This window comes from Onychostruthus taczanowskii, unplaced genomic scaffold, assembly GCF_017590055.1.
Source record: "Onychostruthus taczanowskii isolate IOZ18803 unplaced genomic scaffold, ASM1759005v1 scaffold99, whole genome shotgun sequence".
In the NCBI taxonomy this organism is placed as follows: Eukaryota; Metazoa; Chordata; class Aves; order Passeriformes; family Passeridae; genus Onychostruthus; species Onychostruthus taczanowskii.
In genome coordinates this window covers 622-70,339 of record NW_024507990.1, presented here as the reverse complement: position 1 = coordinate 70,339, position 69,718 = coordinate 622, and the positions used below count along the sequence as shown (strand labels likewise).

Sequence of the window (69,718 nt, the reverse complement as noted above, 5' to 3'; positions counted from 1 at the left end):
TCTCAGGGTGCAGCACTCCCCTGCCCACTGTCCCTCCCCACCATTGTTTGCTCCTGCATTTTGAAAACCCTCCTTCTGAGGGAAGTGGCTGCTGGCATTTTGTGTCAGAGGGAAATTCCTCTGGAAATGGCTCTAATGTGGAATAAATGCCTTAATTCCCTGGTCAAAAGCAGTGGGAAGACTGAGCAGGTGCCTGGTTCCACAGTTGGAAAGCGTGCTTGATTGTCTCAAAGTGCTTTTCTTCGCCTTGCTTTGGACCAAAGTACCACTTTACCTGATGGAGGCTTTTTTGTTCCCAGGTGCTGCTCCACTCAGTGGGAAGGGGCTGAGGGTGGGCTTGGGGCTGCTGAGGGCTCACCCCAGCCCAGGTGTGGGAAGGGGGTGCAGCCAAGCCCATCTGCAGCCCAGGCAATGCCCTTGTGCCTCTAAGACTGACTGCTCTGGTACAACTCAGTTTATTTGGAGTTTGCATCACTGTGGTGGCCGAGGCCACACCAAGGGAAACCCTGACCTGCCCCAGCTGTGCTGCTCCCACCCTGCCTGCTCTCACCCGTGCTGAGCTGCTCTGACAGTGCCCCGAGATCATTTCCCTCTTATTCCTCAAGCCCTTGGTATGCTTCAAAGCTCCTCTCACCTCACTCAAGGACACAGCATCTTGCTGGACTCACTGCAAATATTTAATTCTCTCTGCTGACTTCCCAGCCAAGGCACTGAAAAACTTGTGGCAGCAGCCACAAAAAATCACCACCAAGACATTTCATGAAAGCAACACAAAGCTGCAGCACAAAATACCCTGGTGGTACATTTTTATTGTACCAGTGCTGCACGATTGGAGGTCCTTAAATTTAAAGCAGATTGCTCCCTGTGGGCTGGGAACTGCCTTTGGGTGCTTCACATGGCTGAAGATGGGAAGGGGTTTGGGTTTTGGGGATTGAGTTTTGCATTTCGGGAGGCGCGCCAAAGCTGTTTTATTGGTGAGACAAAGGGAACAGCATTCCTCGTTTTCCAGACTGGTCAAAATATACAAACACCTGGAAAATGAAAAAAACACCCCAAAGGTTAAAAAAAGCTCCACTCAGTGCAGAAGTCAGCAGTAGGAGCCTTGAAGCTCTTCCCACTCTGCAAGTTTGCTGTGTTCAACCCAAATGTGTGGGAGTTTCTGGGGTTCTAGACAGAAGGCTTAACAAGAATGATCATGAAAACTCGTGACCCTCTCCTTGACACAGTGATTGGTCATTAAGTAAAAACAATTCACATGAAACCAAGGAAACAATCACCTGCTACATTCCAAAGCAGAAAAACAAGAGAAGAAAATCAGATTATTATTATTATTACTATTATTATTATTATTATTATTATTATTATTATTATTATTTACATTTTTTTGTCTGAGGCCTCTTAGCTTCCCAGGAGAAGAATCCTGGGCAAAGAGATTTTTCAGAAAATATGATAGTGACACAAATGGGAGAGGCTGGGCACCTGCTGCAGGGGAGGATGGTTCTTGAGAGCATTTAAACACCTCCAGTGTTAAGTGCAAGCAAAACATTCCAGGATTTTGGTGGCTTGAAGCTCCTTCTGCCAGCCTGCATTAGCAGTGTGTGACTCAGTTCACTAATGACTGCAATTAGATATCCCACAGCTTTTTGCAAAGAGGCTCTGGGTGACCTGTGCTGGCCTTGGCTGGGCTCCTGTCCCCTTGGGCCATTATCCAAGTGATGGTCCAGGACTCTGTGCCAGTGCAACATCTGGCTGTGCCTCCTCCTCTCAGCACAGCCCACAGAAATCCCTCAGTTGTGCGTGGAGAGCAGTGGGAGCTGACAGAACTTCACTGGGGCAGAAAGGAAGGGCAGAGTTTTGTCTTTGCTACCTGTGCCACCTCTGCCCAGCAGTCTGAAGCATTTTCCCTTCAAACCTTCATTACCAGACCTTCCCACGAGCTGCTCCTGGCATGGCTGAGCCTTGGCAGCCCCACTGCCATGCCCAGGGCACAGGGCAGGGACCCACCTGGCTGTTTGATGCCAGCTGATTAATGGCAAGGGCTTGGCCTTTGTAAGCACATTTACTGCATGGCAAGGGCCTGGCATGGTCTGTGTGAGCACAGAGGAGCGTTTGCTGCTGGGAGTGCAGAGGCTCAGATATTATCAGGATCAAGAAGCAAACAAGTTTAATGTTTCTGTTGGACTTCACTCTCCAGAATCTCTGCATCATCATAAAACTTCGACATTTTCCCCTTCACTCCTTTTTCCCCTGCTCACTTAGGAAGCTGCTGGGTGGTTGGACACCACAGGTGATTGTTTCCTCTGAAAACTGGCTATTTGCCCCCACACTTTGTTTTTTAAATTTTTAATCAATTATATATTTGTCTGATGACCTCTGCTCAGGGCTCATGGAAAATTAGCTGTTGGAGGACCTTGACTGCTTTCTGATAATCCAAACAAACTGCTGGAATTATATTGCTCTACCTTGAGAGAGCTCCAATCTATTCCTGAGGCAGAGCTTCTCTTTCAAGACCCAGAGCTGCCTTTTCCCCACTCTGCTCACTCAAGTGCCTGCTCACTCTCTTTACTCCAGTTTCTCCTCATTCACCCTCCTTACTCCTCCACACTCCCTCTTCTCATCACCGAAACCTCCTTTGGAAAACTGGCCTCAACACATTCACCTCTTTCTAGTTCTTCACTACGCAGAGCTTGAAGCAAGAATCAACACTCCAGAGTTAAAGCTGAAGCTGTTTCATCTCTGGGCTTCTTCCCAGCTTTTGGGTGAATGCAGTTCTGGCATCCTTGAAATAAGCTCATACAGCAGGGGAGATCATAGTCAGGTGTATTTATTTTATTTCATTGATTTCCTGGCTTTTAACTCACTGTATAAAAAGAAATCTATGCTTTAAGGCATGCAGTGCTTACGCTGAGTTAAGAATACTTGGACTGAAATGTTGCTTTTAAAAAACATTTGAAGATATCAAGTCTGGACTGCTGACCCCAGGTCCTTTCAGAAGTGATAAAGAAGCTGTTAAATGCACCAGAGAGCATTCTTTGACATCTGCAGCCCTTAATACACAACTCCTGGTGTTTCCTGGAGGGATTTAGAAAGAAAAGGAACAAAGAACAGGAAGAAAAATAATAATAAAAATCGTCTTTCTATGATACAGAACAAATTCTTCCATGCAAGGGCTGGTTGTGCCCAGGCTCTCACTACTCTAGGCTGCCTTCCCAGCTCCCTCTGATCAGAGATCTTGTGAATCTGAGTGTTTCAGTGTTTTTACACATCCCCAGAGGCGTTCTCTGTCAATTTTGCACACATGAGCCTGGGAAACAAGTCCCCACAGGGTGTGTTAATGCAAATTGGCTTGTTTAAGCTGAGGGAGCTTGGGGAGCTGTTTGCTCAGACCAAAGGGCATCCTGTGTCCCAGCAGGGTGGCCAAGCTGCCCCTTCTCTCCTGTTTGGCAGCACACAGCTGGATGGGAGGCAGGTGTGGTTTCTGCTGGTCTGTGCTGGCAGGCAGCATCTCTCAAACTCTCTCATCTTTATCCCTCTTTCCTCTCCCCTGTGCCAGATTCCCACCTCACCTGTTTATCTCTTGTCTTGCACAGCCCTTGTCTTGTGCCAGACTTCTCCACCTGTGTCGCTGCTCCTTTCTGAGTCCCTGTGCTCCTGGTGTACCCAAATGTGGGTGGGTGTTCAGTAACTGCAGCACACACACCCCTGAGCTCCCCAGGCCACCCTTGGTGGGCATCTTTGGGCACCTTTCTGTGGTTTTGTGGATTGCTTTTGATGCCTTGGAGTGGCTACCTAGAACAGAGGTTAACAAGATTAAGAGAATAAAGTGAGTATTTGTTAAAGGCCTTCAACAGATATACCCTGGGCATTGCAGGAGCCTCACAGAGGCTACACCCAAAATGGAAACAGTCACAAGTTTTTCCAGACAGAAATAAATTTGATCCATTTACATCCAATTACAGGTTCAGGTAATGAAGTTCTATTCCCCTAGTTTGCACACTCCCCAAATTAATTTTTGTTTATACTTTTTTGGGCCTGAGGCTGTAGTTTCAGGCCCAGAGGAATTGTTTTGTCTGACAAAAATGTGAAGGCAGTAGCTGACACTTTATATGGAGCTCAGAATTATACACTAATGCTGTGCAGGATTTGAAAAATATAAAGGCTGAAATCTTAAGGCATCACTTTGAGACTTAACCTTGCCAAGAACTGTTCCCAAACCTGTGCTAATCTTACGGTCCCTTTGTCTGTGACATCTCAGGTAGCAGCAAAAGTCTGAATAGCTTGTGGAAAAAAAGGAGAGTGAAGAGGAACCATGAAGTTCTGCAGTGAGGAATGACAGGGAAGGAGAAAATCTGGTGGGTTCTTCTGTGGGTTGCTCCAGTTCAGAGAGCTGCTTAAATGTCTGCTGACTTCCCTAAATTTTTTTCAGGTTGCTCAAATGCATGTTTAAAGGTCACTAAAGCCCACCTGGACCTTGGTGAATCCATGAAAGGTTCTGCTTACAGAGCTGAGGATAATTTGGACAGGCAGGTTTAGTGCATGGGGACCTGGAGCCTGGTGTTGGGGTCACCCTGACCCACCTTGTGCTTCCACCTGGAGGGGAGGAGAGGAGACCCTTGTCTGAGCCAGCTGGGCCAGTCAGTGTCTGTCCTGGGCTGCTCCTGCAGGGGGGTGGCAGGGAGGGGATTCTGTGCTGTTTCTTCCAGAAGTTTCTGTGGGATGCGCCTCTGCCCTTGGCGTGGCTCCAGGGTGTGAGGAGCAGCAGCAGGGAGCTCTGAGCTGTGCCAGGCTCATCCCCCGAGGCAGGGCAGGCACAGCAGCTCTGTGTGGTGCCAATTAGCCCTGCTAATCCCTACAACTGCTTCATTTGGGTGCAGGCCTGTGCTGATGTGATTATGCTGCTTCTGGTCCCCAGGCTGGCAGTATAGCACTGAGCAGGGAGGGGTCTGGGGGCTTTATGCACAGAAACAAACTGCAGGAGTGGGGAGATGGAAAGGAAAGGACCCCTTGGAGCAGCCCCTTGGGGTGAGCAGTGGTTGGGTTTGATGCTCTTGGTGTGGAGAGATGAAGCAGCATTGAACAGATGTGTCCCAGCACTGCCCTGGTGTGGGAAATGGATTTGTAGAGGATTCTCAAAGCCTGACAGAAGGCTCACACAGTCTGCATCTGTGTGCAAACCTTGAGATAAGAAATGCTGACTTAGAAATGCCATGTACTAGGACAGACATTGCTGAGAGAGAAATGGAGCTAGAAACAAGTTTCAAAGGATGGCCTTGCAAAAACCACTATATATATACATACATACATATATATATATATATATATGATATAGAGATATATAGATATATATTGAGAAATGGAACTATGAAAGATACATTGTAGTGGGACCCATGAGGGGTAATTTTAGATTATTGGCTTTAAGGCATTTACAGCATGGTGTGGCAAAGGTAGGCAAGAAACACTCATAATGTTTTGTAATTAGAAAATAATTGCCTTCTGATTGTGATGGCATGAATTATAACATCTGTATTGTCTCACCCTTCACATGAGACTGAAAATGGAATGAAACTTTTTAAAACACCTCTCAGTTGTCCCATGTCTGAGTCAGAAAAGGGCTTAATCTGGCACCCTGGAGCTGCTCAAACATGGTGCTGTGCTGCCCACAGAGGGAAAAGCAGGCTGGACAATGCGATACCTTGGCAATAACAGCTTGTGCACTGTAAATTAGGAGCTGGCCTGTCCCCCATCCCACAGCTCAGTGTTGCTCTGTGCTGGTGTTATCAGCCCAGCTGTGGGGATCACAATTTGCCCAAATCCTCCTGCCACCTCCTTTGGCCACGCCGTGGCAGTGACAGCTGTGCTGACATCCCACACCCCATTCTCCCTTTGCTCAGGTTAATGAACCCAGGGCTCAGCTCTGTGTGCACTGAATAACAGAATAACCACAGGCTAATTCTTCCCAGCCTGTTCTCTTGCATTATTTATAGACGAGGAGTAGCACACTGTCCATGAAGGAAACATATGTACACTTGGCTGTCAGCCTGTCATTCTTCTGTCTGCCAGCAGCCTGTACTCAGGTATCTCTTTTTTCCATCTCGTCTTTCCAGTAAAGTTAGCTAATAAAAAAAAAAAAAAAGACCAAAAAATGAGCTAAAAATGTAGCTAATAAGACTTCGACTTCAGAAAGACAAGCCCTTGTCCCACTGGTATTGACTTAGCAACTCACAGCTACCTGTGCTGTCGGTGCTCCCTCAGCCTGAAATCCTTCCTGTGGCTGCACTGAAATCCCTTCAGCAGAGCAGTCCACACATCTCAGCTTGTCTTCTTGCTGTTATTCCTGCCTCCAGATGATGTAAAGATGACACAGGTGCCCTGCTGAAATGCTGCTTTCCAGCCCTGAGATTGCACAGCTCAGAGGTCTCCTGTGGAGTTAATCAGTAATTCATACACCTCCTCCAAAATCCCAGCCTTCTCCAAAGCCTCTTAAAATCACAGATGAGTAATGTTAGAGAAAGGACGCTTCTGTAATTAAAAAATGTGCTTTCCACTGATATCTTCCGTGATAAATATTCATTGAGACAAGAACTTTTAAAAGATTTTTTTCCTGTTGCTTCACCTCAAGCCTAAGGGTGTTAGTATTTAGCAAAATACTGTGATTCTGTTGAAAAGAAGCATTTAATTACAAACTTTCTCATCCAGGCCTCCCTAATGTCTCATTTTCCAGCTCACAAGAGACCTCAGCATTCCAGCTTTCCATTTTGTTTGAAATTGAAAGTAATTTCAAATATCTAAACTCCCGGTTTAAATTCCTTTTTGGGGCTAAGTGATGATTTTTCTCATAAAAGTTTTCTATTCCCTTTTCTGCTTGTTTTTTTACTGATGAGTGTGTGCAAGCATTCCCCAACCTGAAGAAAATCAGCATCTACAAGAAAATGAATGCTCTTCCTTTTACCCTGTGCAGCTTTAATTTCACCCAGCAGCAGCTTCTGCCTCGTGCTGCCCAGTGGGAATTCTGAGGCTCGTGGTTTTCTCAGCACTAGCTCTAACCAGGGAAACAATCTCATAAAAACAAATTAACAAATTGGTCTATTTAATAGCCTTAATCATATTTTTACGTGTAGAGAGACAAATACAAATGCTGTCAAACACAGCTTTCCTCTTCCCTGTGCAGCTGAAGCCTGGTTGATCGATTGTGGAGTTTTTGCTTGCTCCTGGTTTTTTTTTGTTTTTTTTTTTTTTTTTTTTTTTTTTTTTTTTTTTTTTTGCCAGGGTTGGGTTTAAATGCTCGAGATGGAATTTCTTCTTTAGACTCAGATGTTTATTAGTTCTTATCTCTGTTACAGTCCCACAAACCATGAGTTCTACAGCACTTCACTCTAACAAACTAAAAATGAAGCCCTCTCTCTTTGCAAGGCCTTTGAAGGATAAACTGTCCAATTAAGAAATGACACCTCAATTATTTTTACTTTTAGCCCAATAACCAACCACCCATGGCCCACAATGAGGACTTTTAATCCAATTACACAATACCACCCAAACCCATGGAGAAGAAGATGATGAAGAAGCAGAAGAAGTTGGAGAAGAAGAAGAATCAGCCTCTGCCCTAAAATCTCCATCTTGCCTTATATATATATTACTATATTCTAAACCCTTAAACTCTGAGTTTCCTGCTCTGTGAAATTACACACTTCTATTCAAACTCCACACCCACAATCCCAGTTCTATCATTTTTTTGGAAGTCTTCTCCAGGGCCTCAGGTCAATGCAGTGTTCTCTTGGGGGTCAGTGCCTGTCAGCACAGAAAGTCTGAAATTCTCAGTGACCAGGCTTCCAACAGTTGATGGTGCCTGAAATGCTGGAAAATAGCTGTGGTCTGCAGTTCTCTGGGACTGAATTCAGATCTGCAGGCATGATTCCTTTTCCCTTCAGGAATTCTCTCTTCTCAGTGTCTCATTCCATTCCTGGAGGCAGCACCTGCCCAGCAAAGCAAACTGGCACTGTGGGGACCTCACCTCTGGGAATAGCTCCCTGATCCCAGGTGCTCTGAGTGTCTGGTTTGCTCTGTGTATCTGTTGGGTGATTTTTTTCTGGCAGCTGGATGGGCTCTGTGCCCATTCTGCTGTGTGGGGCTGGGCTCTGTCCAGCTGCTTTTCTCTCTGAAGCAGAGATGAGACCGTGACAAGTGAGGTTTTGTCTGACTCCTCTAAGGAAAACATCTCTGCACTGATCCATATCCAAGGGAACATGGAGACACGACAAAAGTTTGTGCTCTCCAGGCTCCTGCTGGCAGAGAAAGAAGCAAAAAATGGGACTTAAAAATTCTCCCACTATAATTTTCTACTTTAGGGGATTAACAGCTTTTGGACCTTGCTGTTGCTCAGAGCAATTAATAAAGTATTGTTGTATGACAAAAGTTTTAAGCTTCTGGATTCCTCAACTCCCCCAGATTCTGTCTCTGTGTCCATGTTTTGGAAATGGCAACCTCTTTGAACAGCCAAGACTTTTATCTGTGCTCACACTCTGAGGGTGAAGCATTTTGTCTTTCCCTTCTGGAGGTGTTGCCCTGCTTGCCCAGGAGCTGGGAAGGCAGGAGATCTGAGGGCTGTGGTTCTGCAGGTTGGGCCAGCTGCTGGCAGTGCCCTGGAGAGCAGCCCTGGGAGCTTCCCAAAGGCTTTTTCTGGGTGTCAGAGCAGGTGGCAATATCAAAGGGCAGTCAGGGTATGACACTGAGGGATGTGCATCCTCTCTGCCTCACAGCAAGCAGCCCAGAAGTCAAATTTCATCATCTCTCTCAACAGCCTTTCAAAACAGAGTCATTGCTAACTTGCATCAGTCCAACAGCAGCACCTCGTGGGGTTACTCATGAGGCAAATTTGTCCTCTCCAAAAAGGCCACCCTGCATTGCAAGGGCACTGTTCTTTCCTCACAGGTCCCTTGCAGACCTGTCAGCTCTGGCACCAGCTGCTGGGATTGCAGTTTATTGTTCTGATGGGAATAACCCGGGAAGGGGAAGATGGGCTTTGCCTTAGTTTATTTTTTTTTTCTGTTTTCCTCACAGTTTCTCATGACATTTCAGCTGGCAGAGCAAGGATTACCTGGGGAGAAGTTGAGCATCATGTGTGGCAGCTGTTCCTGCTGCTGAGGTGGCTGCAAGGCTGGCTCAGGAGCCAGGCACAGGTGAGGATGCTCAGACTCCCTCCTTTCCAATTTCACACTTCATTTGAATGCACAGACAGGAGAGGAGATTACTGCAGAGCCAGCCCTCATCTCTCCTGACTGCAGAACCAGAATGGAAATGGAAATCTCTGAACCCTGAACTGGCTCACTGAAACCTCCTCAGAGTGAAAGACCTGGAAATATTCTCTATTCTGCCTCTTCTGGGAAAGCTCTTGAATAGGGGATGTCTCTTTTACTTGGAAAAGACAAAGCTTTTTGAATATTAGGCTGGGGGTTTAGCTGCAGCTGTGTCTTAAATGATTTTGGGAATAAGAGCTGCACACTTCTTCTCTCCCCTCCCTTTGCTCTCAGAACCAGTTTTAAATGTGCAAAACTTATTTCTCAGATAAACTGACAAATGGGGATATGAGCATCATAAAGTCACCCCGGGACAGCTGTTTAGAGTGAGAATCTGCAATCTGAGCAGGTAGGGGAGGATGGAGCATGGCCATCTCCCTTGAGGTGGTTAGGGAAGCTTCCCTGTGTTTATCCTGGCGTGGAGCAGAGACTGGAAGGAGGGCTGGGAGCTGCTGGCACACATTGCAGGGAGGAGAAGGCAAGAGATGGAGAAATATGAACAAATGGAACATGCTAGTTGATAAATGGATGAGTAGGTGACAGTTTAAGGGTCCCTGGGACATTCCTGCCCCCAGAGCAGTGCCAGAGGAGGCTGGAGGGACCAAGGGGAGCTGTGCCAGTGGCTGGGGTTGAAGGATTTGCAGCAGCAGTTGTGTGCCTTGGTGTTCCACTGCAGCAGACCTGCTGCGTGGGGTTGCCTGTCAGACTAAGCCTTTGGCAACTGAGAGGTGTTTTAAAAACTTTCATTCCATTTTCAGTCTCATGTGAAGGGTGAGACAATATAGATGTTACAATTCATGCCACCACAATCAGAGGCCAACTATTTCCTAATTACAACACAATATAAGTGTTTCTATCAGCTTTTGCCACACCAATGCTGTAAATGCCTTGAAGTAAATCATCTAAAATTACCCCTTGTGGGTCCTACTACAATGCATCTTTCATAGTTCTATTTCTCCAAAGTATCCAGTCCTATTTGCAAGGCCATCCTTTGAAACTTGTTTCTACCTCCATTTCCCTCTCAGCAATGTCTGTCAAGTCCATGGCATTTCCAACTCAACATTTATCTCAAGGTTTGCATACAGATGCAGACTACGTGAGCCTTCTGTCAGGCTTTGAGGATTCTCTACAGATCCATTTCCCACATTTGCCCACCCAGGGGGCTTTGTCTTGGCCAGAGGTGTCTGCCAGGTCCTTGCAGGTGTGTCAGGTGCTGTGGCTCACCAGCAGCACGGGGCTGAGCAGGGGCTGTGAGCTCCTTGTCTCTGCAGGCAGCAGCTGGGCTGGGATGCTGCACTCTGTGAGTAACTTCTGGAGAAACTGCTGCATTTTCCTCCTGCAGATCCTAGGAGTGTTTTGGATCAGGGAGTGCTCCTGGCTGGGAGGAACCACAGGGCTGCAAATGAGTACCCCTGCCCTGTGTCCCACCACAGACCCCTGCCCTGCCCTGGAACTGCCATCCCAAAAGGAGCAGCAGTGCCCAGAGCCAGAGCCAGACCTGGCACTGGGTGTAACCCCTGTGATTGCTCCTTTTGGAGATATCTCCTCATCTGGAGCTCATCTCTGGCTCTGAATCCTGGCCTGTTTGACGGAGTAGTTCCCTTTCCAAACTGGAAAACCTCAATTCAACAAGGCAGAGCAGTGAGGTAGGGAGAAGAATGTGGGGGTGGGGGGCTTTGGGGTTTGTTTGATGGGCTGGGGTTTTTTTTGTTTGTTTTTTTCCCCCCAGGAAATTTCTGTGTTATCAGCACATGACCAGCAGCGTTACTTGCTTGAGCAGCCATAATTTCCTCATTCCTTCCAGTGCAAACCTGCCCAGCATCTCAGTGCTGCCATTCAATGTTTCCTCTGAAGTATGAGAGGCAGCAGCAGTGAAAAAATCATCCTTTATATTGGTGGACCTGCTAGTTAGGATTACGGGATAATCAATTCTTTATTTATCTCTGCCACCTCTTCCAAGGTCAGGATTTACACTATTTTTTAAATTTTTTTTTTTTTCTCCTTCTTTGGTAGATCTGTCTCTGCTTTAAAAAGCCTTGAGAGCATGTTACAGCCAGGTTCACTTTGGAAGGTGCTGAATTTGAAGCAACAGACTGAAGGCACTGAGATATTAATCCCCCTATTTCTATGCAATTATGCACTGGTTGTCAGCAACCTCAAGAAATGCAAACCAGGCTTTTTTTAAATGCTTGTGAGCATCAAGAGGCAAAGATGCTCTGTTGCCAGCCTAGAACCATCCCCCGTTGTAGTGGTTTTAGGTTGTTCATTTGGTATTTTGTTAATTTGGGGATTTCTTGGTTAATGTATTAATGAGTGTGGTGGGTTTAGTGTTGGTTAATTATTAGTGTATTCACTTCTTGTTGTAAGATAGGATTAGGAGAAAGGTAAAGTAGGTTTAAAATTTTAAAAGGGTATAAAGAAAAATTTATTAATAGTAATTAAAAGAAAGGGTAATAAGAATTAGAGTAAAGCCTTTAGAATACTTCTTTTCTCCTTATAACTTTTTTTTTTTAAATTGATAATGTAAAGAAACAAAATTTATTTAGTTTACTACTTTTAGAATAGGGTTTTTTCAGTTTATTAAGGGAGAAAATTCTTTTTTATTAATGTTATGGAGACTTTTCTCTGGAAAAAAAATAGTTTTTTGTGGGTTTAATCTTTTTATGAACAGTAGTTTTTTGGGGAAATTCTGGCTCCCAGAAGTGGCTGTAAAACCTCTTCCACACTCCGAAGGTCCTTTGTAGGACGCTGGGTGTAAGGTGGGGCTTTGAAGGCTGTAGGGGAAGGGCAGGCTGTCCCTGCCTGCTGCACATCCATCACTGGGGCATGAGGTGTGCTGTGCTCCGGGCAGGAGGTGTGGGTGCCACAGGTTTGGCTGGATCACAGCTCCCAGCTCAGTCTGAGCCTGGTGCTCTGGAATCTCTGGCTGAGTTTCTGGGGAACACAGGCTCAGGCACAGGCAGGCAACGCTTGGGTGGTTGGGATTTACCTCAGCATCAACTCTGGGTGCTGTAACAACAATTGTTATCTACAAATGGGTGTCTTGGTTTGGAAGGACAGGTGTCTGCTAAGGAAAGCAGGAGCCTCCCTTGAAATGGAGAATGTGAAACCACCCCCCGCTTCTGAATTGCTATAAATTTTAAATTAAAGGGCTCTCAGGCAAAAAATATGAGAGCAGGAATAACAGTTCTTTCATAGGGAAGAAAATAAAAGGATAAAATAAACAATGCAGTAAACAAAACAACACTGACAGAGTCAGAACACAGCCTGACACCCTGTGGGTCAGGGTGTTGGTAGCAGTCCAGTTGGAATTGTGGCTGCAGCCCTCCTGGAGTGTCAGGGGTGGCTCTGCTGGAGCAGGGATCCTGTAGAAGGGTGGAGTCTTCCTCTGAAGATCCAGTGGAGGAGGCAGCTGCTGCTCCTCTGGGAAATCCAGTGGAGGAGCCGTGCTGGTGTTCCAGAAACTCCAGATTATATCCAGGTAGGAATGCTTGGCTCCTCCCCTGGGCTCACATCTCCCATGGATGCTGTAGTTCTTATCGGCCATGCAGGGACATTCCACAGCCTGCTACCAGCAGATGTCTCCCCTGAGAGAGGAGTGGGGGTGGAAGAGATAAGGAAAACTGCCCACTGAACAGGAGACAGCTGCCACACAGATGGAAAATAGAATACAACTTGCCTTGCAATCTGGGACAATGGGATATTAGGAAAAAAATTCTTCCTTGTGAGGCAGGCCCTGGCACAGGGTGCCCAGAGCAGCTGTGGCTGCCCCATCCCTGGAATGTCCAAGGCCAGGCTGGAAGGGGCTTGGAGGCACCTAGAATATTGGAAAGTGTCCCTGCCTGTGGCTCACTGGATGAGTTTTAAGGTCCCTTCTAATCCAAGCCCTTCTGGGATTCCATGATATTCCTAAATAAACAGAGATGAAGATGATTGGATTAATGACTCTGCCAACTTTGATTTGCTCCATCCAGCAGCCCTACCCTTCTTGAGCTCAGTTTCAGTGCTGCTGGTCTCAGTGGTGCTCTGTTAGTCTGACCCTGCCTCTCTTGCAGTCTCTTCTATCAATTAACCCAGCATCCGGGAGGGAGGGCAAATTTTAAAACTGAATTCAGGAGGGACTGTTTTTTCTCTTGCAAAGGGCAATTTATGTGGCTCTGTGCAGTGGTGAAATAAAGCCTCAAATTCAGTATTTCCCATGGAACATTGTTAATGTTTCCATCTGCTAAAACGGGTTTAATTTGATTGACAAGAATTTCTTAACTCTTCTTAGACAGTGAGTTGACAATGGCAAGTAAACCATACAAAATCCTTGTGGATTAGTTCTGCATTCAGGATGCTGGCAGTCTTGGTATTACTATTTCTACTTTTTCTTTTTTTGTGATGGTTTTTCTTGCTGCAGAGAACTCAAGAGGCTGACGTTGTGAGAGTTGAGACTTGGGAGGTCTGTGTTCAGCTCCCAGCTCCCTTAATCCTTCTGTAAGCCTTATTGAAAAGGATTCAGCTCCTTTAAATTGCCTTTGCAAAAGCTCCAGGTCGAGCTGGAGCCTTGTGAGCTGGTGTGCAGAGAGAGGAGAGTTTAACACCTAATTGGGGAAAGCAGGGAGCTCATGGTTTTAAAAGTGTCAGGCTGCAAATACGTGGCTGGGAGGCAGCCAAGCATTCCCTGAGGAATGCATCTCCCTGGGAAAAGGGTCACTCTGGGGTGGTGGTTCACTCCTCAGTCCTGACATAGCTGTTCCCATATCTGCAGCCCCCCAAAAGCTCTGGTTGACCCACATGGTGATGGTTTCTATTTTAGGGGTGGCTGCTTTGTCTGGCAGCTGAGCTGGGGCAGAGTCACTGGGGAACTAGGTGAGTGCTTAATAGGAGTTTGAATTGTGATATTCAGTAGGAAAGTTACAGCAATAAATAAAATCTCATGAGAAATGGACTGATGACCTTCTCAGCAAGAAAAAACCCAGTCTGCTCAGTGAATAAACTTTACAGGTTTGCATTTCCCTTTCCCAGAAAGGTGAGGACTACTTTGATTCCTCCTCCCTGGCAAAGTCCTTGGCTGTTCACTGGGGCTCTGCAGGAGCCCTTTGGGTACTTGGAGGTTCCCCCAGGTGAGAGGAATCCCCAGAGCAGCCCAGGGGGGAAGGAGGGGCAGCTCTGCAGCTCTCACTGTGAACAAGGGACAAGAACTTTGAGACAAAGGCTGAGGCTGCAGTGAGCCACGTGGGCTGTCAGTCTTCCCAAGAGCTGCCAAAGGGGAAGGGAAGGACGGTCCAGATTGTGTGATGATGCTGTCTGAGGCTCTTCCTGAATCTGCTGGGTCCTGGAGGAAGGAACTGGGTCTCTGTCAGGGTTTGAGTCATCTCCTTATCTGCAGCTCCCTCTGGGCTGCAACTCTGCACGCGGGCGAATTCCCAGTCGGATGGAGACACCTGGAATCCTGTCCCCACAGGAGTCATTAGATTCTTGTCACCCCTAACTGCCCTGTGGCCCTGAGGGAGAAGGAAAAGAGCAGGAAGGAAGAGAAAGCACTGCTCAATGTGGAGACAGTAATGGGGATAACTGGAAATGGGGTGGTTTTCCTTAAACACTATTAAGGCTACAAATAATTCTGTCCTTTCCTTGCCCTCTGCAGAACAACCAGACCTTCCCCTGCACAGGGCCCAGGGCTGCTGGAGCCCTGGTCACTGAGAATTTCAGACTTTCTGTGCTGGCAGGCACTCACCCCCAAGAGAACACTGCATTTGACCTGAGGCCATGGAAAAGGCTTCCAAAATGGAATGATGGAACTGGGATTGTGGGTGTGGAGTTTGAATAGAAATGTGTAATATCACAGGGTGGGAAACTCAGAGTTTAAGGGTTTAGAATATAGTAAAGATGGAAGTTTTAGGGGAGAGGCTGGTCCTTCTTCACCTTCTTCTCCATGGGTTTGGGTGGTATTGTGTCATTGGATAAAAAGTCCCCATGGTGGGCCATGGGTGGTTGGTTATTGGGTTAAAAATAAAAATAATTGAGGTGTCATTTCTTAATTGGACAGTTTATCCTTCAAAGGCCTTGCAAAGAGAGAGGGCTTCATTTTTAGTTTGTTAGAGTGAAGTGCTGTAGAACTCATGGTTTGTGGGACTGTAACAGATCAGAGCTAATAAACATCTGAGTCCAAAGAAGAAATTCCATCTCGACAATTTAATCCCAACCCTGGCAAAAAAAAGAAGCAAAGATTCCACACAGGTCCTGTCTCCCTTTGGTTTCTGTGGCACTGCAAGAGCCCAGGGAGGGCTGAAGGGATGTCCCTAAAGGGCCACATCTGTCTCTGCTCCTTGTATGGCAGCTCCGGATTTTTTGTTTTCTCCTGCTGCTGGGTTATGATGAGCTGGGCAGTGGAGACAGGTCTTGCATCACTGGTGACTCAACATCCCACTGAGTCATGGCATTAATATTCCAGAGTGAATTAGCACATGGGTAGGAGTGTGTGTAGAGGCCAGGAGAAAGTTATTTAGCAGAGATCTTGTAAAGAAAGTGATCTCATTAGCAGAGTGGTGTAAACATAATTTTCACATTCAAGGAACTACTGAAGTATTTCTGTAGGCCTGAAGGGAATGTCTGCTGGAGAATAAAAATACAAAATTAATTGCAAGGCATTTGGGTCTGCTACTGTGAAGTACAGCAATCCTGAGCTGTGATTGCAATGATTATGAGTGCAAGTTACTAAAATAGTTTTAATATTAAAATAAATTGCATTTATCATGGAGGGAACATTACAATTGGCTGGAGGAGATAAAAGTCCATGTTCAATATACATCAGCTGCAATTCTTGAAATATTTTTGAGGACCACTCCAGATTTAGAGTACTTGAAATGCTGTTCCTCCATTACAAGTATTTCTACGAAGGCTTGTGCAGCTCTGAGGTGGTCCATGTGTAAAGTCCTTTGGTGGTTTGTGCCCTGTGACTCACCTTTGAGTCATCAACCAGAGCATCTACTTAAATTTTGGAGAGAGATCAGATGCATTCTTACCTTTTACAGAAACCCTGGTGGCCTGATGAAGTGAGGTCATTAGTGAGAAGGTGCTCGATCCTGAGAGTTTGTGTTATCCCTGTTATCCTTTTGGATTCATTACTCCATCCTCAGAGCATGTCACCCTATTTTTCCCAGCTGAATGTCCTTCCTATTAAATATAATTTCCTTAACACGTTTGTTTTGTATTCCTGCCCCTCATAGGGGTGTTGCATTGTGCCATTTGTACTTTTGCTAATTTGCTGTCCCATCCTTAATCTCTCTTTTTCCTCAGCCTCTGAATTGGGATGAAACAAGTCTTTCAAATATTATGTGGTTATGAAAATGAGTTGGTCTCCACAGATTCATCTGTTCTTGTACAGCCACAGCTTTCACATTCTGCTGATAAACAACTGCCTGTGGCACCCCAGGCCAGGCTGAGCAGGTCTCAGCTGCTGTCACCTCTTCACTGGCTGTGATTTTGATTTGTGGAACTCTGTGACAGCTGTCACCTGTGTTTAGGTCCCTCACTTTATTTTTGTCCCTGCTGGTGTATTGATGGAGCTGGTCCATGGCTCTTTCTGTGGGGACAGCCATGAAGGCTTGGGGACAGGTTTGAGCTTGGAAATGGCACTGAGAGGATCCGTGACCATGGAGAAGTGATCTTGTTGGGAAGGGCTAAACAGGGGAAACTCTTCTGGAAGAGTCTTTACCTTGTGGTTGGGTATGGCTGGAAAAAAACTAGCAGAAGATGGGAGCAGGTTCTGGGAAGTGAAGTTATTGTTCTGCCTACATTGTTTGTGTCTGCTCTTGTCATGACCTTTGCTCCTGTTTACTTGCTAAGGACTGAAGCTGTGATTCTATTACTATGTTTTTGAAAGTGATCTGATAAAGAGTATTTTTTTCTTTGGGGTAATAATTACCTCATATCTCATAGAACAATTGCAGATTAATGCTTACAAAGTCGTAATGTGAGGAAGTGATTTTGATCTCTAGTGACTAATGTGCTGAATATTTTTTTTTCCTTGTACATGAGTCAGTACAGACATGGTGATGCTCTGCTATAAAGAATTGCAAACAGAGGTGTGGTGTTTTTGAGGGTCCCAGGATGAGGGAAGAGATGAATCTGACTCCATATTCTCAGAAGGCTGATTTATTATATTATGATATTATATTAAAATAAATTATATACCAAAACTATACTAAAGAAAGAGAAAAGATACATCAGAAGGCTTAACAAGAATGAATAATAAAAACTCGTGACTGATCAGAGAGTCTGACACAGCTGGCTTTGATTGGTCATTAAGGAAAAACAATTCACATGGAACCAATGAAAGGATCACTTATCACGTTGCAAAGCAGCAAAACATAAGGAGAAGCAATCAGATAATTATTATTTACATTTTTCTCTGAGGCTTCTCAACTTCCCAGAAGAAGAAATCCTGGTGAAGAGGATTTTTCAGAAAATACCACGGTGACACACAGGTAGTTCCCTGCATTTCAGGGGATGATTAATATTATAAAGACTTGGGTTGGAAGGGGCATTAAAGCCCATCCAGTTCCACCCCTTGCCATGGGCAGGGACACCTTCCACTGTCTCAGGGTGCTCCAAGCCCTGTCCAGCCTGGCCTAGGACACTGCCAGGGCTGGGGCAGCCACAGCTTTCGGGGCTCACTTCCTCAGAGAAGCATGGCCCTGGTCATCCCAGTGGTCCTTGGCAGTCCCTCCTGGTGGCATTTACCTTGTCCTGCCTTGGCACAGGAAAGAACAAACTCTCCTTTCACTGCCCTGTGCTGTGCACAGCAGAGCAGCTGTTTGCAGCCATGAGGAAAGTGTTTACCAGGAAAGCCTTTAGAAAGCATAAGAAGGCAACAAAACAATTGCACAAACACAGGCTGCTTTCTTTCCAGCAATAATCTAATCATCAAAAAGGGAACTTTCAGTTATGTTACTCCTCAGGCTTGGGAAGAGCAGATATAGCCAAAGCTGGTTAGAGCAGCACGACTCATGTTTACTCCAAGAGCCACTTCTCATTTCACCTCCTGTTTTCCCTGGAAAGCAAGGAGACTCTTGTTTCTTTTGGACATAATAGGTCTGGGCAATGCCAAACATTTTCATTTTTCAGTTTTCTATCACATTTAAATGTGGAAGCAGTGCTGTTGAATAGTTGGAGATTCTTCACCATCACAGCTGGTGACTGAAGTACGTGGGGCTGGATGTGCTTTGGCAAAATTTTTGGCTGAGTTGTTGGAGCAAGAGAGAGCTGTGGAGCTGAAGGGGTTTCAGTCCATATCACCCCAGTGCACAAACTGTCATGGGTTGTGCTTACATAGGCAGTTCTGGGCCCCTCAGTTTGGGAAGGACGTTGAGATGTTTGAGCATGTCCAGAGGAGGCAACGAGGCTGGAGAGGGGCTGGGAACACAAACCCTGTGAGGAATGACTGAGGGAGCTGGGGGTGTTCAGCCTGGAGAAAAGGAGACTCAGGGGTGCTCTCATCACTCTGCACAGCTCCTGAAAGGTGCCTGTGCTCAGCTGGGGCTGGGCTCTTTCTCCAGGCAGCACTGACACAACCAGAGCACACAGCCTCCAGCTGCACCAAGGGAAATATAGGTTGGATATCAGGAAAAAGTTATTTACAGAAAGGGTGATAAAGTTCTGGAATGGCTGCCCGGGGAGGTGGTGGAGTCACCATCCCTGGGTGTGTTTAACAAAGCCTGGATGTGTCACTGGCTGCCAGGGTTTAGTTGAGGTGTTGGGGCTGGGTTGGACTCCATGGTCCTGAAGGTCTCTTCCAACCCAGTGATTCTGTGATTCTGTAAGGTGGTCCTCCTGAACCTCCTCCTCCTCCTGAACAAAAAGCCTGCTGGTCTAAAGACAATCCCTCAAAACTCTCCCAGAGGCAGGCTCTGTGTGTTATAGCACTGTGGTGTCTGGAAGTGGTTCTGCGGTTTAAGCTGCAGCCTCTCTCACCCACCTGGCCTGTCCTGCTGGCATCTCTGCAAGCCACTGGATGGGGACAGGGGGAATAAGAGGCACAAGACAAACTCTGGTGGAGCTGGAGGGCTTTGGCCTGTCCTTTGCAAGATGTCTGAGATGGAGGTGAGCCCCATGAGCCACATGTCCCCACTGCCCTTGCTGGAGAGCACAGCCCATGGAGACACGAAGGTGATGGTTCTGGTGGTCAGCAGAGGTGGCAATTTCTCCCTGGAGCCCATTGATTTGGGAGTATGTTCCTCTTTTAAAATTGTTTTTTTCCTGTGGAAATATCTCCCCTGCCTCTCACGTTGCCAAAGGAGTGATTGTATTACTTGAACCTCTGCTGTGGAGTGAGGAAATGTTTGAGTTATCTTCTCAGACTCACTGCACAAAGTGGAAGAGCAGCTTTAGCTGGGTGAGTGCTCTGTGTTAGTCCCTCACAGCAATGCTAGATACACCTACTACAGAAGATGTTTGAAAACATCAGTGGCTCTGCAAGAAACCTGACACAGCCCTGCCACTGAGGTTGAGATGTATCAACACCAGGATGAAAAGGAAAGTTAAGCCAACAACAAAAAAAGGATGTAGCTGAAATTTCTTCATAGATGGGCTGCAGGCCAGTTAGCTGCAGCTTTGTGGAAAATGAGTTGAGCAGCAGAAAGCCAAGTGTTGTGGTTTTAGGATCATGTTGCAGGAAGTCTTTAAGCAGATGAAGCTGCTTTGGTGGTGCCTTTCCAGGGAAGAGCTGTTCTCCAGCCTCCATCAGAGCTTGCAATCTCTATCCCTTCTTTGTGCTGAGTTCCTGGCCTTTTTTTTCAGTCCCCTTTTTGCCCCCACTATCCTGTACACACAGGGGTGAAAGCATGGCTGGGCTTTATTCAGCTGCTCTCAGCTGGTCCTGAGAAACATGGAAAAGATTCATTACACCATGAGGATCCTGGAGACCACGATCTATTTGATGAGTAGTTAAAAAACTCAAACTGTGAAGCAAAACCTCCATTTTCCTTTTCCTCCCATTATTTTTAGTGAGACTGCCTATGCCTCTAAGAAGGAGAACTTCTGTCTCTTCCAAAATTCAAAATGGCTTTTAAAAAACTCAATGGCTTTTCAAAATCTGTATTTTCATGAGCAGTGGATATTTTTCAGAATGTGAATGAATATTTTACCTTGACCCCTCAGCAGTTACTGGTGGCCACTTGCCCAGTTCCATTCCTCTGTTTCACCCACCTGCAAACATCTCCTCTCTGGGTGTTTCACACTCCAGGCAAGGGGAGCAGCCATCCCTAGCACAGGAACCCTCAGGAGTTTAACATCTCTAATGTGCTATAGCACTCAACATGCTGCCCAGGTTTTTAATTACATCATGGTGATTAGCAGTCCAGAAAATCACTTGAAACCAATTAAATCATGTGCACCTAACTGAAGACTGCTGCAGGCTCTGGGGGCTGCTTCAGAGCAGCCACAGTTGACTGGGTTTTAAACAGCTCCTCTCTGTAAATTATTTACCTACTTCCTTATTTTCCAACTCCACCAGTAATCGTTTTTTATGGGTTTAGTAAAGCTACTATTACTAGTGGTAGCAGTAAAATTTTCTCCTCTATGTACCTCCCCGCCATGTCTGGGTTGAGACCCTAAAGTGAGCTGTGGCTTTTCTGACCCCTGAATCACTGCCTGTGATTGTAATGCTCACATGAAGAGGTACCACAGGTTCTGCTGCCCAACCTCCACCTAAGTAAATCAGCCCTGCAGCTCAATCTGGCCTTGGAATGGAGCAGCAGTTGATGATGCACATGAGGTCATCACTATTAAATATCCAAACCTCTCCAGGAGCAGGCAATGGGATTGAGAAAGGCTGAGAGCAAAAGGTGCTTTTCTCCTCCAATTTTTGTTTTCAATATGTAAATACTTTTGCATTAAAAAGGTCCCTCCAGGGGCAGATGTCCCTGTCCCTGAGCACGGGGGGCCTTTCCTCTCACCCTGCAGCTGCCCCATGAGTTGGGTTGGCTGCTCCTGCAGCTTTGGGGACCCCCAGCCAGAAAACCCTCCTGGTGAGAACCACCTGGAGCTGTGCCTTGTCCCAGGGCCAGGATTTATTCTGCCACACGTACAAGCTGGTAGAGAAAATCAAAGCAAGGGGAAACCCCCTGTTCTGGGGGGGATCTGCTCATCCCTCATGGATTTCCTGCACGAGGCCTCAGGGGCTGCTTCCAGCACCAGTGCCCAACTGGCCCTCCTCTGTCCTTGCAGTGTCACCCTGTTCTTCTAAGTTCTTCTAAGCCTTCTGATATTTTCATTTTTGTAATGGACTTTCTCATGCACTTTTCGTCTAAATAAATGATTGTTTTGCATTCCTTTCTGGAGGAGGAGAGAATTGATGGACTGTTGGTTTGACCAGTGTGGCTGGAGAGGTGGCAATTTCATCCTCCAATCCATGGTCACTTTTGAAAGTCTATAAATATTGGAGTTTGGAAACAAACTGCCCTCTTTTTATCTTGGACGTCTCAGCTTGTGCGTGTAGTTCATTTCGTGTCCTATTGCGACAATTGCGGCTTGGTGGAGAACGTGCTGGAGGGCAAAGCCAAAAGCCTCCTGTCCGCATGTTCCTCAAGTGTCCTCTTGCTTCCTTCAGAAAAGGAAATGTCACTCCAGAGCACTCCCCTCTACATCAGGGTAAGTGCTGGCTGAGGTCAAGGAACCTCCAGCCTAAGAACCCTTAGAGCTTTATCCTGGTGGTTGCCATCCTCCCCATCACTCCTGCACAGGCTGGGCTCTGCAGGACCCTGAAAGGAAAGGCAAGTCCTGAAGGCACGTGAGTGTCTGAACATGGGGCTCTGGGATGCTCTGCAGAGATGTCCTGAGGGTAAAGTGGGGTCAGGAGGCACCCTGAGAGCACCCAGGGCTATGCCAGGCCTGTGCCCTGGGGGACACCCTGCCCTTCCCTGCCTGGGTGGGACACTGTCCCCCGTTGCTGGGGACAGCTCCCACGATGTCACCAAGCACTGGGACCCATGGCTAGAAGCAGGTGCTGTGTCACAGTGCTGGGGCCCTTTGTGACACCGCCCTGCAGCATGGCTGCTGCCCACAGTGCATGGTGACAGGCAGGAGCCTGGAACTGACACGGAGCCCCCGAGTGCAGCCCATGTCTTGCCCCACCACCCCTGGCAGCCCTGTGGGGCTGAAGTGTTTTGCCAAAGCTTCCCACGACACCACCCCAGCATCTGGCCCAGGATCCCCCATACTGCCTATCCCACAGGATGGAGAAGAGACCCTCTGCCACCACCAAGGAGGCCTGGGAGGGGGACAGTTCTTCCCAGGGGAGCAACTCTTCACAGGTGGTCTCCTTCTACGACACAACCACGATGCAGCCACTGCAGCTTGGTGAGTGAGGGGCCCCGTGGGGCTGGGCAGGGCTGGGGCCCACCAGCACTCCAGGATCATGTTTTCCTGGCACGATGACACCAGCAGTCCTTGGGGACAGGCAGGATGTCACCTGAATGCTAGGGTGGCTTGGGGTTGGATGCCAGCCCAAGCACTGCCTCTCCCAAGATAAAAACAGGGCAGAGGGGCTCCAGGGTGTGGGCAGTGAGAAGCAGTGGGACTCTGGACCTTTCCTTGCCCATATCCCAGTGTGTTCCTGAGCCCAGTTCCAGCCACCAGCTGCTCAGGAAAAAGGCTGTGCCAGGAGTGTGGGCACAGGGCTGGCTGCAGGGTAGGTGTCCTTGGCTCTCTCCTGTGCCCAGAGCCCCTGCAGCCCCCCTGCTCTTCCCCTCTGGCAGATTCCAGCTGGTTGCCTATATACGAAGAATCAGAGGACGCAGTGGATTTCATCCTGGCCTTTGTCAGCAGCCTTGACAAGGTAACTGTGGCCAGCTGGGCAGTGGCTGTGCTGGCATCTGCTGCCGGGGGCTGTGCTGGGCTGTGCAGTGGTGCTGGCTGGGCAGAGCTGCCTTTCTCACAGGGCACTGCACTCCCAGTGCTGAGTGCCACTGGCTGTGTCCATCCTCCCACACTCCCAGTTTGTGTCTCTGCCAGGACACCCACAAGTTCACATTTCTGAAGAGCACCTACGTCGTGTGCAAAACTGCCTTGAAACGTGGCTTGACCAAGGGCCTGGATTTATTCTGCCAAACATGTGAAGTGGTGGAGAACATCAAGGTGAGGGGATGGGCACATCCCATCTGGTGTTCTGGGGTGGGCACAAGCACCCCTGGCACTGGCATCCTGTGTGGACAGTGCTTGGGTGGGTCAGGGATTGCCAGGTCCCATCCTGGTTGTGCTCTGCAGGACCTTCTGGAAAAGGAGCCAAAGGACCGTCTGTCCTCCCAGATGCGCTATCTGGCCATGATTACCATCGAAGAGCTAAGGTGGGCCCCTGTCCCAGAGCTCTGAGGGCATGTGCATGAGGCCTTAGGGGCTGCTCCCAGCACCAGTGCCCAACTGGCCCTCCTCTGTCCTTGCAGCTTGGTGGAGAATGTGCTGGAGGGCAAAACCAAAAGCCTCCTGTCTGCATGTTTCTCAAGTGTCCTCTTGCTGCCCTCAGAAAGGGAAATGCCACACCAGAGCAGTTCCCTCTACATCAAGGTAAATGCTGGCTGAGCCCCAGGAGCCTCCAGTCCCTCTGGGCTGCTCCCTGCTCACCCTGTGCTGCCCCATGAGCAGAGATCTGAGGCAGGCTGATGTCTTGGTGTTGCCTTCCCACCCTGGTGGCTCTGTCCCTTCCCATGGGCCTGGCAGCTCTGTCCCCAGCAGTTTGTGCATCCCTGTGTCTCTCCTGGGCAGTTCAGGTGTCCTCCTCAGGTACTGAGAGCTCAGATCGGTCTCCTGGGCATGAGGGAAGAACAGCAGATGACAGGCACTGCTCTCTTGTGTCTGCAGACCCTGAAAGCCATGGACACAATGCTGAGGACAGTGGTGCTCAGCTTTCCTGCTGCCAGCGTCAGCAAGGAGCTGCAGGACATCTTCGAGGTGTGGCACAAGCAGAGTGGGGGTCCCAGGGCTGTTCCTCACCCTGGAGGGCAGGAGCTGCCCAGCCCAGTGCTGAGCAGGCAGAGCATGTTGTGGGGAGGGTGTTCACCTCCCCTGAGGGAGCAGGGCTGGCACCAGGCTCCTCTGAAGCACAGTGGCTGCAGAAGGTGCCACCTGCCTGGCCAAAAAGTTGTCCTGGGACCTTTGTCCAGGCTTGTGAGGGACCCCAGGGACAGGCACCCCACTGCAGGCTGTGTGTGAGGTCAGAGGAAGTCATGAGGGATGTCTGGCCCAGGAGCAGGGCTGTGTTTGCTCTTGGTGCTCACCAGGGGCTTCTCTTGTTCCAGATGCTGCTGGACTACACCAGATCCGAGAGAGAAGCTGTGCGGGAGAGGGCTGTGGGGAGGATTGCTGTCCTGACCAATTTGCTCTCCAACTATTCCACTCTGAAAGTAAGGACCACGCACCCCTCAGCCAGCCCACCCCCAACTCCCTGCCCCTCTCCATGCCAGGGCTGCTGCCCAGCATCTCTACCCAAGAGATGGGGCCATGGAGCCCTGCAAAGCCCAGCTTCACCAGGAACCCAGCCCTGGGCACACTCTTGGGCACAGCTTCAGCACCAACTTCCTTCTCTTAGCCCTTCTTCTCATGCCTCCTTCATCCAGCCCTCTGTCAACTTTGGAAGAGAGAGCTCTGGACCTGTGTGCCCTGAAGACATCTCCTTCCCAGTCATGGGAAGGCTGGTGGGACGTCTCATTCTTTTCCGATATTCCGGGGAACAAACAAGCTATACAGCTTTCCACGCTCTTTTTTCCCTGGCTGAATTCCTCTGTAAGTAAAAAAGCAAGAGCAGCTGTGGCCTCATCCCTGTGCACACAGACTTCTCTTGACAGACCTGCTTCCTGACCTCCTCTGCCCCTCCCAGCTGCTTCCCACAGCATCCCAGCTGTCACTTTGCTGCAGAAGCTGAGTGCTCACCCCAAGTCCAGGATCTGTTTGTTACTGCTCTCCTTCCCCCCCTTCCTTTCAGGACCTTGAACCCCACTGGCTTGTGGCCCCCACAGCCAAGCCCAATTGACTCCCAGGTCTCAAAGCCCAGTTTTCCCCGTTAGAGAAGAGCAAATCCACCACCCTGCCTGGTGCCTCTTGCCTAAGCAAGAAGCCATTCCTGATGGCTCCCAGAAATCTTGACTGATTCTGTCCTGCTGTCTTGCAAGCAGATCTCAGGGTGATTTGATGACCTTGCTGGCAAAGCAGCTGTTTCACTGACTCTTCTGTGCTTGCCCTGCTGTTTAGACAAGTCAAGGCCAAGGGATGGGTCAGATGAATTCTGTTGGGAAGCTGTGACCACCTCCTCGCTGTGTTACCTGAGCATTGGAGACTGTACCCAGGTATTGATCCCTCTCCTGCCTGGAACTCTTGTCCGTGGCATCAGCAGGGCACGTGTGAGCAAAGGGACCCAGAATCAGTGGGGCTGGTGGGGTCTCACTGCCCTGGCAAGAGGGTTCCTGCCATCCCTGAGCAGGGGCTGCACTCTGCTGTCCTGGCAGCAGCTCCAGCCCCAGAAGGAGCTCCAGCCCTCCTGGTCTCCAGCAAGCCCCTAGTTCTCTGTAGGGGCAGCCATGAGCTCTCCTCCGTGACATGGAGGGTCCTCTCTCCTCACCCTGTCCCACCTAGGGGCTGCAGGCACTGCTGGCAGCTTTCCTGTGGGCTCTGCTGCCAGCACTGCCAAGAACCTCTGCCCAGCCCAGCAGCACCATCAGGGCACTCAGTGGCACGTGTCTTCCTTCCTTCATGCCATAGGCCTTTGGAAGATACCTCCACCCTAGTGAGAGGACAGATGTCATCCTCGAGGCCATTGAGGCCATGAGAGACGACAGCATCCTTGACAAGGAGGTGCCCAGCAGCATGCTGGATGTGGTCATGGAAGACTCGGTCTTCTGGCTGACAGATGTAAGTGCCCTGGGGCTGGATTGCCCTGATCTTCAGCCCTGTAGGCCTTGTTCCTCTCTCCATCCCTTCCTCACAAATCCAGGTGACTTGGGCACCTGAAGCCACCTGAAGGCGGCAGAGAGGAATGGGAAGGGCAGCTGAGGACATGGCTGCACTCCAGTGGCAGTGCCGTCCTCACCTGTATCCTTTCCAGGTGCCCAAGATAGTGAACTGCATTCTTGAGAACCTGCTGTGCATCACCACAGAGGCAGGCTGTAGGAAGGTGGAGCCCCTGTTTCTCCTGATGACCAACAAGCACTCCTCGGCAGTGGTCATCGGCCTGTGTGAGATGGCTCTTCAAGGAGACAGGTACTGGCCCTGACAATCTGAGGGGCTTGCTCCATGTGGCGAGAGGGACCCTGGGACTGCGGCTGCCAGATCCAAGGAATGCTGCAGGACATCCCACAGAGCCAGGCTCTCCATCCCACAAACCCTTCTGGCTCTCTGCCGGGCTCGCAGCAGCCAAAGCCACTCTAGAGCCAGCTGGGTGCTCTTAGCCCCCCAGAGAACCCCCCCTCAGCTCTGACCTGCCTCCTGCAGGGTCCCTGGGGACCCCCAGCAAGGGCTGTGTTCTGTGGGGCTGGTCCTGGCCACGGCACTGTGGCTGAGGCAGCCCCCTGGCTTCCAGCACTTTGCAGGAGCTGTGTGACACTCTGTCCTCCAAGCCTGACATTCTGGACAGGGTCCTAACAGAGTTTGCTACCGTGCTCCGGAACCAGTGGTGCAACCCTTCCAGGGAAGGCTCCCGTGCCTCTCACAGAGCTGTGAGTTACCAGAAAAGGCCCCAGCCCCTTTCTGTGAGCCCTCTGCCAGCACCTCATGGCTGTGTTTGTTCCTCCAGCCATCCTTGAGGCAGATTGACTCGGAGGAGTTGGATGACGAGCCCAATATCTGGAGCAATCGGGGGCACCCTGATGTGATGACGGGCTTCCTGATGCTGGAAGTCCTCGTTGGGCTGTCAGAGAGAATTGAAATGGTGAGCAGGGTGGTATTGGGGCAGCCAGGGGCTGAGGCTGAGTGCAAGGCAGTGGCTTGGCCTGGGCTGGGAGTCAGCATGTGAGCTGACCGCTCCAAAAACCCTCCCTGCCATGGCGGGGCCTGGGGTGGCTGCCCTGGGAGGTCTCCAGACACAGCCTTTTCACAAAATGGAAACTCTCTTCTTCATAAAGGGAAAAAAGGTTGAAGCCTTCCTGCCAAGCATGATGAAGATACTGGAAGTTGGCAATGAAGATGAGAAGCTGAAGATCGTTGAGGTCTTCCGAAATGTCCTGGGTCAGCTGAAAAAGTCAAAGGCCAGCTCCATGGCTGTGGCACTGGTGTGGAAGATCCTGCCCCTCTTTGACTCGGTGAGGCTGATGTGGGAGCCCGAGCCCCACAGATGGGCACTGCCTCACATGAAAGCAGCACTTGGAGCAGGCTCAGCCCTCCAGGAATGGATTCTGGGCTTTGCAGCCCAGCGCTTGCTCTGGAATTTGACAATGTGACGGGCAGGGAGCTCTGCTTCAAGGGTCACTTTCCTCCCTCCTCACAGGACAGCGTCCGGCTGCGAGAGCTCTCCCTCTGGCTCCTCAGAGACCTGCTGAGGTCCGTGGTGAGGAGGGATGAGAAGAAGATGAGGAGACAGATGCAGAGTGCACTGATCCCGCTCCTCTTCCGTGTGAATGACCAGGTCCCCAGCGTGGCCAAGGTGTGGATTTAAGGTTGAGCAGAGATATGGGGGGGACTGACACCTGCCAGGGGTTCTGGGCACTGGGGCATGGGCTGCTCGCTTTGGGCAGGGCTCCCCCAGTGCAGCCCCTGGGAAGGGTCTCTGTGGAACCAGCACAAGAAGGGGTGGACAAGGTGGCTGGGCCATTTCCAACACCTGTCCTGCCTGCTCCTTGCAGCTTGGCAGCAGCCCAGTGGCCACTGAGGCACTCGAGGCTGAACATGTGTGCTCCAGAAGCCCAGAGGCTTCTCAGCTTCCCCACAAGTGTCAGGGGCCAGGGCTTCAAGCCTCAGTCAGTCACCAGGGTTGGCCCCAAGAGACCTCAAGACATTCAGGACAAGTCACAGCTTCCTAAGGGTGGGATCACCCCAGGAATAAAGCCAAGAGGTCTCTTTCCCCAGGCCCTGGTGCCACTCTGAGCTAATGCTGTTCTGCAGGCTTCCAGGGAAGCCCTTTTTGCTGCTGCAGAGCTTCTCAAATGGAAGCAGCTCAAGCACCTGCTGCAGAAAGAGCGGATGTGGGAGCTTGGAGAATGCTTGGTAAGGACCAGCCCCAGGACCCAGGCTGGCTGAGAGCTCTCCCTGCCCTGTGTCTGTCCCCATGAGAGCCCAGGGGAGCTCATGAGTGAGCAGCTCCGAGTGCTGCTCACAGGGCTGGGCAGGACCTGGAGGACCTTGTTCCTTGAGAAAGAGCCCCAGAGGCTCCTCTCCAGGCCCCTCTCCCCTTGCTGTGTCCAGCAGGAGGGAGGGCTCAGCAGCGAGGGCTGCTGGCAGGAGGGACTGCTCCAGCCAGCTGGGGGGCTCTGTGACAAGCCTGGAGAAATCCCTGGTGCTCCCTGCAGATAATGAAGAGGAGGAGCAGGGCTGAAGAGTTGATGTACCAGAGCCTGCCCTACCTGAGGGACCCTCAGTCCTCCGTGCGCCTGGCGGCCGTCAGGTTCATCGGTGAGTCACAGCCCTGGCCCCTTTTGGGCCAGCCTGGCCACGTCCCTGAACTGCACTGGCAGTGGCCACCCCAACCACCCCGTGCAGAGCCTCAGCCTCCTTCTGCCCCTGCCACCAGCTGGGCGTGGTGGCCACCTTCCCCTCTTGGTGTCCCCTGGGTCAGCCCTGTGGAGGGGGAGGCTGGCAGGGCTGGGGGTCTCTGTCATTCCCTGCTCCCAGTGTGCTCCCAGGTCCCTGCTGGGAGCACACTGGGAGCAGGGAATGACAGAGCTCTGTGCCCAGGGTGCGCCACCAGGCACATGAGGGACCAGGACATGGAGACTCAGGCTCATATCCTCAGAGGTGAGTGGTCTGTGGGGAATCTGGGAGGGCTCTGCAGACACACGGCTTCATCTTGGCTCTGTTTCTTTGGGTCACAGCCCTTCAGCCCTTGGAGAGAGACAGGGATATCTCAATCAGCTCCCTGGCAGCCCACACGGGCTTGATCCTGAGAGCTCCAAGGGTGCAGAGGAGATCGTGGGTCATCCTGCACACGCTGTGCTGCTGGTGCCGGTGAGCTCAGCAGAGCTGCAGCTTTCTGTGGATTAATAAAGGTGGAGAAACACAGCCATGGCATCCTTCAGATGTGTAGTGCCCTGAGCGTGCTAAGCAGACTGTGTCCTTCTTGGCCTGTCCCACAGGCAGTGGGATGCTTCCTCCTCACACTCCTGCCATCCCAAAATGCCCCATTTGGCCCCAATTTGCAGGCACAGGGCCCCAGATTTTGTGCAGAGGGTCTCAAATTGCATTCCTGGTACCCCAAAACATTCCTGTGGACCTTAAATTGTATCTGCAGAGCCCCACAGCATCCTTGGCAGACTCCAACTTCCATTCCATGTATTTCAAAATGCCCCACAGTGTCCTGGAGTGCAGCTGTGGGGCCCCAAATGGTCTCTGGCAGCCCCACCAGGTGTGGAATCAGGAGGAAATGCTCAGCCCTGAGAGGAGCTCAGCAGGTCCCAGAGCTCCCTGGGCAGTGCCAGGGGCTCGAAGCTGGAAATGAGTGAAGCACCCTGTTTTAAATGTGGCATCTCTTTGTTTTCCACCAAAACAAGCCTCATCCACACACTCTGGGGAGAGCCTCCAGCTCCCCAGCACACACCCTGAGCACTGAGCAGGTGAAGCCATCCTCAGGAAATGGGGGAAACAGCAGAGGGTTTGAAGAGAGGGAAGGGATGGGCAGCTGGGGGAAGAAGCAGCGTGCCCCTGCCCTGCTTCTGTTCAGAGGGGCACAACGCGTGCAGGCTGCGGGGTTTGGGGTCTTTTCACCAGTGCTGCTGTTACCAAAACCCACTGAAATTGTCAGGATTGACTCCCTCTAACCCTGTCTTAGAGTGTAAGGCATTGCTTTGTTTTTGGCCAGCAGGGATGGCTGACAAGTTCTGGCCTCTGCACTGATGCAAAGACAGAACTTTTTCACTTATTTGTACATTTTTAGCAAACAAACACATTAATGTTCATTGGTTCTAAGTCACATCATTCGCTTAATTAATTCGTATTCTATTGTCTCCCAGTTATTGATTTCTCACTCTTCATGCCACTTTGCAACACATTCTTTCATCCTTTTATCCTCTTTTTCTTGGATGGGGAGACTCCAACTTTCGAGGCCTTCTTCTCCTCCTCTGTATCTTCTTTTTGATTGTTTTCCCTTGCTGTGCCTCAGCTGTCCTGTAAGTAGTAGAGCTGTCATCCTTTGTCACTCAATATTAAATCTGACTTTAGCTCATACCCTTGCCAGTGATATTTTAAGTGATCTCAAATCTCTCCTTCACAGCACCCAGTTGAGGGGCAGCTGCTTGGGGGTGTCAGGGGACCCCTCTGCTCCTGGCTGGTCAGCTCAGGGGACCCTGGCCAGTCCCCAGCCCCGGGGACCTGCTCTGTCCCCGGTGTCCCTCTCCTGCAGAGCAGGATGGCCATCAAGTGGCTGCTGCTGGGACTGGCACAGGAGCTTTTTATCCCGGGCTGCTGCAGGAGAGCAGGCAAAATCCCATATATATATATAGATATATATCTATATATATAGATATATATCTCCTTGCATATATATATATATCCTTGCATATATCTATATCTATATCTATATATCTATGGGTGCAGAAAGTGTGTGTGTGTGTATATATATATATATAAAAATATTAAATAGTTATTATATATTATATAATATAGACTATATAATGTATATATTATATTTTTAATATATATAAAATTAGGGGAAAAATTAACAAATATTTGCTTGATATTACTAGTTTATTTCAGTGCCCTGTCCCATGTCTTTCTATTGGGATCTGTGCCTTGGTGCCCTGTTTGGTCAGTGAATCTTGTCTTTCCCCTCTGTTTGCCTCCAAGATGTTTTTCATTTTAATGGCACTTTAAAGTTGAGCCTTGTCCACCATGCCCTGCAAAGAACAGAAAGACTTGTGTAAAGCTCTTATGCTGGACAGGTTTATTCTCCTGAATATTTTCACCAGAACAATTTGATAAGTTTATTTTTTTTTCAAGTGTTACCCATTTTCCCAGCCACAAGCAGAACAGGAAGGAAGCTTCAAGAAGAGCTTAGGGCTGTTCCAAGGCAATCATTCCTCCAACAGCAGCCCACAAACACATCCCTCAGTGGCTTTGGAGCAGATGCTGGGCTGCTGCATGGAGCAGGCTGATGGCTGGCTGCCCTGGGGAAGGAGTATGCTGTGAGTATGCTGTTTGCACAGGGTAGTAACATTACCTACAAACCTTGTGTCCACCTTCAAGAGGAGGATTTGTTACTCCTGTTATGCCGCAGGTTACAGGGATGGAAGGTACAAGTTGCTGGCTGGAGTTTGGATTGCATGGACACAGGGAACTGCACAGAGCCTGGTGTAGCCCTCTGGACTGTGAAGCATTCAGTGAGTGCAGGGGGGAATGCAAGGCTGGGGAGGGGGGAAAAGGCTGCAAACCAGCAGCTGGAGGAAGGAAATCCATTTGTGGCATGAAAAAGGAACCGAGTTAAACTCCAGGCCCACTTGTGCTTATTTCAGAGGCAATCTTTTCTTGACATTAGTGGAGGGCAAACCAGCTCTGCTGGCCTGGGCTGGACCCCAACATCCATTTCTAAGGGTGACAGTGACTTGCAAGTAGCTGGTGTTCCTTTGGGATGGAGCTGCTGAGCAGGAAGGTGCTGGAGACTCCCTGAGCTGGGAGAGCCAAAGTGCTGAAGAGCTCTGGTTGCTGCACCTTCCTCCCACGGATCTGTCTAATCCCAGATGTGCTGAGAGTTTCTGGGCTGGCAGCTTGTCCTGCAGCAAAGGGCTGCAATCGTTTTAAGCACAGACCCGCATGATGGCTTTTGTGAACCCCACTTTCTTGTCCTGCAAGGACAGGGGAGGTGACATTCCTTGTTTCTCAGGGTCATTTACATCTTCATGGCCATCTCTTGCACATCTTTATTGTCTCCTGTGCCCCTGCTCCTGCAGCCCACATTTCCCACATTGCCCATTTCCCGGATTTGTGTATTTTTCAGATCTAGTTTATATTACTGGAATATGAGCTAATTGGATGTGGATGTGCTGTGGCTTTAGTTGTTCTGATCTGTGTTTACTTCTTAACACTTTCTGATTTCACTTTGATAGGGCAAGAGGAAATGGCCTCAAACTGTGCTAAGGGATGTTTAATTTGGATGTCTGGAAGAATTTAATCATTGAAAGCATTTCCAGGCTTTGGGAGGGGGTGGAGTCCCATCCCTGGAGGTGTCCAAGGAATTGCTCTGGGCTCAGTGACAAGGTGGGCATTGGGCACAGGCTGGACTCAATGACCCACATCTTTTCCAAGTGAAATGATTTTGGGATTCCATGATAACTGCAGGTAGCACTGAGCTACTTTTGGCACATGTGCCATAATCCTGATGTCTCTGTCTCGAAGAGTTGATCGTGAGTTCACTGCTGTGGTGGTCAGACACTGAGCTGATTGACCACACCTCCTCTATTCAGTTCCCTTAAGGCAAAACTCCCTTCCTGCTTGTGCCTTCACATCTTCACGTGGCAGGATAATGAATTTACTGCCATGTTAATAGAAGGAAAAGCCCCAGTAAAGACTACTCTATTTCTATGTCTATTTCTAAACAGGAATGAAAACGTGAAAGACTTCATTTGTCCCCCAATTTAGTTTGTACAGTCCCTGCTGGATAAGCATTCTTGGGGAATAACAAAGCTGTGAGTTGCCAGGGTTGTAGTGCCTGAAGTCATGTTTCTCTCTGAAACAGATATTTTCTGTATTGCACAACTGACAAGGCTTCAACTGCAAAATGTTAGCAGTAATGAGAAATATCTGTGATGCATCAATAAATGAGTGTTCTGTGGGACTGGCTTGTGGCCTGCCAGCATTTGGCTGTGCCTCATGGAAGAAAAACACGTCTAAAGAAAACTGAAAGTCAGTGTTGGAGGAAATGGTGTGAGTCCTCAGAGAGCACCAGTTACATCAAATGGAGTGGGAAAATTTAATAAAACTGTGCCAAAGGGAAGAGTCAGACTTTGGTATGAAAGAATCAGTTTGGAACAACTAGAATTTGTTTGGATAAATAGCTTCAATTCATCTTTGTGTTGGCTGGGAAAGAGAAGCTATGCTCAGATAAGGAAGTCCTTGCTTGCAAACCAAAAAAACCCCACTTTTGTTTCAGAAATTCTGTTGCTATCTGCAAGATCCTTTTACACCAGGAGTTGAAATGGCTCTGGAATGGAGACCTCAACAGCAGCGTGGTCCAGGTGGGAGGGCTGGGGGTGAGCACAGCAGAGAGGGAAACACAGAGCTGCAAAGGGAATTTCCTCTTGGTTTTATTGCTTTGCCTCAAGCAGTGGAACCAATGAGCCTTGCTGCAGAGTGCCTGTAGGGAACTGCACTGCAGAGAACTCACAAATGCCCTGCATTGTTGGGTGTTCCTCATCTGATTCCCATCTGCAACAGCCACCAAAGGCCTTGGGCTGCAGTGAGGTTAACACTTTCTATCTCCTCAGTGTGCAAGAAATAGAATAAAGTCACAGGCCTTCTCCTTTTGGAGAAGGAAAAAGGGGTCAAAATCTCCAGATTCCTGGTCCAATGCAATCTGTACAGTAGGGGAGCACAAGACAGGCCCAGTGATGTCAAGGTGTCAGATGTTGATAGCATTAAACCCCAAAGGTATGTTTAGCCTTTGGAACACACATGTGAAAAGTGAAACACTGGTTCTTCCTTTCCAGCTGCAAACATTAATCTTATCTCAGGCCAGTTTGGAAGCCCCCTGTGTCACAGAGTTCTCATTTGAGACAGGAAATAGATATCAATTCCCTGGTCTCTCATGCCAGCGCTGAAATAATTTCCTTCAAGAACAACATCTACATCACACATCAACCTTGTTATAAATGGCTGAATTAAGGACAGAACAGTTACATGCAAAGCCTGAGTCATACAAGGAAGAATACTGAAGGAGGTAACTTTCACTGTTGATTTCTTTTCCCTCTACCCTGACCATCTGTGTATATTTTTCTCTGGTTTTGCACAGGGAAGTAGACTGTAGCATGTGAACAGTCTGGTTCACCCTCATGAGATCTTGCAAACTTCTTCTCTGCTGTCTGTGGTGCTGTGATTGCCTTCTACTGCTCCTGCTTCATTTTGCAGGCTTTAATTCCCACTGGCAAGTTTGCTTGGTGCTGCTGAGCAGCACACTTGGCTTTTTGCTAGCCGGCAGTAGGACATCTGCAAGGGAGTAAGGGTGTAAAAACTCCTGGGTTTTGTGTTGGGAGAAATGGTTTAACAACTTCACACTGAGCTCCTGGGGGTATGGCTTTGGCTTCTGAGCTGTTGATGGGAGATCTGTAGTGCTGGGACTAGGACTGAATATCAGGAACAGCAGGATTAAAACTCTGTATGGGGGTCTTGAGCTGGTTTTCCTGGTTTGCTGTTTGAGCAATCTGCTCCCTAGATTGTACCAGATGTGTCTGGGAAAGGTGTCTCCTACCATGTTTTTGTGCCTTTTGGATTTTGTTATTCTCTGGGCAACCCCTGGATTTAAGTTCCTCAGAGGGCATATGAGCTTCCCCGAAACACCAGGGAACACGTCAGGTAAATCATTCATTGTCATTTGTGTTTCCAGTTGTGCTCTTTGCCTTAGGGCAATAACACAACTGCTTGTGTCTGCATCAGTAGACATGCTCTGCAATTCCTTTGGTTCTGTTTTGAGTCAGGAATGCCCAAATCCATGGAATCTGTATCCTAGAGATGGAAACATGAATGTGAACAAGTTGCTTGGCTTCTAGAAAGAAGGTGGCTGAGGAGGCAGTGAAGTACCTGTCAGGCACACTGACCTAGCAGTAGGTTGGAGCTCTTTGTAACTATCCTGGTGGCAGCTTTCCCCTCTGAATCCCAAAGCTGGTTTTGCATTAGCAGAGGATAAACTGGAATGCAGGAAGGGCTGGTTCCTCCAAATCCCACAGACTGACCACCTGGAAGTGGGATGTGCTGCTGGGTGATCTTGGCTTTTAGGCTTGCAGGCCTCTTGGGTGTTGCAGACTCAAAAAAGGACAAACAGCCATAAACAAATATACAAATTTCCCAGTCTACCAACCCTTCACTGTCCAATAAATGGTCCCAAGGGAACTTGTAACTGGTTATTTCCAGGGTCTGGACTGGAGGAATGGAATAAGACTGAAATATGTGGCCTGGGAGAGCTGGGAGAGCTGTTGCTGCTGTTCCTCTTCTGAGTCACGTTCTTTGCCTGACGAAAGACAAATGGGGAAAGCTTGACAGCTTAAAGCTGATTTTGCCCTTCTTGAGTATTTCCCCTTGCAAAAGGAAGACCCCATCCTGCTGCTGCAGGCAGCACTGTTTGCTTGGCCTGTGGCAGGGCAGGGGTGTGCAGAAAAGCAGTGAATTTTAGCTGGCAGAAGGTGAGTGAATCCCTTTGTGCTGGGGTTGAAAGGACTGCAGGCACTGTTTTCTCAGACCTGGAAATCTTTTGGTGAGATCCAGTCTCCTACAGAAGCCAGATGATGGGGTTTTCAAAACAACTAAATCTAAAGTTGGGTATCAGTCATTCAGAGCTGCCCCATCCTGTCCCACATTGTAGAGGCCTCTGCTTTGAAGAACTGAAAGGATTTGCTCATTGCTCTTTCTCCCAGACAGCTGCTTGTAATTCACTTCAAGCTGGAAGTGCTTTCGATTCTGGTCCCAAATGTGAAGCCCAACTTTCCCAGAGATTTAAAAATTACCTCTAGGCCATCTTTGTGTGAGACATCACTACATCAGCAGTTTTTATGAGCTGGGGCAGGTCATGGCAGCAACACACTTGTGTTTGGATCTTTCCTGTATTAGCTGGCTGGGGTTCAGCTTTGTTGTGGCTGCATCTATCACACACACCCAGTCAGGGGACAGTGGTAAAGCAAAGAGAACAACACATACTCTGCACTAAACTTTGTCTATGCAGCTCAGAATACAACAATAGATGAAGGAGGATGAGGCTGGTTGCAAATATTCCTCAGTAGTGACTTTTCCAAGGAATGCTCAAATTAGGCTATTGACTGTCACAGGCTATAAGAAAAAGTAAGATAGATTAAATTTTCCTCTTGTCAGAGCGAGCAGACTCATAGAGGTAGTAACAAGGCTGGGATTGGAAAAAAAGTCACAGAATTGAGTGGTCAGGGTGTGTTGGAAAGGGGTGAGTCAGGACGGCCAAGATACAGCCCCTGGTGCTGGGCACGAGGAGAGAGCTGTGTCCTCTCAATCAGATGATGTGGCAATGTCCCAGGCTGTAAATCTCCCCTGCAGCCATAAACTCAAAGATAAACTTGTGCTTATGTTGCAACAGAAAGCAAACACTGAGAAGAAAAACAACTGGAGTGCTTGAAGAGGAAGAGAAAATGAATTGTGTTTTTTTTTTTTCTGGAGCTCCTTGGCCCCAAGGGAGTCAGAGAGCTGGGCTGGGACCCCCCAGTGGTGCCATTTATCAGCAGCTTGGTGCCACCTCAGCCTGGCGTGGTGTCACTTCTGGTCCTGGCCTTGGACTTGTGATTTCCAATGAGCCCATGGGTAGGCTGCCTCTCTGTCTGTGTGTCTGTCCATGAGTCTGTCTGACTGCACTGCAGGATGGCTGCTTTGGGCTTCAGTGCATAAAGCCTTGTGGACTTGATGACTGTAGGGCAGATCTACAGGTAGGAGTAAATTATCCCAAAGGGCATTAGGCCACCTCTACACATCCCTGTGTCTCAGGACAAGATGGCCAGCAAATATAAAATTTCTTTAAGATGATTTTGAAAGAAGCTCTGTGTCTCCTTTTATGGGCTGCTCAGAGGACTCTTTTTAAAGTCTTGAGATCACACACACAGAATCACTGGGTTGAAAAAGACCTTCAAGATCACTGAGTCCAACCCAGCCCCAACACCTCAACTAAACCCTGGCACAGAGTGCCACATCCAATTTTTTTTAAAACACATCCAGGGATGGCAACTCCACCATCTCCCTGGCACTTTATCACCCTTTATAGATATAAAAAAATTCCTAATATCCCACCTGTATTTCCCTTGGCATAGTTTAAGTCTGTAGATGATTACTTAATGCATGACAAGGCATGCCATTGTGTTGTTATAAAGAAGTCAGAGTGCTGTCAGCTGGCGAGACTCTGCTGTCATGGGTTGGTTTAGGATGGGAATTTGGTGTCAGGCGGCACTGGGGACTGGTTGGGACTGGCACAACATGTTTGTTTGGATCATGACTCTGCTGTGAATCCACTGCCAGACTGTGCTGAGTGCCAGGGCAGGGCACTGGAGGGAAAAAACCTGCAGACCTGGGGCTTACATCACCTTGTGAGGGTCATTCCTGGTAATGATTACCCACTTCATGAGTTACCTTTGCCAATATTCAACTTCTCTAGAGATGTAGAAACCTCATCTGTATGCTGGAGGTGATACTTCTGAGCCAGGGCAGGGTAACAAGGGCAACAGGATAAGGGAAACAAGGGGTTTTGTTGTGGGTTTTGTTGTTGACTTGTTTGGTTTTGGCTGTGTTTGTTGTAGTGGTGGTTTGGGTTTTTCTTTGAGGAAATGTCACCAGTTTAATGTCCTGAGCCTGAAACATGAGAGTGAAATTATAGGCAAATGTCCCAGTTTTGGGGCATTTTTTTAACACACAGCTGCTGCCCTGAGCTGGGACTGTGAGAGCAAAGCCCAAATTCACTGGAGGGGCAGTGTGGGTGTGCAGCACAGTGATCAAATTGAAGGTTGATCAGTTCTGTACGATGTCTGCTAAATAAACCCCTGAAACTGAGTTTCCCTAAGGGTCAGCCTCCACGTCTTCCACGACAAGGGCACAGGTGCTGCAGTGCTTAACATAAACCAAGCACGTGAATCCTTCCAGAAACACTCAGAGCAAAATTTGCAAGCAGAAACTCCTTGTCTGGACTTTCTGGCTTGCAGATCATGTGATTAAAAAAAGGGACAAAGTGCAATAAATAGTGGTGTGGTGAAAGAGCAAACTGTGAACTGGGAGATAGCATTGCTGCTCTTAGATCCAGCTAAGTTTCTGCAGTTTCCAGCATTTCCTGCAAGTTCCAGCAGTTCCTTCAATTCCAACAGTTCCCTCAATTCCAGCAGTTCCTTCAATTCCAGTAGTTCCTGCACTCACAGCAGCACGGACTTACCTGGTTTCCATTGCTCTGCACACTCTAACCTGAATTTCTGAACCGAAAGTGAAAATGCAGTTTCTGGTGCCGTTGTTGCATTTAAAATGGGTGGAGCCAGTGAAATGGTTTTTTTTCTGAGATCCCATTGACTTCTGCATTTCCTCTGGAAGAGGAGCTGAATGAATTGGGATCTGAAAAGGCTGCACAGCACTTGGAGAAGGGAAGAGGCATGAAGGCTTCTTTGGACACAAACAGCTTCTGAGGTACTGTCTTCTTCTTTACAGGGTCCTGTCTTCTTCTTTAGAGGGTCCTGTCTTCCACCCAGTTCTCTTACAAATTCTTGCTTTCTTGTTTTGAAGTAGCCATTCAGAAAGAGGCACTGAAATATCTGTGGCCGGAGGGAAATTCTCAGTGTGCTGCACATTTTCTGCATAGGGAAGAACATTTATTGCTGGTGCTGATGAGCTTTGTGGCTAATTAACACCATATCTGTAGCCCAGAGTGGCAACTTCCAGAGAGCTCTGTGTGAACTCACACTGATTGTGGGAATGCAGAAACCCAACAGCTTCCTCTTGGTGCATTTATATAAACTCAGAAATAATAGAATAAATGTATTGACAGCATTTTCCTGTTCATGTAATTCCTGAATAATTTTCCCAAAACCATTAACCTTTTTTTTTTTTTCTCATATCTCCTTAGCATGTCTTGCTAATATCTTCTTTTCCAAAAGTTCCATACTGTCATGTTTGCAAATAAGGGAGAATTTGTCAGAAAGGTTGCAGGAGAAATCCCTGCAGTTCTTCTCCTTTTCAAGGAGCTGATTGTGCATTTTCCCAAGTCCAGCCTGACTAATGAACAATCCAGCCTGACAGCTCTGGGTTCAGAATGAAACAAAACAGAACGAAAATACAAAGCATTAGTGGTTTTAAAATAGAAGAAGTTAAACCCAGTGAAACACTTCATTCTACTTAATGTACTGCAGGCAGTAAAAAAGTGTTACCAATGTTATATAATGCTGTGGAAAATTTTTTTCCAAGCAGGGGGAGAAAAGCCAAAGTGTGCTTTACACTTAGGATTTTTGCAGAGATTTCTCAGCTCAACCTCAATGTCCTGCTGGTTGCTCTCTCTCCAATGGCTTGTTGGAGCTGTGGATACAAACTGCAGTAGTACACTCACTCAGGAAAGAGCTGCTTTATCTCCTCACATGATTTTTTTATTGTTTTCTTTATTTGTCTTTATTGCAAAGGCTTGTTGATAGTGGAATGCAACAGACCAGGGAGAGAAACATGATAAGGAAAGTGATACCAAAATTATATTATGTAAATACTTCTCCTTTTCTGGGAAATGACTTAGAGTACAAAATAAAATCTCCAGGATCTTCTGAAGTTCCTTGAGTTTTATTCTGTTGCTGCCTTACTTCCTTTAATAGTACTATTTTCTCCAAACTGACTGCAACTTAAGCCTTCCCCACAGGACCCTTAGGGAGCTAAATAAATATTTTAGAGATCGTGGTGTCTTGTTCCACCAAGCTGGTTCTGACCACAAAACCTACAGACTAAATTGCTCCTGAATCTCTAGAGCCGAGGGTATGTGACTGAAAGAGGGGTGAGAAAATGCAGAGTTTGCAGCTGGATTTTGTGTGTCCATGACTGTGCTTAATGGTTGTTTGGTTGTTTGGAGAGGGGATGTTAACCCTGTTAGGGGATGTTGACATGTGAACCCTGGGGAGCAGCTCTGCTCTGCTGGCTCCTGGGGGTGTTGGGGGGACTCTGCTTGGTCACTTTGGGATCCCCACTGAACTGTGCTAGAGGCAGAAAGCCTGAGGACGCACACTGGAGAGGCAGTGACCTGGTTTAACTTGTGCTGGAGTAGGAGGAAACGTGGATCAGAGTATTCCAAGTCGTCAGATTTTAACTTTGATAGAGAACCTTTGCTCTGCTGAAAGTGATGTTATTGCATTGGAGACTGAATTTTGTCCTTCTCGTGGCAAACACTGGAGTTATTTATTGTCTTGTGTTTGTTATGATGCTACAGGGAGAAGGAAAAGCCTGAGAGTTTCAGGTAGTGATGTTCCCTCAAATAGATCCTTTCAAAACCAAAACCCAAGGACGTTGTTAGGGCTCTGCAGATTTCCTGTAAAATCCTCTTTCTCCTGCTGGTGATCTCATGTGGGCTGGTTTGTGGGTCAGGTCTGCCCTGGGGGGAAGCTGGGTGTGAGTGCTGGTGTTTGCTGAAGGAACTCAAGCTCCTCCTGTTTGTTCCTTTATTCACCTACTGCTTGTTCCTGATCTGCTTTTAGGGTCTGGCTTTGCTTTGTTACAGCTCTGCAGAAAACTTCAGAAGCTCTGACAAGTGAAAGTTTGTATTACTTTGAAAAAGAAAGGGAAGCAAGCGGAAAAAAAAAAAAACTGGATGGAAAATATTTTGTCTGTCCAAAGAATGTGTTTCACTTTAGATTTGAGTGTTTTATTGAAGTAAGTTTAATTCTGATGGCAGGAGCTGGCCAAGACAGCTGGAGAGTCTCCAGATTTCAAGACATATCAGTTGCAGTGAACAGAGGTTTGGTGGATGGTGTTCTGGCTGCTGAAACTGAAGAGAAGAGGGGGAGAAGGAGGGAATGTCACCAGAGATAAGAGGAAGGGACACGTCCTTTGACCAGAATGAGGAGAGGGGCAAGAAGACCACACAAGAGAGGACCAAACAAATGAGGATACTGAAAACTCCTGGGAAAACACAAATCTTGACCTCTGGGCAAATAACTCTGCCAGATGTGCTGCAGCTGTTCTGTGCAGCAAACATGCCCTGGGGTATAAATCCTCTGGAGGCATCTAAAAGACAAGAAGATCTGGCACTTAGGGACTAAGTGGTGGATTTGGCAGTGCCATGTTAGCAGCTGGACTCAAGGGTCTTTTCCACACTTATGATTCTGTGATTTCAAGATTGATGTCAATCCCTTGGAACTCTGCTCATCTGCAGGGCAGGAGGGCCGGGCATTGTTAACTGTGCTTTGCAAATGAGGAAATGGGATAGAGGAATGTGTGAAATATGAATGATCAGAAAGAAAATAATTAAAAAGACAGGATGATTTTTTTAATGGGTGGGAAGAGGAAGATGAATGTTTTATGTATGGATTTTTTATGTAAGAGAAAATATTGTTGTTAATACGTGGTGGGGCCAGAGGAAATCCTTGCAGGACTGCCCAGGTGAGCAGGAGCTCTGTGCATGAAGTGCAAAGGTGGTGGTGGAGAGGATGGATCACTCCTTGGAGGGTGCAGTGCCAGGGCCCAGCTCTACCCAGAATTCCCTGGATTTGCATCCTGCTCAGGGCTATCGAGAGCCTGAGGTGTCCCGGGTTTTATTCCACAGGAAATTTTGCAGCTGGTCTCAAGGATGGGTCAGCACCTGCAGGAAGCTGGAAGGGCATGTCCTTGAGTTGTTTTTCTGCTGGTTCACCTGTTTCTGGGAGATGGGGTAGAACTCTCAGCAGGTCTAGATCAGCACAGACCAGGAGAGATAAGCATTTATTAACTTCTGTTGAATGTATAATTAGGAACTAGCATATAACTAATTTGGAAATTTCCTCTAGGTATTTCTCAGGTAGTGGCAGCAAAAAAGTTGTTTTAATGAAAGCTTTTGATGAAAAGCTCCCAGGAACAAAGCAGTTTGTGTTTTCCAGAGCTAGGCTGGTGAGGAAAGTTAGGTGAATTTTCTATATTTTTTTTCTTATTTGGCAAGTATTTCACTAAAACATACATCACAAAGTGGTAGCAGTTTTATTTAAATGAAAACTAACTTCTGACTAAATCCAAGGATGTTTTGAAAAGAAATACCAAGTTATTGTTTGTTTGTTCATTTGATGTGAACAGATATTTCCCATCAGATCTCCTAAATTAAAAATATAATTCGATTTGACAATAAATATTTCAGCTTAGGCCAAGTGAAACATTCAGTCAGCATAATCCATCTTCCTTAGTTGATCTTCTGGGGGGTTTTGAATAACTTGAGAAAACTTTGAAACTCAACTTTGGAAAATTTGACAGCAAATCAAGCTGTTATTTACTGTTCCTATGGAGGGGTGTGTGCAGGATCACTGCCTGGAGGAGGATGTGGACGTGGAGTCTCCTGCCCAGCAGGCTCGGGAGGGATTTCCCTCTCCCTGCAGAAGGACCTCGTGTCTCCTGCTGCTGTGCTTGAGCCAGAGGTGGAAAGGTCTGTGAGTCTCGCCCTTGTAGAGCTGTGTGAGCAGTGAGAGGGTTCCTCTGCCTTGCTCCCATCCCGTGACCTGGGCTGGAAGCTGCTGTCTGACATTTGGTCTGCGAGCTGTTATCTTTTTGTCTGGACAAAGACAACAGAGACACTGGGGGCTAAGCACTGCCTTTAATTCCCAACAGGGAGAAGACTGAGGGAGGAGCCTGCCCTGACACGGTGGAGGATCTGGGACAGAGCCCCCCAGGCAGCCCCATGGACTCTCCTCACCTCCTGCACTTGGGTTTCCTGCTCCTGGCTCTTGCTGCTCCCCATCCAAGTGAGTCCCTGTGTTTGACCTCAGTGCTTTCCCCTGCTCTTCCGTAGCTCAAAACCTCTGAACTCTTAGGATAAATTCAGCTGTGCCCAGCTAAAACCAAGACAACAAAACCTCTAAGGTGAGAAATTAAGGAGGTGAAGGTTGATGTGTTTGTCCTGTCACAATCTCTTCTTTTGGGAGGGGTGACTCTTTGGGTCTGTCTGATGTCAGATGAGATGAGTCCTCTCCCAAAGGACTGACTCTTTCCCAGGAGGGTCTGAGGGAGGAAACCTGGGACACTGCACCCAGAATGGGCAGAGTGGCAGCTCAGCTCTGAGCTTCAGTGGTCCTGGGATCTGGCAGTGTGTTGGGGGGACACGTGGTGGGATTGTGCCAAGGAGTTTGGGAAGGAAAGAGGACAAGAACAGAGGAGCTCAGCAAGAGAAACATCTTTCAACTCACCTCCCAAGCTGCCAGGTTCCCAGTTAAAAAAACAGTGGAAGTAGTGGGGGAATTCTATCATCTTTCTACCCCAAAAGTTATCCTGGGAACTGGCCCCAATACTGTGTAACATTTGCCTATTGGCAGACAATGTCTCCAAAGCCATGACTAAGCTTGTCCACCAAGACCCGTCTTAGACCAAGCTTAGACCGTTCTCTAACAGTAAACATCCAGGGAAAAAAACTGATGGAAAATTTTTTCTTTGTTTTTTTCTGATTTAGGTATTGCTGTGTCCAATGCTGGCCCTGCTAAGGGGACACAAGGCAGCACAACTATGACAGTCCACTACTGTAAGGACTGTAAAAGCTGCATGCACGAAGATGGGAGAATCAGTTTAGAAAACTTTAAAATAATCGGTGAAATACCAAACAAGACAAACACTATTCCAACAGTTGAGTTGGTGGCCAACAAATCACACGTCACTGTTTGCTTTCACCAAGCAAATTCCTCTCTTGAAGGAATTTATGGCATCTGGGTCAAAACTGCTCCATCAAAACTCTGGTGCGGCATCCTGAATTCTGGAGGTATGCTGTGCTGGGAACCTGGTTATTAACTGATGGAAAACATATTTCTGGGTAGGAAACTGAACTGTTCTCTTTGTGGGCAGACAGCAAGGCTTATGAGTGAATAAACTGGAATGATTGGGTTTCTCCTGTGAGAAAAAGTCATGAAGTAATTCACAAAAGTAAATTCAGTTCTTTCAGGTCAAACAATGCTCAAAAGTATACTAGGAGAAGTTCAGACAAACACGTTACTCTGATTTATAAAGATATGTTTTTATTTTAGGGGTTTTTTTGGCAACAGCAATTCCCATGGTGAAATAATGTGCCACATTGCAATGTGTGAATCCCACCTGCTTCAGCCAGAACACACCCAGGTCCAGCCTCAAAAGCTGCTCTGTGCTGCTCTTCTGTCCAATTCAATAAGCACCCAGGAACATCTTTCCAGCTTCCTCACAAAACTGCCAAAATCAGGAATTCAAATACCTGTCAGTACAAGGAGCAAGTGGCTCCATGAGGGCAAAACTTCATGGTGGCTCAGTCTGCAGGGCTTTTATTTATTTAGCTTAATCTAATAGACTTTTATTTAGGCTAGTCATTCCTCCTGTATTTAATTTCTGGCCACCATTAAACCATTTCTCTCCTGTATTTATGCTCACCATTGCAAAATATCTGCATGCTGTCACTACTGTGTAAAACTTTGGTGACACTGAAACATTCACAGTGAAATCTGGAAATTGCTGTAGACAGGGATCCCTGTATCCCCTCAGAGGGGAAGGGGTGGCTGTGTAGGTGAAGGCAGAAGGGAGTTTTCCAGATTCTCTTTGAAGAAGAATAAGCTCTACAATGGCACAATGGGGTGCAGGGTTGGTAGGAGATGCACTCCAGGGTCTTAGAGATTTACTCAGCTACTACTAGAGATTTACAACAAGCTACTTGCTTGTTCCTCTTCTTTGGTTCCTGTGTGTAAAAAGCAGCTTGAAAATTTTTTAGTAGCTTTTTATTGCATAAAGGTAATGATAAGCTTTTTACAGATGTTTTGTTATTAACTGCATGTGAAAACTTTCTTGCCTTCTTCAAGTATTTTCATTCTTGATTCCCAGAACAACTCATCAGCTTTGGTGAGAAGGAAATCTAATGATAGTGGTTGATTTGGACTGTTAGGGAATGAAACATCTCCAACTCGTAGCAATCATAGCAATCTCCAACATTTCGTGCAACATGATCCACTTTTTAAATCTACTAACCTCTTCAGCATCTTTAGCCCTTCACTGAAGATCTTCTACATGATCCATATTTATAATCAAAACTTTTTTTACCTTTCATTATCTCAGAAAATGGAGGAGATAACATCAATACTGAGGACAAGAATGTTTGCTGTGAAGCAGAGGCAATTGCCTGGCAACACAACCCTAACCTGAAGTGCTACATTCAAAAGTCAAGTCCAAAACACATCACACTGCCAGTTGCCGTTCCTGGTGAGGGAATTCTAGATTAATCTCTTCTTGTGTTTGCCTTTTGCTTTGAGAGGGGTTTGTCCAGACAGTTTGATGTGAACAGAGTTTTACATGGGCAGGGAGATGTCCTTGTCACATTCATAATTAAAATCCACACATGCTGCAGCCAACCAGTCTCAGAACTTTTCCTTAGCAAATAGACAGAGATGGACACAGGCTCAGGTTCCTGTAATTACATAGTGGCAGACACACGGATGCTGAGGGAAGGGGGTACATGATGGATGTGCAACAAGTTCCCAAGAATTGACCTTAGCTGTAAGTGCTAAATGAGACTTTGCCTCCAGACTAAGAGGACATTTGTCAACTGAAGGTGACATTTATATAGTCAAATTTCTTTCGTAGTAGAAACCCCTGTCATCTTCCTTAGGTCATGGACAAAAAGGTTTTTAAAAACCAGTCAAAGTGGATTTCCTTATTTGAATACTTCATCAAGGATGGGTCTCACCACTTGTTGTTGGTTATTTCAGATAAGATTGATGTTCAAAGGTATCTGTTGTGGTGGGGTGACAAGAATTTGCTTTGAATGTTGATAAAGTGAGCATTATACCAGGTACCTTCTGTAAAATATGATGAGCCAAAGGCGCTTTGATCTCTCATTCATCAGTTCCTTCTCTATCAGATGGGGCCAGTTCCTTTGTGTGGTGCTTACGAGGCAGCTCATGGCTTAGCACTCCTGCTTGCTTCACTTGGATGCTCTGTTTTCTTCTACTCTGCAGGTAATCCTGAATTTCTCACCAGCAAAGAGAACAGCCATCTTGTTGGCATCTTGTTGGCATTCCTGTTTGTTGGGCTTTGCGCAGGATGGGGCACCATGTTTTACTTCTTGCGGCTGCGGCGTCGCCAAGGTACAGTCTGCGAATTGTGTGTTGCCTGGAAGTGGGAAAAGCATAAAGGGTTTTCCTCCTGGATCTCATCTCCATTGTGTTGTTCCTGCAGTTCTTAATGATGCTCACTGGGCTGACAGCTGGGATGAACTCTCCTCCTGTAGCTGCCGTGACAGTGCCCATCCGGTGGCTTTGTTGTGAAAAATAAGCACAGGAGGAATCTCCTCACTGCTTCCTCCTGAAACAAGAGGGAAGCACTGTCAGGGCCAAGGAATCACAGGGCTCAGCCTTCCCTCCATGGGATCCTGCTCCTTCGAGCAGTCCCAGGCTGCAGCATTGCTGTGCAGCTTCCCTGGCAGGGATGTGCCTCAGCCAGGACATCCAGGCATGGGCTGACAGGGCCTTCAGGAGAGTGGTTCCCTCTCCCAGCCCTGCCCACTTCAGAGCCAGCTGTAATTTAAGAATGACTAATTCCCTAAGTTAATCCAAGAGGGAAGTTTGTTTTGCAAACCAATATGAAAGGAGAGAGGTGGCAAGGGCTCTGTGGAGACTTCTACAGACACCCTTTGAACCTGCCATATGGCTTTCCCCCTCCATCCTGTGTCCACTTGGCTCCAGGGTTTTTGGCTCCTGAGGCTGAGCCTCCTCTCAGTTTCTGAGCTAGTCCATCCCCTGATGTTGGTTGTTTCTTTCTGAGAGCCAAAGGATTAAATTTCCAAGTCTGAATTTGTTTCAGGAAGAGTTGCACAAGTGCTTGCACAGCCCAGCAAAGGCAGCACAAAACCAGTCTCACTGTTGTTACATCAATAGATTAATGGGTATATTGGTGTGATGACTCAGGTCTGTCCTAGAGCCCCTCTAAGGCAGAAGTTGAGGGGTCACTGCACCAGGGCAGGGTCACAGCAGAGCCTTGAAGCTGCCCCCTTTGTGGAGCAAGGGGTGGCCCAGTAGTAGATGGGAGAAGGGAGGTGCCTGGAGGACTTCACAAATACAGGCATTTTGTTTATAATTCTAACTGGAATCTACCAATTTCTTTGGTGGCCTCACGGATTTTTTTTTTTTCAATTCTGCAGCTTCTAGACAAGACAGACAGACTTCTGACAGAGAAAAGCTCACACATCCTTGATAACCATCTACAAGGGAGAAAACCCCTCTGCCAGCAGCATCCTCCTCCTCTCTCATGATGTACAGCAATCAGCTGAACACAGACTGATTTTCCATGGGAACTCCTGCCCTTGTATTCCCAAATAGTCCAGTTTTCACAAAAGTACCTTCACCACATCCACACCTTCCCCTGACTCTTGTCCAGCTCCAGGCCTTTGTGAGCAGCACAGGCAACACCAGGAGCCCCCATCCTCTCCTTGGCTTGCCTGCAGACAGCAGGCACCCCAGGGTGTGTGGCTGACTCAGCAGCACTGAAACCAGCTGAATTCTCTCTGTGACAAAGAGGGAACAGCTCTGAAATGCTTCCCATGCCCTCTGCCTGGCTTTCACTTGGTAATGCCACAGCAGCACCCAGGTGTCTGCATTGTTTGAATTCTCAGGTCATCTCTGCATCCACCAAAGCCTTTTGCACCACAAGCTGGCTGGTAGGTTGAACTGGAAGAGTTTGGAAGAGATATTTGATTTTGCCCCCACGTGCAGGCTGAGGACATCTCTGAGTGTTTGCTGCAGTGCAGGGGTGGGTGGGAGGCTGTGTCCAGCTCCCTCAGGAATGGCATTGGGTCACAGAGACCTTGTTCTCCCCAGGCTGAGCAGAACTCTGGTATCAATCCTCCTGACACATGAGTCAAGCTTAGACAGCGTGAGATGAGTACAACCCCTCAAGAATCCCATTGGGTACTTGGTATCCTTAAATCATTCCCCATTCCCACCTGATTTGAATAAATCCTCAGCTTTTGCATTGGATCTAATTTACTATCAGGACTGTTGAGCAAAAATCACTGGCAGCACAAGGGGAGAAGCAAATCCCTAAAGCAATGTGAATGCTTGTTGAATCACTGTTCTTTTGTCACACAGCTAAACACAAGCACACACACAGTTCTTGGTTCATTTCTGCTTTGATTGGCTGGATTTTGTTTGTTGCTTGTTTTTTCCTCAATGTGTCTTAACCATCCAGTCAGTAGCAGAGTGAACCTTGCCAACAAACTGTCTCGTGCTGATGCTCAATATCAAATCTGGATTTTACTGATGCTCTTGGTGGTAATGTTTTAAGAGATCTCCAACACTTTGAACAGGTGTTTCCCATTTGATTTGATCCCTCTGTTCCTTGCTGTTCGTTGTAAAAATGCTTCTTGATCAGTTTCTTTGGTTATTGGGGTCATTAGAGAGCTCTGAGGGTCTCATTACACATTTGTATACCTTTGTTTCTCACTATAGACTGGACTTACACCTGCTGCAATCCTCTTTCAGAGAATCTGTATTATCCAATTCCTTGATGTTATTAAATGCTTCTTTAAAAAAAAAAAAGTGTTTTCTTCTATTCTCTGCCACTTTTTTCTTACCTTTACATTCCTGATTTAGATCTGATGCCAGCTCCAGTTATCAGGCTAAGTTTACTGCAGCTTTTATTTTGAGAACCAAGAGAATCATCCTAGGAATCTAGAGAGAACTAAATTTTCTGTGTGAGTGACAGCAGCCACTTCTTTGCCAAGGCCTTTGAAGCTTGGGAAGGTGCTGAGCTGCTCAGGTCACTGGGCATGAGAGGCATTAAATGACATGTCCAGCACAGGGAGACTGAGGTCCAGTCTCACAGAGCAGTTCTCTTGGTGGATTGGTTTTGAAGCCTTCTTTGATATGATCAGACCAAGAGGAACTCTGGTATTACAATTTCAATTGCATTTCTTATTTTTAGGTGAAGCAAGTGAACAGCCTAGAGAACAACTGTCAGTGCTTGGGAAGGAGACTCCATCAACATAACTTGCTCAATGCTTCAGAAAATGAACATGTAATTGCTGGGCACCTCTTTTACTCAGTGGTCCATTTGGCAAAGATGTGGAGTTAATAAATAACCATCACTGTTTCCATGAAATACTTGGATTCTTGTCTAGTAAGTTCAAGGGTTCCTGCTGAGTTCCTTCCACTTGCCAAGGGACTGCTCTTGCTCAGAGCAGCAAAGATGCAGAAAGCTCTGCCAGCACAGGACTTCCAGTTTCCCTAAGGAGATCTCTGAGACGGGAGTGCAATAGTGAATGCACAGGGCTCCCTCCCTGTCCTGCAAAAGTAGGGATTCAGCTCACAAACAGGGGGTGCAGTGCATTTCCTTCCCCGGTTTCTGGCTGTTCTTTGAGACCACTTGCAGTGAAGAACCAGGACCAGCAGATGATGCCCCAGGGAAAGAGGGCTGGTGTGGATTCACAGGGACAAAGGGCTGTAATTCCTACACGGGGTGCTGTGTGCTGAGGTACCTTGGGCTGGGGTTGTGTGACTCCTGTCACTGTCACAGCTCTCTGTGCCTGCTGTGACAGTGGCACTGGTATCTTCTCCCTTATCTGCATGTCAGAGGATATCTGGTGCCAAGCCCTCAGAGATGACACTGTGCACTGGGCTTTGGTTTCTTTTTGACCCGACTGACCTGAAGCCTGCCCTGTAGACATGTTTTCCTTCTCTAACAGCAAGGTGATTTTCCAGGAGGAATCCCAGGCTGTTTCAGATGGCAGGGAAGGGTGAGCTCAGCACCCAGCCCAGCCAGCAGCAGCAGTGAAATGTCTGCTCCCACAGGCTGCTTTCAGTCCCTGTGAATCTGCAGAAGCCCCAGCTGAGTGAGACTGGAGCAGGTTTGTTTGGAACAGAGGCTCTCTGTGAAATCCCTGCTAAAAAGGCTGTGCTGAGAGCCAGGGTGGAAGAGGGCAGCGTGGTGAAAGGGTGAGCTGTGGGCTGGGAGGAAAGATTGCTGCCCACAGATCCAGCTGCAGTTTATGGCAGCCCAGGGCTGGGACTGCTGCTTGTCACTGCCTGGGGGACAGCTTGCACAGGCTGACAAAAAAAAAAAAGGTTGTTCTGTGTGCCAAAGACAGGGGCCAAGTCAAGGCAAAGATCTACTGGATCTGTGGAGATATCGGGGGTAGTAAGGAAGAGGGGAAAGGTGAGGGTCAAGCACTCTGAGGATCACTTCCCTGTTGTAACCATGTGTTGCATTTGCTTAGAGTTAAAACCTGCTTTGATAGTTTGATTTGCCCCATGCCACCCCAAAAAACCCCACCTAAAAGGAGTGAAGAAAGCAGCAGATTTTACCCTCTCTGTACCCTGTGCTTACAGGCCCTGAACTTACAACAGACCTGGGAGTCTTTGCATGGCCAGGTAGTGCCACGCTGGGGAGCAGAGCTCACATCCAGTCACTCACATCCCTGCTGCAGTACCCAGAGGGACATGGTGACTGCCCAGGTACTTCTGAGCAGGTTCCTGGGGAGTTTTTGGGAGTGTGATTGGCTTTTTCCATGTTTTCCCTACTGCACTGTACCACACATCAGCACTGGCTTGCCTGGTGTCAATGTTCAGGGACACTGCACTTTGAAAGTGAAAGTGAAAATCCAGTTACAGGTAATTAGACACTAATTACATCTAGTTAAATTTTAAAGAATGGAGGAACCAGTATCCTGCTCTTCCTCCAGGATTCAAGGGACTTTCTCCTCTCCTGGTCAGGGCTCTGGAAGGGGAGCTGAACGAGCTGGAGGCTGGAAAGGCTCCACAGGCACAGGGGGATGGGAAGAGGCATGAAGGCTTCCTTGGTCACAAACGTGTGTGGTGCTCACACTGTCTTCTTTAAGTGCTCCTGTCTTAGAGCCAATCTCTTAGAAATTGTTGCTCTTTTTACTTGTTAAGTAGAGATGTAGAATATAATTGGCTGTCTGGGTTGCAAGTTCAATTCTCACTTTGCTATGGTGGAAAAGGCTTTATTGTCCTGGTAAAGATTGGAATTATTTATTGTCTTGGCTTTGCAATGAAGTTAAAAAAGAAGGAAAAGCCTGAAAGTTTCAGGTAATGATGTTTCCTCGAATAGATCCTTTTAGCAACAAGATCAAAAGACCTTGTTGGGGTTCTACAGTTTTACTGTCAAATCCTCTTTCTCCTGCTGGTGATCTCATGTGGGCTGGTTTGTGGGTCAGGTCTGCCCTGGAAGGAAGCTGGGTGAGTGCTGGTTTTTGCTGAAGGAACTCCAGCTCCCTCTGCTTGGCAATTATTCACATTGTCATGATGCAGATAAAATCTGCTGGTTTGTGTGAAGGGCTTGTATAATAATTGAGGGTTTTCCTGAAGTAATGGAGCATCTCTCCTCTCCTTTCTCCTTAAAAAGCCAAGACCTTTGCATCTGCAGCCACCAGTCTAAGCCTGTGGGGGTCCTGACAAACTGAACTGATGGTAGCAAGCCCCTGCATTTCTGGGATGGGAGACAACTGCCTGACTTTGGCACTATGAAGAGCAAATTTGAGGCCCTTTTCTCAGTTGTCTTCAGAGGACAGGTAGGTGCTCCCCACAGACAACTTTCTACTGCTGCTCTGGGGGCTGGGGGTTGCTCAGCAGCAGAAAAACAGGGGTGGTTTAAGTGTGAAGAAACCCAAGGTGCCCCTCCCAGAGAAGTGGTTTCCCCCCCATTACCATCGTTGTGATACAAAGGCAAAAGCAAAACTGTGCTGACTTCTTTCAGTTGACAGCTCAAGTAACTGGCAGACAGCAGCCCAACCTGGGGCTTGGGACTCTTTCCTCAGGGCTTTAACTCATTGTTCAGACTGAGGGAGCAACTAAAAAGGCCTTTGAAAATGCTGTGGATGTTGTTTCTCCCAAATGCATCCCTCTTTCTCCTGCTTCTCCCATGCTTCCCTGCCCAGGATGGTACGTACAACATCGGTGCTCTTACATTTCTTACACTTCAATCTTTTCTTTCCTTTTTTCCAACCTTTTCCGAACTATGTTTGCCTTAGACATGCAACACTCCTTATTTAATTTTTCTTGCCTTGCTTCTGATGTAGCTTTTTCCAGGTGTTTCCCATTTGATCTCTCTATTCATTGCACAAATACTCCCCCTTCAGTTTCTTTGGATATTGGAGTCATTGGAGAGCTCCAAGGATTTCATGCCATATTGTATGCCTTTGTTTCCTAAATAGATTTGACCTACACCTTCTGCAGCCCTGTTCTTGTATTGAATCTGAGAATCTGTAGTATCCAGTTCCTTGATGTTATTAAAAACCCCTTTAAAAGGACAAGTGTATTTTCTTCCATTCTCTGCTTCTTTTTCTTACTTTTACATTCCTCATTTAGAACTGAAACCAGTTATCAGGGTACTCGTAGTGAAGTTTGTATTTTGAAAACTAATAGGATTTTCCTAAGAATCTACAGGGAGAACTGAATTTTCTGTGTGAGTGACAGCAGCCACTTCTTTGCCAAGGCCTTTGAAGCTTGGGAAGGTGCTGAGCTGCTCAGGTCACTGGGCATGAAAGGCACTACAGGTGCCAGAGCAGCCAAGAAATGACATGTCCAGCACAGGGAGACTGAGGTCCATTCTCACAGAGCAGTTCTGTTGGTGGAGGAGTTGGTTTTGAAAAGTACTTTAAAAAAATACTTTGATATGATCAGACCAAGAGGAACTCTGGTATTACAATTTCAATTGCATTTCTTATTTTTAGATGGAGGAAATGAACAGTCCACAGACGTTATCAGTGCTTGGGAAGGAGACTCCATCAACATAATTTGCCCAATGAATGGTTCACAATGTCAAGTGGAGATGGTCTTGAGAGCTAATAGACAGAGTCTCGAGGTGATATATTGTCCCAAGGAGAAACTTCCATCTGTCAATCCTGCCTTTGCTAATCGCACCGAGTGGTCAAAGGAAGGGGAGAATCTCAGGATAACCCTGCACAGGTTACAGGAATCTGATTCCGGAACCTACGTGTGCTGTGAGACGGTTGAAATCGATGGCAATCCCAAAGAGATATATAGGAAGAGAACCATAGTAGTGGTCAAAGGTATTGCAATTCTACCTTTTATGTCACAAATTAGTAAATGCAGATCTGTGTTTTAAATCAAAGATTAGAAGAGGACACAATGGGAGGGTGAGTCTGACAGAATCTTCTCCGTGTCTGCTCAGGCACAGATTTGAGGGAATGTGTGGGTTTGCTCCCTGAAATAATGAAGAAAACACATGAGGTAGTATGGTACCAAAAAACCCCAAACCATCCTAGAAGATTAATTTGTGACTCCTTAATTCCAGCTATAGATTTTCACATGAGTCACAGGTTGCTGCAGCAGTTTGGAAACAGTGAGGTCCCACAGCTCTTTCCAAAACAACCTGTTAAACATTTTAAACATCTAGCGCAGCAAGGAGGGGCTTTTTTGGTAGCAGTTGTTTTTACAAATCTCTTTTGTTTTTACTAATTTGTCTTAAATGACAAATTGGTAATAATTGGGAAGCTGGTCTTATGCAAGCTGGGCAAGATTGAGTAAAGGGTTTTTTCTCTTGTTATTGAGGAGTTGCCGAATGGGCAGAAGTGCTTCTTTTGGCAGGTGTTTCTGGTTGGACAAACCATTTTTCTGCCTTTATTATTTATTGTTTTTCATTAGAAGAGGGTTGAGTCCACACTGTTCTTTGGCAGTTTATTCCTCCATGTACCTGTCCTTCCAATGAGACCTTCTAACCTGAGACATCTTTCCCAAATCTTACATCTTAAATCTTTCTTCCTTTCCTGTCCCCCACGCATGTGAGATCTAATTGACTGCTAATCAGCAATAGTAATTTATATCCATGAAGGATTATCACCTCTTCCCTTGGGCTTCTCCTTTCAAACTTCTTGGCTGCGTTTTCTCAAATGCATCACATCTTGTTTATTGTGTATTGTCCCTCCAAATTATTTTATTAAGTTGATTTGTAGCTCTGTTTGATTCTGATCCTCTTCTCTGAAATGCTTACAATTTTCACTTTACAAACCTGATCAATTCTGTCCTCACTCCCTTATCCACTTTAATGATAATGTTCAAAGGAACAAGTCCTGTCCTCAGAGGAATGCAGTGGAATGTCTTCCCAGCTGAACAGTGAGTCATTAATGACCACTCCATTCTCATGGACCATTTTAACATTGATGGGACACACTCTGTGATTTGATCCAGACCAAGAGCCCTTAGGTCTCTCTGTGGCTTCATCTCACTTGAGAAAGCAGGCAATGATGCACGGCTCCAGGACGTGCTGATCAGGCTGGAGTCCCTTAGAGGAGGTCAGTATTTATCATTTTTTAGGTAGATGCAGACCTTTTATAAACAGCTAAACCTGTTGGTCAGTCCTCCTTTCAGATCCTGAGCCAAGGTGTAGTAAAATATATCCTTCTTCTCAGAGCCTGTGTAAAGCATGTTTAAAAATTCATTTTATCTACTTTTTTTTTTCTTTCTCTCTGCTTTGTCCCTTGCTGCCCAGTTAACATGCACTGTGTTAAGCATATGATAACAACTAATCTCTCTGGTTTTAGCTATGTCCAGAAGGCCTGTGGAGCAGTCACCACTCCATGCCAACCCTGAGCAAGGCCAGTCTGTCAGCATCACCTGTGTGTTGAAAAGCTCAGTTGAACATGAGTTCTTCTTGTTCAGGACTCACTTGCAGCCTCGTAAAGTTCTGTCTGTGTCAAATCTCAACGTGTCAAAGGTTTCTCCTGACTTTGGGAATCGCTTGGAGTATTCAAGGGAAGGAAGTAGAACTGTGGTGACTCTACACAAGCTACAGGAAAAGGACAGTGATAATTACGTCTGTGCCCAGGAGGTGAAGGGTTCCCCTCTGCTCACAGCGATTGGCACCATGGTGCTGGTTAAAGGTACCACCCTTTTGCTTGTTTAATCATAAATAACTATTGTTGTGTCATGGACAGAAAGCTTTTGGAACTTCAGTCAGGACAGGCAAACCTAGGAAAGTTTGGAGAGTGAGCTCAGGCTCCTTTTTGCCCTGTTGAGCTCAGACTCAGACTCTGTGTTTCCACCTGCCTTGTACAGCTAGAGGGGAATTCAGACCTTGCCATGATCCTGCAGCTTAGAAAAAGAAAAGAAAAAGGAGAAAACAAGGTAACAAACACTTCACTGTGTGCAATCTGTCACTTTTAAGGTATGAATAAGTACTTTCAGCACCAATTCTTTGCCCTTAGCATGACATAAATGGCTTTTAGAAAACATTCCCTCTATAAAGTCTTGTGTTTAAAAATAGATCACACTGGGGAGAACAAAAGTCCTCAGGCATTTGCTTCGAGCACCAGAGACCACAGCAGAGATGTTCTCGCATACCCTTGTTACACAGTGAGCACTCTGTGAGCATATGCTGCAAAGAGAGGGTTCCATTTTTCTGTGTTCCAAAGATGCGCTTTTAATTTTTCTGCAGGATGCTGAGGTACCCGTTTGCTAAACTGAAGTCAGAACCAGTAAGAGAGTGCTTGATTTTGGTCTTACTGGTGCAATTTAACCCTGTGCATTGGGCTTGCAGAGGCCTTTGTAAAATAAGGTTTGCAAAGGCCCTAAGGGTGGCAAAGGATTTTCCTGACATCTGCAAAGGCACCTGTGGTCCTGTTCTGTGCCACCACCCACAACTGGGGCAACAACTCAGTAAAGTGAGGTGAGGAAAATGACAGTAGCCCAACAAAGCAGGGGTGTGACTATTAATTAGTGTGTTATTCATAGATGGATTAATTGAGGTTTTAGAGAGCTGAAACCCTTTCCACCAGCATTATTCTGCTCAGAGCATTTCATACCACAGCAAACTCCTGCTTCTGTCTGTACCTCTCACCAGCCTGGCTCTTGGATAATTCAGAGCCCTCAGGGTTGCAGCAACACTGCAGGAAATAATTTTCTGCTCCCATTAGGAGTGTGTGGTCCTATCAGTGGTGTGAAACCTGCTTTTGTGGAGTGCTCCTTGCTGACCCACTGCAGCCACCCCCAGCCCCTGGAATAGCACAGGGAATGAATGCCAGTGAGAATGCTAATGGCATGACAAATGTGGCTCTGTAGCTGTTGATATCTGAATTTTTGGCTAAACTGTAAAATCATTTTTTTTCAGAATGAAAATAAAATTTTGTGAGAAATAGATTTGTAGAAAATCCTCAAAGCCTGACAGAAGACTCACATAGTCTTCATCTGTATGCAAACCTAGAGACAAGAAATGCTGAATTAGAAATGCCATGGAATGGGACAGACATTGTTGAGAGGGAAATGGAGCTAGAAACAAGTTTCAAAGGATGGCCTTGCAAATAAGACTGGATACTTTGGAGAAATAGAACTATGAAAGATGCATTGTGGTAGGACCCATAAGGGGTAGTTTTAGATTATTTGCTTTAAGGCATTTACAGCATGGTGTGGCAAAAGCTGATAGAAATAGTTTATAGTGTGTTGTAATTAAGAAATAGTTTGCTTCTGATTGTGATGGCGTGAATGAAAACATCTATATTGTGTCACCCTTCTCATGAGACTGAAAATGGGATAGAAGTTTAACACCTCTCAGTTATTCCACCTCTGGGTCAGAAAATAACTTAATCCGACAAAATTCTGCCTCTTTGTAATTATAACATTGCTGCTGTATTTTTAAATGCAGAGGCATGTGAGAAGAGCTCCTGGGAGTTTTATTGCCTTCTCGTGGTGGTGGCTCTGCTGTTCTGTGCCCTGGTGTGCTGCACCTTGTACCGTGTGGATGTAAGTACAGTCACCACAGCAAAACTGGGGCACTTTGGTGGAACAAACTGATATTATTTTGAAATAGTGCCTGAGTGAAGCAAACATCTGGTAAACCTAAGCACCTATTGCTCTCCTATTTGCCCTTGTTGAATATCTTCCAGCTGTAAACTCTTGGCAGCTAACACAGTGTCTTATACTTCTGTAACCCTTTGTAAATGAGGCATTAATTGTCTTTTGATAACAAACCTGGAGTGAGCTGTGTGGTTGACACAGACATGTGTTGTGTGTGTATTCCTGAACAAAGCTCCTCACTGTTCTGCTCCCCTTGTTTTTTAAATTTTTTTTTGTGAATTGGGCCTGAAGCTGTACATAGCAAGCTTGTAAGAGATGTAACTTGGAGGGGGACACAAAGGCAACAAAAATTCTTAAAATAGCCTGATGTCTGAAAGTTATGCTGGGAGGAAAAAAAATGGCCCCTTTCTAGAAGAAAAAATTATATTTTTTTCCTTCACTGGGATTATTTCTATACATATACTGCAGAAAGTGCCCAGAAATTGTCTCTGGTAGATCCTTCTGCTGCATAAATATTACTGAAAATGAAGTGTATGATTTACAGGCTCCTGTCTCATCCCTCTAAATGTGGCTCCAGCATTGCTAAAAACCAGTAGTGTAACATCATTCTGTCAAAGCCCAGGGGACCTCGTGTCCTGTGTTACCAGTAACAGTCTAAGAATGAGCCTTATTTATTATTATTGTAATTTATTATTTATGTCAAAGCTACGGTTACATCCAACTCTTGAAGGAGCTTTTCATAAAATTGCATCAGACTCATAAAAGAAAGTTAAATAAATAAGCTGATAATTTCCACTTGGTCCTCTAAGACCTCACTGGGTCGTGAGAGGAATTTTGAAAGTGTTTCCTCTTCCAACAGATGATGTAGATGGATTCCTAAGATGGAAAATGACTCCTTGGCTGGGGTCTTTCCAGGCTCTCGTTTGAATGGCTGTTTTCTTTGTTTGGCAGGTGAAGAAATATTTCCAGAAGAAAAAGCCCAATGTGGTATATGAAGACATGTCCTACAACTCCAGACGGAGCACCCTGGTCAGGAGCAACACCTATTCCAAAGGTGAATAAACTTCTGCCAGCTGGGACCATCCCCTCACTGGCAGCTCTGAGAGCTGCTTTATGAAATTGCTATCACCTTCTTTCCTCAGTGGAAGGAAAAACCTCATATCCAAGGCTGTTTCTGCTTTTTTTTTAATGTTTTTTTTTTTTTTTTTTGCAATGTACAGAAAATTTAGCAAAATGCGGGTACCTTGGACACGTGTATGCAATTCAGTGTGGAAAAGCAGCATTTCAGGGCTAAATGTGACATATGGGCTTGTTTCTTTCTTAAATAATCCATTCTGGGAAGGTGGGATGGATGGGAAGGTCTGATTCTGAGCTTTGCTAAGCCTCAGGAGGAGCACACGGGTCTGTTCAATACTTTGCCATGGATTCCAGTTCCCTCATGGATCCTTGCCCAAGAGCTCAGGCAGCTAAAATTACTCAAGAGTTACAGCAGGGAAATCTATTTTGAAGTTTTCAGAAACGTGGCAGGGTGAAATGCTGGATCCATGTGGGCTCACCTGCTCCAAGGTCCTGATGGTCCCACAGAAACACAATCAAGTCTAGATTTTAGTTGACTGCCTCTGTCAGAGCCACTCACATGGACTGATGGGGGTCTTGATGTGGCTGGTGAGCAAAGTGACTAAATGTGGGTCCTGGTGGCTTCTGGGTGTCTTGGTTTGAACAGACAGGTGTCTGCTAAGGAAGGCAGGGGTCTCCCTTGAAATGGAAAATGTAAACCCCCTCCCTCTGAATTATTATAATTTTTCATTCCAACCTGGGCATGATCTAAAGCCCCTTCTTATCAAAGGGATTTATCAAAACTCACCTCAGGCAAGAAGAGGCTAAGTTTGGGTTGGTAACAGCTTCTAGAACAGGTGCCTGTGGGGAGCTGGGCCGAGGAAGGGCTCAGCCTCCTCCAGGGCTGTTTTGGTTTTGCAGGGTTGGGGCCACTGTGAAAAGTCAAAAATCTTTCACAAAGGAATGCTGAATTGCCTTGGAACAGGGCAGGGCTGCTCGGGGTGGCCTCCTGTTGCTGAGGTCAGGCTGAGACTGGAGTTTCTCCCTATTGATGTGATTGTTTATTTTTTTTTTTTTTGAGGGATTAGGGTCGGTTTGTCTTTGATGAGTGCATAGCTGGAGCAGAGACAGGCACAAAGGATAATTCCTCTTCAGGGCTGAGCTCTGACAAGATCCCAGCTTGCTAAGACAATCCTGCCCCTCAGGAGGGCCCATTTCCCTCCAGATGTTATTGCTCATGAAATGCTGTGCACCAGACCTGAGGGAGAAACCCCCTCACTGTGAGGGGTGGGTGGTGCAGGTTCACCTTGTGAGCAAATAGGTGCTGTCTTCACATGGCCAGACCTATTTGTGTTTGTGCTTGTGTTGGGTTTTGTACAGTTTCTCGATATTTTCATACATATATTAAAAGCTGTTTCAAATATCTTGCAAATAAATGTTTCTTTTAGTAGTTTGTTGTGTTTTGGTTTTCTTTTTAAATAGTGATTCAAGGCTTTTTTGAAAATTCTGTATAAACTGCCCCTAACAGCATCCCACTAGACAGCATTATAACTGTTTTCCACTTTATTACAAAATCTGCAAGTGAGGGTTTTGGGTTTTTTAAACCGATCACTGAAGAAAACAGAAAAGAACCCTTCAGACCCTGTGTATTCCATGTCTCATTGCCCAAACTTTTCTTGAATTCTGCTTGGTGCTGGGACCAATTCTGGCTTTGTCCCTGGAAAAGCCCAGCTCAGGGGTGGGTGAAGAGCTGAGGAAGAACCAACAAATCCGGTACCAACCTAGGAACTGAGGTGCCCATAGTCAATCACCTTTCATCACATTTTCGTTTTTGGAACAAGGTGCAGGTTTAGTCAAAAAGGGGCAAAAGTCCTGAGAGCCAGCACAGGGAGGTTTACAATGAGCAGAGTGACATTTGAGATCAGCTTTCTGTAGAAACACTGCTGTGCAAACATAACCACAATAGTGAAGAAAAAAAAAAAGCTGTGAAAAGAAACAGTAGTGGAGGTGGTTTTTGGTTTGGTGTAAACTAATTAAAGTAAAAAAGAGAAGTAACACCTTTCTGAGGAAAATTACACACACTGAGCCATTTCAAGGTCTGCACTATTAACTCAAGAAGTGGTGAATGAACTGGTAGGGAATTTAGCTCCAGAGTGTCAGGGAATAATTGGGGATTTAATAAAATTAATTTTATTTTAAATAAAGAGGGCTGGAGCATTCTGAAGATGCAGAGTTGTCTCAGATCTACACTGGAAAGCAGAAAAACTGAAATTTTCACCCCCAGAGTTGCAGACAGAATTGCTCTGGGCTAATTCTTTTGCCTTTGAATCTTTTTCTGTCTTGTCTCAGCCTCTGGAGAAGGAAATGGTTTTCAGGGAGAGGTGGGAAATGCAGTTCTGAGGCTGGGATGGGCCCTGCAGCAGTGAGAACAGTATCAGGGTATTGGTGATGCCCCAGCCCCATCCATGGGATAAAAGACAGGAATTGCAGCTGGGAGCAAAGCAGGCCCAGGTGGGAAGCAGGGCTGCAGCTCCAGTGTCACAGTCTGTGGGATGGGGCAAGCCAAGGCAGCTGAGCAAGGACAGCAGGTCAGAAGCAGAGAAATCCCAACGGGCAAGGTACAAAGGGTGTCTGAAATGACTCAGGGGTCTGCAGGGAGTGACCTGGGCTGAGTGCTGGGGAGGGGAATACATCAAGAATACTTTTGGTTATTTGCAGAACTGAAGAAATCAGCCAGCAAGTGTGGATTAGTGCTAATGGAGCTGGTAGACCCAGGGAAATTAAGCTGGAAAAAGCATTTAAACCCCTTGACGCAGGTGTATGTGACAAGGACATGCCTGAACTCAGGTGCCAAGGAGCCTGATAAGCCCAGCTGAGCCACAAAATGTTTTGCAGGAGACAGGACAGAAGCAGGTTCTGCTCTGGTGGCTTGTGACATATTGCAGGACGCTGGAATGTCTCCAGTGGCTCCTGCAATCCAGTGTTTGTGTGCTCCCAGCAGCTGTGAGTGCTGCATGATCCATGTCTGAAGCCCATGCTGGGTTTGTGGTCTGGAGCCAGTTTCTCCCACCTGGCTCTTGCTGGTGACTCCTTTTCCATCCCAGAACTCACACAGGAGGCATCCTGTTACAGAATTCAGAGGATCTGACCAAAATATCCATCACTCCTGGCTCTGCTGAGGACAAGCTACTGACTGCTGATTTCTCAAGGTCCCTGTGTTAGTAAAAACCTGTTTCCACTCATGGTATGCAAGCTTTTGTAAGCAGTTGTTTCCCAAATAATTTAGTTTCTTTTTGAATACTTTGTAACCCTCAACTTGCATTATATTAGCAGTCAGCTTACAGTCAACTTGAAAACATGCAGGGTTTTTTTCTGGTTCACAGATTTGGTTTTCTCACAGCTTTGAGGTGCTGAAAATGCTTCATTGGTGCTATTTCTTTAATCTGACATATTTGGTTAATATGCTTCTGCACTAGCTAATGAGTTCTTTTACTGCTTGTATAAATTTAACAGTATTTATGTTGTTTTGCATGGTTTTTAACACTATTTCAATTCTTTCAGGAGTGACTGGTTACTGGCTTTGCGCAACATGCAAGAAATCTTTCCAATTTCATTTGGAGTCTCAACAGGTTTTAACCTACTTTTTAGAAAATCAATACATTACTTATCATACATTACTCTCTCATACAGCCAGAGCACTCTGCCTTGTCTACAAGAATCTCACTTTTTTTTTTCATTTAAGAAATGGAAATAAAGCAATCAACCTAAATACTGACTAAAGGAAATAAACCATTTTGTCCTAACACTAAAATTTTACAGTGTTGTCACAATCTATGTGGTACAAAGATTGTCTGTCCAATTGTGGGTGGGAGGTGACTCCACTCTGTGCAATTAACTGCTGGCAGGGCTCGTTGAACTCCCTGGATGGTGCTAATTCCTGTGTAACTACTTCACAAGAACCATTATTTTGCTTTTGACTGGTATTTGACTGCACCAGCTGACTGGCATGTGTCTGAAACTCTCCGTGGAGAACACATCCATGGCCCCAGAGCTTTCCAGCTGAGATATTAGAAATGCTCTGCTCCACTCCTGTGCTTTCTGTCTGTAATGGGAATAATGTCTAAACACTGCACATGCCAAGTGGAAGATGATCTCTCATTCCTTCTTCCTGAATTAGTATCAGTAATTAGTTATTAGTAACTCTCTAGGAAAGCCTTTAAGTTCATCCCTCTATGCAGTTCATGACACCCTGAGACATTTGGTTCACCTGCTCTTAGCAGAACCACACAAGTTGTAAAAGCTTATTCTGGGGCTGTCGTACAAGTGATGCTTTACCAATGGGAATAATTATTTCATCCTCAGATGATGGAATTTTATCACTCTGCTCTGGTAGGACAGATAAAAGCCACCCCACTTGGTTTGTGGGGTCTCTTTCCCCACATATTATTGCCTTACAGCTCAGGGCAAGTCTTCTAAGAAGTCACAATGGTCAGTTTACTGCTTGTGGTTTCCCCTTGTGTGTACAATTAGCTCTGCTCAGAGACAAGTGGCAGCAAGCTTGTGGGTGAGTGACATTAAAAGGCCCAATGCAGATATGACATTTTGCACAAATGCTAGTGATTTCTGAGAAATAAGATTATAGAAGAAACTCCGTAACATTGTTGTACATTTCTCTGTTACCCTCACTCTCAAACTTTCTAATGCTTGCAGTGGAAGCTTCTCTAGAAATTCTCCTCAAAGTGATGGCAGTTGGTGCCTAAACTCTAACAGCTTTTGGACTCAAAACCCTTTATTTAATTTTTTTAAAAACCCTGAACAGTTCAAGGTTTCAAAAAAGAAATCAAGCACGTGTGTGTACACACTGCAGGTAAAAAAATAAAAATCACAGTTCCTAGTGACTTTCAAGGCTAAAATTAGAAACAGTCCTTTCACACAGAGCACACACAGAGAGCCACGTGCTCCTTCTTGCAAGGGTGTTTTGGAAATAAAGTTGTAGCATGGAAAAATAGATCCTCATATTTCTGCCCTAGCCAAAAGAGGAAACAGGAGAATTCCTAGCAGAAACTCAAGAGAGTTTGAGTTTAGAGAAACTCAAATGAGCAGCCCAAACTGAGGCTTTGCAACTTTTAGACATGTCCAGGATTAGGAACCAGGAGGGATCCATCACTGAAAGGATGGCTGTTGTCCTCCTGGTGCTTTTGTGAGTAAATCTCACTGTGGTGGTCATGGTGAGCTTGCAAATTGTCTGAGTGGTCTTGGCTGGAGACAGAGAAGGGCACTTCTTCCAGTGCCTCTTATTCCATGGCAAGCCCTAATGCTCCGACCTGGGGACACCACTTGGGTGGAAAAAAAGAGAGGCAGAAATATCCATAATAAAAATAATTACATTCCTTTATAACATGTTTTCTGCAGCTGGCTTCTCTCAGGCTGCTCTCACATCTCAAGACAAAACCGTGGTTTTGCGGTGGAGACAGCGAAGGCTGCCTGCTGCAGGGGGGCCTGGGGTGTTATTTATGTTCAGAGGTGCTAAGGGGGGCTCTGCTCTGTGGTCTGGCCTGTCCCCATGCTGAGACACGGACCCGTAGCACGCTCTGGCAGGAGCCTGTGGTTGCTGTGTGCTCGGCAGGGCTGGGGCAGCGCTTCTGCAGAGCATCACCCCCGAGAGCAGCCTGGCTGTCACCTCGGAGCTGCCACCTGCCACAGCCTCGGGGTCGCTCGCTGTCATTGCCACTGTCACACCGTGCTCTGTGTTACAGCTGTGGCCCCCCGGTTCTCTCACTGTCACTGTCACACTGTGCTCTGTGCTGCAGCTGTGGCCCCCCGGTTCCCTCACTGTCACTGCCACTGTCACTGTCACTGTCACACCATGCTCGTTTCCCTCACTGTCACACTGTGCTCTGTGTTACTGATGCCTTTTTTGAGCTTTCCTAGAAACAGAGGCCAGACAAGATTAAGAGAATAAAAGCAGATTTATGTACTGAGAGGCCTTCTGGTACACTGAGGGCAGACAAAGCCTCCTGAAGGGGCTACACCCAAGATGGACTATGGTCACCAGTTTTTCAGATGGATATAAGTTTGGTCATTCACATATCAGGGTTAATTGTCCGATTACTGCTTCAGGTAATGAAGTAATATTTCCCCAGTTTGCTTCTCCCCAACTCACTTTTGTTTCTACTTTTCAGGAATAAAGAGAGAAAATCAAGAAGGATGGGACTTGGTGGGCTAAAGCTGTAATTGGACAATTAACAATATGCAAATGGAGCAGAACTGATAAAAGTGAGAGACCCCATGAGCGATTGTGCATTTTGTGACCATTTTGGTTCATCTTGGCTGGGCTCTTGTGCTGCCCAAGGTGGATCCATTGAGGCCTTTTAATAAATCCCTGCTTTATTCTTTAACTCTGTCCAGTCTCTGTTCTAGGTCAGCCTTTACAAGGCATCATGAAAGTGCTCTCAGCCAGTCCAGCAGGTGAAGGAGGGTATGTCACAACCTTTTGCAGCTCTGCTATGGTTTAGATGCACTTTGTACATCACCTGGCATCCACCCCAGGCAGCACTTTCTGTCTCTGTGGCTGCCCTTTGTCTAACAGGGGCCTAAATCAAGCCCCCGGGATAACTGTGGCCTTTTCATCTGCGTTGAAAGTCTTTAAATAAAAAGGCAGGCACATGCAATACCTCAAAAACTCAACTCTTCATTGTGAAGGTTTCCTTAATATTTGTGTTGGCAGTGTATTTCCTCAGGAGCAAGTTTAGTTTGTAAGAATTGGAAGCTGCATTTTTATTTTTTGGGCTCCTCCTCCCTGCTTTTGTGTCTTTTTTTTGTTGTTTCTTTTGCATGAAAACAGGATGTGTCTTCAAAAACCACAAGTATAACAAGTGTTAGCTCTGAGTTGCATCCATTTACTACATCAGATTGTGGTTAAATCTGCCTTTAGCACTGTCAAACAGCCTAGCCAATTGAGGGGAAAGGAGGAGAAGTGTTGTGATTCTGACACTCTTTTCAGCTAAAGAAAAAGGAAATACCAGTCTAAAAGAAGGAAATCCATACTTAATGCTCTGTGGCCTCAAATATCTTTTTTTTTTTTTACGTCAGTGAAAGCGCATTGAAAAGATTTTTAATGATGAATACTGCAGCAGGAGTTGGTGTTAATGTTCAACAGGAAAACATGTGACCACAGAGTGGTGTTTAATGGTGTAATAGTGTAAAGGCTTTTATTAATATCTGTTCCTATGCTTAGATTAGACACCACCTGCCACACCTCCAGGCATACCCATTAATGAGGGAGGGAACTTCGTGGATTGTTAAAAATGGGCCATTTTTGAGAATGAGAAAGACACAGACTGTTCCTAAAGGGTGGGAAGAAGCACCAGGAAGGATGTAAAAGCAGAGTCATGAGCTGTTGGAACCCTGGTCAGAATTTTAGACTTTCTGTGCTGACAGACTCTGACCCCCAAGAGAACGCTGCATTGACCTGAGGCCATGGAAAAGGCTTCCAAAATGGAATGATAGAACTGAAATTGTGGGTGTGGAGTTTGAATAGAAGTATGAAATATCACAGGGTGGGAAACTTAGAGTTTAATGGTTTAGAATATAGTAATATATATGAGGCAAGATGGAGGTTTTAGGGTGGAGTCTGCTCCTTCTTCTTCACCTTCTTCTCCATGGGTTTGGGTGGTTTTGTGAATTGAATAAAAAGGTCATTTCAGGCCATAGGTTGTTGGGTTAAAAGTAAAAATAATTGAGGTGTCATTTCTTAATTAGACAGTTTATCCTTCAAAGGCCTTGTAGAGAGAGAGATGGGGCTCCATTTTTAGTTTGTTAGAGTGAAGTGCTGTAGAACTCAGGGTTTGTGAGACTGTAACATAGATAAGAACTAATATGCATCTGAGTCCAAACAAGAAATACCATCTTGTGCATTTAATTCTGACCCTGGCAGAAAAGAAGCAAAAGAACCAACAATGGGCTAGGGCCAGTAAGGTCTAGAAAGGACTTTCACAACTCCAGCCCCCAAACAATTCCGTGTCTAGGTCCAGCCCATCCTAGGAGTGAAGTGTGTGCCTGATCTGTCCCTGAAGCCTCCTGCTGGTGGCAACATTCACAGTCTGTGCTTGGGTTTAATTCCCTTGTGACTTGTGTGATCTGATACCGAGCTGTGTTCGCACCTCACGCCAGGAAAACAAAGCTGCTCCCTTTCCTTGGCTCATCTCAGCCCTGGGGCTTGGCCCAGGTCAGGTACCTTGAGGAGAGGGACTGGCAGTAAATCTGGTGTGGAGCTGATACAGCCACACACAAGAGTTGTTGTGAGAGGGATATTCTTGATGTCAGTTTGTGCTGAATGAACTGCTTTAGGAATGATGTTTTATGCTAGAACCTGGATATGCTGCATGTGGAGGGGCTTGAAAGGGGAACAGGGTGAAGGGAGAGGCTGATGAGCATCACAGTGAGGAGGAGTTTGTGCTCCCTGGTTGGCAAAGGAGCACAGAAGCTGATGGTTGTGCTTTTGCATGGCAAAATCTCTTAATTTTAGACTCTTGGGTAGTGTCTCAGCCTTTAGAGCTTTCCCTATATACACACAGATGTGTGTGGGAGTGAAGGTGCTCTCCACATTCCATGCTGAGATTATTCCTATCAAATATTCATCAGAGGAAGATTCTCATCTGTACATTTTGTATTATTCAGGCTTAGAAATATTACAGTGACTTTCATGTTGCCTACAGGATTTAGATACCAGGGATAAAACAGGAGCCTTTTTAATTTTCTACATTGAGGATTTCTGCTTCATTAAAATTCTTTTGAAGTCCTAATGATAAATCTTCAGCTTTGACTCTTCCTCCCAGGAAAAAGCAGCTCAGAGCTGCACACAGATGATCCCACTCCAGAGGAATCCCTGCCATCTCCCCATCAGCTGTCAGTGGAGGGTGCAAGTAGCTGTATTTCTATTCAATATCTGCCTTATCCCAAAGGGTCTGCATTTAGCGTCAGTGTGAGATAGCTTCCACACCCTCCTCCAAGATAAAAATAGGGGAGTATTCTCCTTGAAGTGATTATTTCTGAAATAAAAAAAAAAAAAAAACCCAACCAAATTATTGAGCCGGCTTGGACTGAGTTTTAAACCATCAATATTCAGCACTGGTTTTTACACACAGAGTTCTGGTTTGATTTGTTACATTTGCCTGGCTTTTCAGAGAACTTGAAGTACCTGACTGGCTGCTTTGAGAGACTCTGGGTGTTTGCTGTCCTCTGCAAGGCCAGCGTGCTTCTTGCTGCCATCAAACCTGGGTTAGATGGTTCCAAATTTATTGAGATGGTAATACTTGGGGTGCTGTGGCTGGAACTTCTGGGTCTAGTTTACCAGCCTGGCTAGTTGAGGAGGGAGAAGAACTGGGTTGTTATTTTAAGGTTCATTTTGCCTGGAGGAAAAGGGAATGCCAGTGGCTGTTAGATGGAAGTTGGTATTTAATACTCTGAGAGATTAAAAATGGTTTGGGGTCAAAATTACATTCAAATTGTAATTACTTTATAAGTATAAATTACTTATAAAGAAGCATGCAGAACTCCTGAGGAAGATCCCTCACTAACAGATAAACCAGGGTGTTTGACTTGAAGAGGAAGTCACAGCATCTTTTTGTTCAAGAGGCTCAGATTGCTGTTGCCTCTTGTGCTCCCTTGGTGGCCCAAAGGAGACCAAGAGGCACCAGAGTGGCTGGGATAGTGACTGTGGGTAACTCTGTGGGATATTGGGGTTGTCAGTGTTTGTTTCCTAAAGACCAAATGCAATTAAACTTCCTCTGGTCCCAAACAGGCTTTGGATGGGGCTAACTGTGGTGCTTTGCATCCAGCTTTTTAGATTTATTTGAATTTTTTTTTTGCAAATTTTCACCATTCCTGGCTTCTAGAGGAAGAAAACCCTGAAGCAGATAATTCCCTTAAAATAAACAGATGGATAATTCATTTATGGTCTTGTTAATTGGAGTTAATTGAAGCAGGGACCAGCACAGAGCTGCCTCTTGGGCCAAGCAGTGACTGCAAATAGCTTGACTTGGAAGGTTTTGTCAACCTTTCAAGAAATGAGAAAATAAAGTTCAGAAGATGTGACTGAACATGTAATATCATTGAGCTGTTCTTTCATCTTGCTGACGTTCAGCTCTCTTCAAGGTGGGAGTGCTGTGAGGCTGCTGGAGGAGCACGATGTTGGCAGCATGAGATTAAAGAAAAAAATGATAAATAAAATGAGCTGGATGTGTCCTACAAACAAAACTACAGCATCCACTGCTAGTGCCTATTCCTCTCCCTGGGCTGTGACAGATAAACCCCAGTTCAGGTGTCAGTGTCCATGCTGCAGAGACCAGTTTGGACTGGTGGATCCCAACCATTGTGGTGGAGCCTCTTTTTGAAGCACTGGAGGCAGAGCTGGGAGCATCCCAGCAAGGCTGGCACATGGACAGAGGAGTGAAAACATTGCAGCAGCTTCCAGAGATTTCATTGCTGTCAGGGCTTTCATGGCAGGGCTGCAGAATGGTTTATACTGAGCTTGCAAGTGTGTTGTTAATTAAATAATTAGCTGTTTAAAATGTATTTATTAGGGCTTAACAGCCAGGCCACAGATATGCATCAATTACAGAGCCACAATATCTGCAATAAATGTTTTTCACACCATAATCAAATATGGCTTAATTAGGCAATGCTGAGAGAACAGTCATAATAAATAGAGTGGGTAAGACTTGCCTTTATAATTGAGATTTAATCAGCCAGCTCTTGTATGCTCATTGAATAATTGATTATTCTACACATTTATCAAGGATTAAAAACTCAGTGGTAGATATGCAAATCCTCTCATATTAAATACATCTGAAATTCTCAAATAACATTGAATGCCTATTAACATTTTGATTAAATCTAAATGACAAACACATTGTGGATCTCATGTCTGCAGTTGGCTATTTTATTGCTATTTATCACTTATTTTTTCCCCAAGCTAAATTGCTTGTGTGCTTGTGGCTTTTTAAGAGGATGAAGGAAATGGACAGAAATATGCAGGGGAAGTGAAATAAGAGTGAATTGTGTAGTCTGGGACGAGGAAGCTGGGCCTAGATGGGACAGTGGAAATATTTTTACCCTGGCTGCAAGTGAGCAGACCAAATCAAATGAGGTAACCAAAATCTTTGGAAGATATGATAATCTTCTGTGAAGTGTTGCTGTCATAATTAGTGCTGTGTGAGAGATGCTAAAATAGCCATGGACAAAAGCACAAAAAAACCCCAAAAAAAACAAACCAACCAAAACCAAACCTCAAAATAAATTAAAACAGAAATCCTAAACAAACAAACAAAACAAAAAAAAAAAAAAGGAAAAAACCAAAAAAAAAAAAAAAAGGACATAAAAAAAGCCCCCCCCCCCCCCCAAAAAAAAAAAAAAAAAAACACACCAAAAAAAACCCCCACAAAAACAAAGATCCAAAGAAACAAAAAAAGCCCCCCAAATCAAACCCACATGCAGAAGTGCTGATGTGAGCTGGGGAGGAGCAGTGCCAGGGTTACTGAGGGACCAGCTCACAGTGTGTCCAGGTGTTGCTGGAGAGATGTCACCTCTGCAAAGCCCAGG

At 46.6% G+C, this 69,718-nt stretch overlaps 2 protein-coding genes across 4 annotated transcripts; both read left to right on the top strand.

The window, feature by feature from the left end:
* Nucleotides 1–34,288: 34,288 nt before the first annotated feature.
* LOC121348154 lies at nt 34,289–50,325 on the top strand. 3 transcript variants are annotated; one of them, XM_041427386.1, is made up of 6 exons: nt 34,289–34,335; nt 42,909–43,042; nt 43,744–44,046; nt 45,357–45,500; nt 46,256–46,384; nt 47,437–50,325. In XM_041427386.1, the coding sequence occupies exons 2-6, from the start codon at nt 42,979–42,981 to the stop codon at nt 47,487–47,489; spliced, it is 693 nt and encodes a 230-aa protein (XP_041283320.1). In that variant the 5' UTR covers nt 34,289–34,335; nt 42,909–42,978; the 3' UTR covers nt 47,490–50,325. The 3 variants fall into 3 exon arrangements, with proteins under 3 accessions (XP_041283320.1, XP_041283318.1, XP_041283319.1); XM_041427384.1 differs by lacking the exon at nt 47,437–50,325 and having other exon boundaries at nt 46,256–47,414; XM_041427385.1 differs by lacking the exons at nt 34,289–34,335; nt 47,437–50,325 and adding an exon at nt 38,703–38,780 and having other exon boundaries at nt 46,256–47,414.
* A 1,133-nt stretch (nt 50,326–51,458) lies between these two features.
* CD7 (CD7 molecule) lies at nt 51,459–60,566 on the top strand. The gene is made up of 5 exons (XM_041427391.1): nt 51,459–52,192; nt 52,984–53,322; nt 54,814–55,152; nt 56,910–57,007; nt 58,013–60,566. The coding sequence occupies exons 1-5, from the start codon at nt 52,120–52,122 to the stop codon at nt 58,121–58,123; spliced, it is 960 nt and encodes a 319-aa protein (XP_041283325.1). The 5' UTR covers nt 51,459–52,119; the 3' UTR covers nt 58,124–60,566.
* The last annotated feature ends 9,152 nt before the right edge of the window (nt 60,567–69,718 follow it).

Excerpts from the sequence above, each read along its gene's own strand:
- CD7 (XM_041427391.1), top strand. The coding sequence starts at position 52,120 with ATGCTGTGGATGTTGTTTCTCCCAAATGCATCCCTCTTTCTCCTGCTT. Across the intron at positions 52,193-52,983 it reads ATGCTTCCCTGCCCAGGATG|ATGGAGGAAATGAACAGTCC; the intron begins GTACGTACAACA and ends TCTTATTTTTAG. Across the intron at positions 57,008-58,012 it reads GCACCTTGTACCGTGTGGAT|GTGAAGAAATATTTCCAGAA; the intron begins GTAAGTACAGTC and ends TTTGTTTGGCAG.
- LOC121348154 (XM_041427384.1), top strand. The coding sequence starts at position 42,979 with ATGGACTCTCCTCACCTCCTGCACTTGGGTTTCCTGCTCCTGGCTCTT. Across the intron at positions 43,043-43,743 it reads TCTTGCTGCTCCCCATCCAA|GTATTGCTGTGTCCAATGCT; the intron begins GTGAGTCCCTGT and ends TTTCTGATTTAG. Across the intron at positions 45,501-46,255 it reads ACTGCCAGTTGCCGTTCCTG|GTAATCCTGAATTTCTCACC; the intron begins GTGAGGGAATTC and ends TCTACTCTGCAG.